The 69,156-nt window shown below is 35.4% G+C and overlaps 9 protein-coding genes, 1 long non-coding RNA gene and 2 pseudogenes across 11 annotated transcripts in view; 9 read left to right on the top strand and 3 right to left on the bottom strand.

The window, feature by feature from the left end:
- The window catches only part of LOC107467062 (acireductone dioxygenase 1), a 1,701-nt gene extending 897 nt beyond the window's left edge, over window positions 1-804 (top strand). Inside the window, exons 4-5 of the mRNA XM_016086091.3 lie at window positions 1-41; window positions 358-804. The exon at window positions 1-41 is cut by the window's left edge and continues 199 nt beyond it. Of these exons, the coding sequence (XP_015941577.1) occupies window positions 1-41; window positions 358-486 (170 nt within the window). The 3' untranslated portion in view covers window positions 487-804. The remainder of the gene's footprint in view (window positions 42-357) is intronic.
- Window positions 805-1,509: 705 nt separating this feature from the next.
- Window positions 1,510-3,558, top strand: LOC107467097 (uncharacterized; annotated as a pseudogene).
- Window positions 3,559-3,912: 354 nt separating this feature from the next.
- Window positions 3,913-4,610, top strand: LOC107466868 (uncharacterized; annotated as a pseudogene).
- A 9,306-nt stretch (window positions 4,611-13,916) lies between these two features.
- On the top strand, window positions 13,917-16,367 carry LOC107467053 (acireductone dioxygenase 2). The gene is made up of 7 exons (XM_016086072.3): window positions 13,917-14,050; window positions 14,832-14,943; window positions 15,036-15,130; window positions 15,363-15,477; window positions 15,582-15,706; window positions 15,910-15,980; window positions 16,090-16,367. Exons 1-7 carry the CDS (start codon window positions 14,033-14,035, stop codon window positions 16,154-16,156), a joined length of 603 nt encoding a protein of 200 aa, XP_015941558.1. The 5' UTR covers window positions 13,917-14,032; the 3' UTR covers window positions 16,157-16,367.
- Window positions 16,368-28,601: 12,234 nt separating this feature from the next.
- Window positions 28,602-30,336, top strand: LOC107466911 (heat stress transcription factor A-6b-like). Its single transcript, XM_016085916.3, has 2 exons — window positions 28,602-29,003; window positions 29,486-30,336. The coding sequence occupies exons 1-2, from the start codon at window positions 28,662-28,664 to the stop codon at window positions 30,305-30,307; spliced, it is 1,164 nt and encodes a 387-aa protein (XP_015941402.1). The 5' UTR covers window positions 28,602-28,661; the 3' UTR covers window positions 30,308-30,336.
- Window positions 30,337-33,546: 3,210 nt separating this feature from the next.
- LOC107467029 (uncharacterized) lies at window positions 33,547-39,235 on the top strand. The gene is made up of 17 exons (XM_016086036.3): window positions 33,547-34,049; window positions 34,361-34,597; window positions 35,131-35,194; window positions 35,288-35,417; window positions 35,512-35,656; window positions 35,808-36,029; window positions 36,107-36,191; window positions 36,633-36,735; window positions 36,996-37,121; window positions 37,201-37,314; window positions 37,883-38,001; window positions 38,120-38,207; window positions 38,292-38,384; window positions 38,514-38,603; window positions 38,775-38,894; window positions 38,979-39,070; window positions 39,157-39,235. The coding sequence occupies exons 1-17, from the start codon at window positions 33,860-33,862 to the stop codon at window positions 39,233-39,235; spliced, it is 2,097 nt and encodes a 698-aa protein (XP_015941522.2). The 5' UTR covers window positions 33,547-33,859.
- Window positions 39,236-40,546: 1,311 nt separating this feature from the next.
- Window positions 40,547-41,526, bottom strand: LOC107467070 (early light-induced protein, chloroplastic). The gene is made up of 3 exons (XM_016086102.3): window positions 41,279-41,526; window positions 41,085-41,165; window positions 40,547-40,979 (listed from the first exon to the last, which is right to left on the bottom strand). The coding sequence occupies exons 1-3, from the start codon at window positions 41,429-41,431 to the stop codon at window positions 40,635-40,637; spliced, it is 579 nt and encodes a 192-aa protein (XP_015941588.1). The 5' UTR covers window positions 41,432-41,526; the 3' UTR covers window positions 40,547-40,634.
- A 672-nt stretch (window positions 41,527-42,198) lies between these two features.
- Window positions 42,199-44,505, bottom strand: LOC107467084 (perakine reductase). The gene is made up of 7 exons (XM_016086116.3): window positions 44,349-44,505; window positions 43,863-44,033; window positions 43,454-43,657; window positions 43,148-43,320; window positions 42,880-42,976; window positions 42,651-42,804; window positions 42,199-42,555 (listed from the first exon to the last, which is right to left on the bottom strand). Exons 1-7 carry the CDS (start codon window positions 44,403-44,405, stop codon window positions 42,374-42,376), a joined length of 1,038 nt encoding a protein of 345 aa, XP_015941602.1. The 5' UTR covers window positions 44,406-44,505; the 3' UTR covers window positions 42,199-42,373.
- An 805-nt stretch (window positions 44,506-45,310) lies between these two features.
- LOC107467073 (transmembrane emp24 domain-containing protein p24beta3) lies at window positions 45,311-47,978 on the top strand. The gene is made up of 4 exons (XM_016086105.3): window positions 45,311-45,736; window positions 47,055-47,241; window positions 47,345-47,452; window positions 47,664-47,978. The coding sequence occupies exons 1-4, from the start codon at window positions 45,515-45,517 to the stop codon at window positions 47,795-47,797; spliced, it is 651 nt and encodes a 216-aa protein (XP_015941591.1). The 5' UTR covers window positions 45,311-45,514; the 3' UTR covers window positions 47,798-47,978.
- Window positions 47,979-49,331: 1,353 nt separating this feature from the next.
- Window positions 49,332-57,196, top strand: LOC107467005 (protein GFS12). Of its 2 annotated transcripts, XM_016086007.3 has the most exons (16): window positions 49,332-49,587; window positions 49,676-49,767; window positions 49,872-51,962; window positions 52,089-52,416; window positions 52,521-52,736; window positions 52,847-52,919; window positions 53,009-53,214; window positions 53,301-53,363; window positions 53,807-54,012; window positions 54,845-54,956; window positions 55,075-55,596; window positions 55,716-56,026; window positions 56,121-56,364; window positions 56,450-56,523; window positions 56,635-56,773; window positions 56,958-57,196. In XM_016086007.3, exons 1-16 carry the CDS (start codon window positions 49,456-49,458, stop codon window positions 57,108-57,110), a joined length of 4,962 nt encoding a protein of 1,653 aa, XP_015941493.1. In that variant the 5' UTR covers window positions 49,332-49,455; the 3' UTR covers window positions 57,111-57,196. The 2 variants fall into 2 exon arrangements, with proteins under 2 accessions (XP_015941493.1, XP_052109657.1); XM_052253697.1 differs by lacking the exon at window positions 56,958-57,196 and having other exon boundaries at window positions 56,457-56,523.
- A 4,108-nt stretch (window positions 57,197-61,304) lies between these two features.
- On the top strand, window positions 61,305-62,078 carry LOC110275352 (uncharacterized). Its single transcript, XR_002367783.2, has 3 exons — window positions 61,305-61,369; window positions 61,451-61,558; window positions 61,648-62,078. It is a non-coding gene; the product is annotated as an uncharacterized LOC110275352 (long non-coding RNA).
- Window positions 62,079-62,545: 467 nt separating this feature from the next.
- LOC127741612 (uncharacterized protein At4g04775-like) lies at window positions 62,546-63,102 on the bottom strand. The gene is made up of 2 exons (XM_052254387.1): window positions 62,886-63,102; window positions 62,546-62,809 (listed from the first exon to the last, which is right to left on the bottom strand). Exons 1-2 carry the CDS (start codon window positions 63,093-63,095, stop codon window positions 62,546-62,548), a joined length of 474 nt encoding a protein of 157 aa, XP_052110347.1. The 5' UTR covers window positions 63,096-63,102.
- Between the last annotated feature and the right edge of the window lie 6,054 nt (window positions 63,103-69,156).

The following is a 69,156-nucleotide window of genomic DNA, read 5'->3' as shown; positions in this document are numbered from 1 at the left end:
TCTACCATCGGTTCACTCTAGACACTAGTAACTATGTGAAGGTATGAAAGTCCGTCGCGCTAATCACAATCATCACTTTAATGCAGGCTGACTACTCCCATGAAGATGTCTTATGCGAAGATTATAGACGAAAACTATTAGATAGCTTGACATGTTTGACTAAACTGTTTAATATAAGTTGTATCAACATCTTAGTTATCATTATCATATGAAGACATCTTCATGTGAGCAATCCTTAATGTAAAGATTCATGATGCAATTTGAAGTTAGTTTGAATAGAATAAAGTTGCAACAAACATTTCTTGGTTGATTATTAGTTGCTATATTGTGCTGATTTGTATTTGTTTGTGTACACAGTTAATGAGGTTGTTTATGGGGGAGCCGGTATGGACTGCATATAATCGACCTCAAGAGGACAACCCTGCTAGAAAGGAATACATCAAGAGCCTGACCGAGAAACCCGGCGTGCCGGTTGCAGCTCATTAGGCTCCCTGCACTGATGATATAAATTAGCACGCATGTCTTCTAGGCTTCTAGCTGATGTTACAAAAAGCTAGTGTTGGAACTTGGAATGGTTGTTGGTATATTATTGTAAAGTTTTAGCCAAGAGAAAAAGACTTGTTTATGAACCAATAACACATCAAGCTTGATGTCTTAAACTAGTTAAAGAGCATATTGTAATATGTCTTCGCTTAATCACTTGCTCCTAGTTTTTGTCTGTGTAAAGCTGCTGTAATATTCGTGTTTCAGTGGGTTAATTAAATCATCATGTGTCCTTTGAATGGCAAATTCATACTTGAGAAACTTGGTGAAACTCTGCTCCCGTTTTAGAACCTCACTGTGATGTGTTGCATGAGAACAAGTGAACCAATAATTCGATAAGTTTAGAGGAAAAGTATTATGTTGTCCCACTTACACTCCAAAAGGGACAACAAATTTTAGCAGTTCAATAACATAGAAGGGACTTCAACTTCCTCATTGACTATTCCTTTTCCTTTAAATAAAAAGAAACTAAGATAAATAAACACAAATAATCCTACAGTGTTAGTAGAAACGAAATGTAAACGAGATGCCATACATTATCAGATACCATACATACTAGTGATACTACAAACTATTAACTATATCAAGGATTAACTGTTCAACCAATGGTATAAAGTTACTTTCGACATAATTAAATAATCTTTTCAACTAAAAGAATTTAAGTAAGAATTTACTTTCATTCATTATTGTGAAACATTATATCAATTCGTATCTATCTACCATTAAATGATTTATAAATCTTATTTAAAATAAGTTAATATTTAATTTAATAGTAGTAAGTAGAGAACGAATTTACATAATGTCTTAAAAATTTAAAATTGCTTGGTATATATAGGCATAGAGCCATATACAACTTCAAATTCCAAGTACCAAACTTGGCATAGAAAGGCTATGGATTATGTGAAAGATTTTCCAGTGGATCTTATTTAGTGGCATTTTTGGTTGGATGAAAATTAATTTAATGGTTTTATGAATAAGAATAAAAAAGAGAATATAGTATCTTGGTGGATATGAAGGGTCACTATAAGGCGGCTAGTAGCAGAGGCTGTGTAACCTCCGTCCAACCACCAATCACCAATGGCAGCATTCTCTGTCACAACCACCACTTCCTCCTATCCTCCTCCATCCCTTCATCAACCACGTCCTTCCCCCATCTCGTCTTCTTCTTCTTCTACCCATTTCCAGGTACTTCATTTCTCTCCCTCCCTCCTCCTCCTTATTCTTAGTGATTATGATTATGCTTAAAAGATGCATCTTTTCTCTAATTCAGGGTTCTTTACTGCTGCAAAATTGGAACTTTGGGCGTTTTCCCAGTTGGAGGACCAAAAGGTATGTGGTTTTTGTTTTTTGGGAGTCAAATTGGAAAGGTGAAAATGTTAAATGTATGTAGACTATATTGTGTCCAAAAACATAGGTGTTTTCCACCTTGCTGAAACTGTGGATAGTGAATTAGCGTGTTTCAATCTAAAACAGGACAACTTTGATATGTGCAGTCAATCAAGATGCCAAGCAAGCAGTAAAAGATACTGTCCAGCTTGATCTGCCCAAGGAAGACTCCAAACAAGTAACTGGGCTGAATCTTTCAACTTTTGTGTTCTTAATCAAACTTTGTTGCTGATTGTTATTCTGTAACTACTAATCACTAATTACTGATTACCTGACCTGATGCTGTTATAATGGATATAAACATATATCCATGGTTACTCAAATTTATGTTGTCTTTATCTTTTGGTATTCCTGCAAATTAGATAGTTTGTGTACCAATTTGGCTGTTCAACTTCTCTCAAGGTACATGACAACGGTATGGAAGTGTGGTCACAATTTGCCAAGAGAGTTTCTGGTGAATGGGATGGATTTGGTGCTGATTTTAGCAATGAAGGGAAACCGGTTGAATTGCCTGAGACTGTGGTACCGGAAGCATACAGAGAGTGGGAGGTTAAAGTATTTGACTGGCAGACTCGAAAGGAAAGTTGGAGGAGCCGATACTGGAATCACTGCCTTTGCTTACCAATCCAGTGGTTCTTATGTTGCCTTGTGGGACAAGAAAGATGGCTTGTTAGAGTTGGAGTACTGCTTGATCAGTCCACAAGATTGTGAGTCTCGGGTTAGGATCATTCAGCACATAAATGTATCAGATAATACAAAGATGGTTCTGCAAAGTATAAGAGTATTTTGTGAGCAGTGGTATGGACCATTTAGAAATGGTGACCAACTTGGAGGTTGTGCTATCCGTGATTCTGCATTTGCTGCTACTGCTCCATTGACTGCTTCAGAAGTTACTGGTGTCTGGCAGGGATCTAAAGCTATTGCAACTTTCGATGATTCGAACACTGTGAGTGCAAGGATCTGTTTGTAGTTTAGTTTGTACCCTTTTGATGCCTGATGTTTTGTTGGCTTCATTGGCAACTCCTTTCTATTTAACTTCAGGGGAGCTTTCGGCCGCTTTTAGATGATCAAGTGTTGAACTCTGTCAGAGATGGAGATAACAACATGTTACTTCCCAAGAAGCTCTGGTGTTCATTGAGAGAAAGCAATGATGGTGGAACTTTGAGTGAAGTGGGATGGATCTCCGATCATGGCCGCGCAATTACATCAAGCTGCATATTCTCAAGCACTGCTAAGCTCAAGGCAAGTTGTAAAGTGTAATATATATATTTTAGTGATTTTTCAACAACAATATTTAAAGAGCTTAGGAAATTTGGCAGCCCTGAAAATGAATTTTTTGTTTCTTGTTATCAAACTTGTATGTATTCTGACATCCACTCTTCTCTTCACTTTATCTTGGACAGGAAATCTCATTGGCATTAGAAACTAAAGCAGAAGAGATATAACCATGGTGGTGATCCATTTTGGTTGATATGTTACAAAGTGGCATTCATTTTTATAGACGACCAATTTGTAGAAAGAATTTGACTTTACTATATAAAAAGTATACCATGGGATGGATATAAATGATAAACAACGATACTTTGAATTTTTGAAGGAACAAACTACCGACCTACCATAAAAGGACAAACTAGTCAAACTTTAACTTAAGGTTAACTCTGTTAAATTACTAATTGTTAACATTAATTTCAAATGAACCTAAATCATTACTAGATTATCAACGGAGGAGAGCGTGATCCTCCAATAGCCGTTCTACCACAACAAAATGTGCACATTCTAATATTAAAAAAAAACATCTCCTCTTCCTCTTCATATTCTTATCCTTCGACTCAACGACGTCGTTTCCCCCTAACCCGCCCTCTATGCTTGATGCTTCTTACCCCCTCACCAGGTGCATCCCATTTTTTGCATTCCATAATAATCTCAGCCACCTCTCATTTCATTTCAATATTCCTTTTCCATGTCAAGTTATATCACATAAACATTTTTTGGTGCTTTTGCTGCATTTAGTTCTTGTATCCTTAGATAACGGATGAATTCTACTATTACCTATTTGTTGTTTAGCATTGATATAAAATTATACATTATAAAGCATGGAAGTGTGGTCACAGTTTGCGGAAAGAGTCTCTGGTGAATGGAATGGATTTGGAGCAGAATTTAGTAACCAAGGCAAGCCAATTGAACTGCCAAGTTTCTTGTGCCTCAAGCATACCAAGATTGGCAGGTTCAACTATTCGATTGGCAGACTAAATGCCCCACCCTTGCTCACCGAATACAAATCAATTCACTTGAATCCCACCACCGGATGCGACGCTGCTACGCGTTACAGCACGGTTGAGATCAGAGTGGGAGGGACTAATACTGGACTTGCTGCCTTTGCTTATGAATCTTCCGGATGTTATGTTGCTGTGTGGCAAAAGAAGGATAAATTGTTAGAGTTGGAGTATTGCTAGGTCAGTCCACAAGATTTTCAGTCTCGGATTAGGATTATTATTCAGCTTCTCAATATTGTTGATAATTCAATTGCAAAGATGACGATGCGGAGTATTAGAATATTCTTTGAGCATTGGTATGGACCCTTCAGAGATGGTGACCAAATTGAAGCTTGTACTACACGCAATTCTGCATTTGCTTCTACTGCTCCTGTGATCCAATCCTTCACAGAGCTTAGCAATATCTGAATTAGTGTACCTGGCTGATATACTCTCTATCATTATAGAAACTCTTAATGCTTTATTAGTGACACTATCACACCACATCCAACTCAAAACCTTAAGATATTAAGTTTTTTATCTTATAAACTCCTTACTCTTCCTTATTTTTTTTAATGTGGGATTAATTTCATACACTTCACACTTGCAATTTTAACGGTTTCAACTTCCAATCAATATATTAGATCATTTAAAATTTGGGTTTCTCCTAACACCTACCTTTTTCTTCATATTTGGCAGGAAATATCAATGGCATTAGAGACTCAAATGAAAGGTGATACGTCACCACATACCTCACATACCTCGGCTGCCCAAAAAGTTCGGAACATAAACAAATAAGATCGGGCCCACTTATTTGAAAATAAGAAACGTGCTCAACAAATTTGATCACTAAAACAGAATACGATAACTAACCTACAAACTCGGACTTATCCACAACAAACAGGTGAAACAACGTCTATAAAGCCGAACTCATATTCTCGGCTAAGGATCAGGTTCTTCTCTCAGTTTCATGTTTATTTGATATACTCACTGAAACTTATTATTGACTTGAGCGTCAGAGTATCTTTTGTAGGTATTCCCGCCGCGGTGTTCAGTCCTGGCTGACATATAGCTTTCCCACTATGACGGCACCCAGCCCAGAATTACTATAACTCGGCTGCCCTAGTGCACGGACGTATCACTTGGCGCCCCCGTGGGGCCCTGATCTAACCCACTATTTTCTTCGCCTAGTTTTCTACTTTATTTTGCATGGTTCCCAATCACCAAACATGGCCGATAACGGGGTCCCACAACTAACGCAGACAGAGCTCCTAGCACAGATTGCCGAGCTACAGGCAGAAGTACGGAGGATAGCTGAACTGTCCGCCCATAACAATGGAAAACTCGAGGAAGGAAGCTCCAAAAGCTCGGTTCAGGGCAACACAGATCCCCTGAACATCAGCCCGCCGAAAGAAAAGTTGACTTTGGACAACCCTTTTTCCGAGGAGATCACCAACTTCTAGATGCCGAAAAATTTCGTATTACCCACCGCCCTTGAGCCATACAAGGGGTTCGGTGACCCCCGGGCTCATGTTAAGAAATTTCAATCTATGATATTTTTTAACGGTGCTAACAATGAACCTGTGCTCTGCCGAGCTTTTCCTACTTATCTTGACGGTGCTGCATTACTCTGGTTTTCTAAGCTATCTGCAGGTTCAATTTCCTCCTTTGAGGGGCTGGCGAGGTCTTTCATCGATCACTTTGCTGCATCACCAAAATATGTGCACGGGTCAGACTATCTAGGCACCATCAAGTAAGGGCAACACGAAAGCCTGAAGGACTAATGACTCGGTTCGCTAAAGCAACCATGGAGATCCAAGACTTGGATCCGGGAAAATTCCGAGAGACGATTGCAGTAACTAAACCAAAGACCCTAGAAGAATTCCGAGAAAGGGCTGCAGGTCAGATGGAGATTGAAGAGCTCCGTGAAGCCCAAAAAACAGACAAACAACCACACAGAAGAGATGATAAAAAAAATTTTCAGACCACCAATCAATAAGGGGTCGAAGAAGCCCTTCAAACTCACATCCAAATTCAACACTTACACTAGGTTCAACACCAAAAGGGAGAACATCATCAAGGAGATTCTCAACGCCAAAATAGTAAAACCACCAGCCCGGACAGGAAGTTACCAGGATCAAAGGTTCGTGGATAGAAGCAAACATTGCGCCTTTCATTGAAAGTTCAGACATACTACCGACGACTGCATCGTCGCCAAAGACCTGCTCGAATGACTGGCACGCCAAGGACTCCTAGACAAATACGTCGAATGACGTAAAACCAAAGCAACCAGCTCGGATATGGATGAACACCAACAAGCGCCAACAGATAAGGACAAAGGGAAACAGACAATACCTAACCCGCTAAGAGGGATCATCAACCACATATCAGGAGGCTACGCAGGTGGAGGTGAAACAACGTTGGCCAGAAAACGAAGCTACAGAGCAATGTTGGCAATCGAAGGAACACTGCACCCAAAGAAAGAAGAGGACCTAGACGTCACGATATCATTCAATCAATCAGACTTTAAGTTGGCATTCGGCAAGCCTTAACCTTGATGACCCGGTAATAATCTCCATTCAAGTCGGGGAACTGTTGGTAAGAAAGACACTACGAGACCCAGGTAGTAGCGCTGATGTTTTATATTATTCTACTTTCAAAAAGATGAAGTTATTAGAAAAAACAATGCAACCTTTCTCTGGAGAGCTGATTGGGTTCTCTGGAAAAAGGGTCCCCATCATAGGATACATATGGTTAAAGACAACAATGGGAGAAGACCCTATGTCAAAATCCATTGATATCCAATATTTAATAGTAGACTGTTATACCCCTTATAATATTATCATCGGAAGACCTGCCTTGAATATATTCAGGGCAGTAGTGTCTACTTTACACCTGCGTGTTAAGTTTCCTGTGCAGGAAAACATGATAGCAAAAATGTATACCGATCACCAAGAAGCTCGGCAATGCTACAATGCCAGTCTAAAGCAAAGCCAGACAAAACAAACAGCTCGGCCGTAAGTCCAAGCAATCCACAATACTGCCGAGATCTTAACATTATCCGAGCTTGATCCAAGGGAGGATTTCAGCAAAAGACCACAGCCAATGGACAATCTCCACCGAGTAACACTAACAGCCAATGAAAAGCAGTACACACACATCGGAGAAGCACTGGAGGGGGAAGAACGAACAAAACTCATAGAAATACTGCAGCAGAACACCGATCTATTTACATGGACGCCAGATGACATGCCTGAAATAAGTCCAGAAGTTATCTGCCACAAGTTAGCAATTGACAAGGCAATCCGACCAGTGGCACAAAAGAAAAGAAACCTCGAAGAAGAGAAAAAACAAGCAGCACTAGAAGAAACCAAAAAACTCTTCAACGTAGGTTTCATCAGAGAGATCCGCTTCACCACATGGCTTTCAAATGTGGTAATGGTAAGGAAAAACTCAGGTAAATAGCGCATGTGCGTCGACTTTACAAATTTAAATAAAGCTTGCCCTAAAGATGCTTACCCATTACCTTGCATGATAAATTAGTAGATAATGCTTCTGGTTTCAAAAGCTTAAGTTTTATGGATGCATACTCTGGTTACAACCAGATCCTAATGCACCCAGAGAACCAAAGAAAAACAGCTTTTATAACAGAACATGAAAATTTTTGTTACAAGGTGATGTCTTTTGGTTTAAAGAATGCAGGGGCGACATATCAAAGACTAATGGATAAGGTCTTTCGACAACAAATAGGTCGGAATATGAAAATTTATGTAGATGATATAGTAGCAAAAATGCCTGAACAAGGTTCACATTGCGACGACTTGTTAGAAGTCTTCAATCAAGTCTGAGCATACAATATGAGGCTCAACTCAGATAAATGCGCCTTTGGAGTTCAAAGAGAAAAATTCCTTGGCTTCATGCTCACTTCACGAGGGATCGAAGCAAACCCAGAAAAATACAATCCAATACTGAACATGGCAAGCTCGAAGACAATAAAAGAGGTCCAACAGTTGGCAGGAAGAGTAGCCGCCCTGTCACGCTTCCTACATGCAGTGACAAACCGATCTTATCATTTCTTCCAAACATTCTCTAAGAATAAGAAATTCACATGGATAGAGGAATGTGAAAATTCTTTTATGGAGCTCAAACAGCTCTTAACATCACCCTCAATACTCCAGAGACCAGAAATAGGTAAACCATTGCATTTATACTTATTAGAATCTAACCATGCTATAAGCTCGGTTCTAGTGATTGAAACAGGAAAAACGCAAAGCCCAGTATACTTCATTAGTAGGGTATTACAACCAACAAAAACAAGGTACCCGAAAATAGAACAGCTGGCGCTGGCATTAATCACCTCGGCAAGGAGATTACAACACTACATCCAGAGTCACAATAATAGTACGTACAAACCAACCCCTAAGGCAGATATTAACCAGACCCAAGCTTGCTAGACGATTAATCAAGTGCTCCGTCGAACTCTCCGAGTTCGACATTCAGTATGAATCAAGGAAAACTCTGAAATCACAAGTACTTGCCGACTTTGTATCAGAGATGACTAATGAAACACAACATACAGGAGCCAGTTGGAGTATACATGTAGATGGAGCATCAAACAGAGAAGGCAGTGGAGCAGGGATATTGCTAAAGGAGGGAGACAAAGTAATAGCCGAGCAATCACTACAATTATGCTTCAACGCAAGTAATAACCAAGCGGAATATGAGGCTATACTAGCAAAGACTGAAACTTGCGCAACAGCTAAAGATACCTCGGATAACAGTTTATTGTGACTCTTCACTAGTAGTGCATCGAATCAAGGGCGAGTACCAGATAAAAGATCATTTTTTAGAGAAATATTAGCTCATAACGAAGGATCTTATCTCAAAATTCGGTAAATTTGATATTATCCATGTAAACCAAAAACAAAACACCAGAGCCGATGTGTTATCCAAATTAGCCACAACAAGGCAAACGGAAAACACACCAGTGCTGTCCCAACTAACACTTGATAAGCCGAGTTTTGAGCAGGATATAATTTTAAGCATCATGCAGGTACATGATTGGTGAACACCTTTACTCGATTACATTAATACAGGCGCCGTACCAAACGAGGAGCCAGAAACCCATGAAGGGGTTTGTGGAAACCACGTCGGGGGCCGAGAACTGGCCGCCAAAATATTACAAACAGGGTACTACTGGCCAACGATCAAAAGAGATTGTATTTCAAAAGTCAAGGCATAGGACAATTGTCAAAAGCACGCCACCGTTTCAGGAATCTCAGCCGAAAAGCTTGACACTATAGAGGTATGCTAGCCTTTCGATAGGTGGGGACTGGACATCCTCGGATCTTTTCTGAAAGCGTCAGGCCAGGTAAAGTTCCTTCTAATATCAATAGACTATTTCTCTAAGTGGATAGAAGCACAACCAGTAGCACACATAACGGCAGAAAAGGTGAGATCTTTCATATGGAAAAATATCATATGTAGGTATGGCATCCCGAGAGAGATAATCTTGAATAACGGGAGACAATTTACAGACCATAAACTCGCTTCTTTCCTAACAAATTTCAACATTACACATTATTTCAGCTCAGTCGAGCACCCGTAAACCAACAGGCAAGTTGAATAAGCTAATAGAATTATCTTGCAGGGTTTAAAGAAAAAGCTCGGTGAGGCCAAGGGCGAGTGGGCCAACCTCATTCCATAAATCTTATGGAGTTACAATACTACAATCCAATCTGCTACAGGAGAAACTCCTTTCAAGCTGGTATATGGTGCAGAAGCACTAATCCCAGTGGAGGTCAGCATCCCAACGATAAGGACCGAGTTTTACAATCAACAAAACAACTTGCAAGCTCGAACAACCGAGCTAGACCTCGTGGAAGAAGAAAGAGACATATCAGGCATAAGGCAACGAGCTATGAAAAAGTTCATAGAACAAAGACACAACAAAAGAGTGACTCACAGATCCTTCAATGAGGGATATCTCGTACTCAGACGAACAGAAGAAGCACAGAAACCTCCAGCACATGGAAAATTAGCAGCAAATTAGGAGGGATTGCTCCGAGTATTTAAGAATCTCGGTAAGGGGGCTTATAAGCTAGAAACCCTAAGAGGAGATCAAGTTCTAGGAACATGGAATGTTTCCTCACTAAGGAAATATCAATTATAATACATACTATAAATCCGCGGATGAAGGTGCTCTTTTTCCCCTTCGAAGGTTTTTTCCAAACTACATGGGTTTTACTCGAAGAGGGTTTTAACGAGACCGGACGCCACAAATCATTGTACAAAAGTCATTACTATTGCAAACAAACCATTTGGATTATCATAATCCTGATAGCTAACATATCTTATAATAAAAAAGCTAACAGTCAAAACAAACCGAGCTTCATACTCGGAAACCAACAAACATAAGCCGAGCATAATACTCAGGAATATCCAAAATGCAAAATAAACAGAGCTAAACACATGTCCAAGGCCAAAGAGCCATACATAAGTTTACAAAATGAAACATAAATGAAAAAGCCTAGTCTGCCTTATCACCAATGCTGGACTCCTCGCTATCATCTCCAGCAGCAGCCTCATCATCTATAAGTTCGTCATTGACAACCACCTTAGTCGCATCTAGCTTTGTAACATCAGACTCAGGAAATAACACCTTCACCTAAGACACGGCTCGATCAAAGCCTTGCGCAAAGGCGTCGTAAACCTCATTCTCTAACTCCTTAATCCTTGACTCCAAACGATCATTCTCATCCTTAATAGTCTTAACTTGTTCAGCAGAAGTAAGTTAAAGACGTCTCTCCTCAACAAGCTCCGTCTCCTTCAAACTCAGAGAGGAAGATAACTCAGAAATGGTTTTCTCTTTCTCTTGTACAGCCGAGGATAACCCGGCAACATCCAAGGCGACCTTGCGCTCCTTCTTGAAAGCAAGTTCTTGGGCCCTTCCGACAGCCACAATTCGCGCACCAATCACCTACAACAAAGACAGAGAGTCAAACAGCATAAATTACAAACAATAAAGCAAATTTAATTCCTCACCTACAAGAAACGACTCATCCCAACATGTCCGACTTCATTAATCATCTTCATGTCACCAGGAAAGCAGCAAAGCTCATCAGTCATAACAGAAAAGGGATACAGTTTACCCCACAGAGACCGAGTATACATGTCCCCTAGATAACAAGTGCAACTTTTTTTTGAGACTCATACGCCGATTCCACCATCTGAAGCTCCATAGACGAATCCCCTTTCTCCAAAAAAGTCTCAACAATTTTCCCTTTCACATGACCCCTTTTTCGCTTCGGCTTGTAGGTCGGATCAGGTTGAAACGCAGGACCCTTCTCGACATTCGTAGTTGATCCTTCTTTCTCCCCTTTTTTCCGCTGATTAAAAAATGACTTCAGCCCGGCAGTAGTGATAGTAGGAGCCTTGTCACCTACACAAAAACCGGCAACATCAAAACAAACCAAACGAAACACAACAACAAAGCAACAAAAAATAAATTACCTAGGTAATTCAGAACAACTTGCCTATCGGTATCCCATTTCAACATCTCAGATACGAACAACAGCCCTTTCGGATCCAACATCTCAAACAAAAACTCCATTATAATCTAGTCATTAACCAACCTATCATCCACTTCCAAAACTTGCATCGGCTCAGGACACCACGACAAAGGGAATTTCTCCATAAGGTACTCGTTTAGGTAGAAGGGAAACTCCTCGGGCATGCTCCTAACCTTAACAAACATGGTCTTAAAATCTTTAAAAGAAGATTTATAAAGACCAAAGATAGCAAGACGAGGATAACTGCTCAGATTAAACCCATACCCCACGACCAACCCCTTTAGCCTGGAATAACGAGAAAAAGAGCCTAAGAAACGGAGGATGATTAAGGAAATCCATCAAAATCTCGAAAGCTCTCACAAACCCCCCACGAGTTAGGATGAAGCTGACTAGGAGCACAGTTCAACCAGTAAAGAACGCCACATTCAAAATCAGTAAAGGGAAGCCTAATTCCTAACTCAATAAACAAGCAGCTATACATGTAGAAAAAGGCCCAATCATCGCGACGGTGGAAGACACGATCACCACTATCATAGGGAAGTATTTCTATCCTAATACCACTACCACTCCTAACCCATGCATTAGAACCTAGCACATCAACTGACTCCCTATCACTAAATTGCGAAACATAACCCCTAACCTTAGCATCAATCCAGCCATAGAGGTCACTCTCACCAACACCAGCCTTTTCCTCTTCCATGAAACAAAGTAAAGGAAACCAAAATAAGAAAGAAAGAAGGAGCAGAGACGTGAATCAACACTCACCTTTTTTGCTCATTTTTTTTTAAAACGTAGAATCCCCAAATACAAAAAACCAAAGGTTGCAAACACGTTTATTACATAGTGACTAGAGCAGTTACGTATGAAGCGTTATGTTCCAATTCGAGCCATCAAAAAAGCCCACGATCAAAACTCAACCAATCACATGGTCAGGGGCATCTTGAAATTCGCAGCACAAATCAAATCAATCACTCATTAAAGCACAAAGAGCAAAGCAAGCATTAAATGCAGCAAACGTTTCAAATCCACGCACAGAACTAAGCTGAGCTTGGGGGCTGAAGGACACAGACGCAAAAACGAATCCTTGGCCGAGGTATATGACATGATCGAAGAAAAAGCTCGCCTTTGTTCTGTCCAAACCAAGGCAAGCTTGGGGGCTATGATACGTCACCACATACCTGGCTGCCCAAAAAGCTTGGAACATAAACAAATAAGATCGGACCCACTTATTTGAAAATAAGAAATGTGCTCAATAAATCTGATCACCAAAACAGAATACGATAACCAACCTACAAACTCGGACTTATCTACAGCAAACGGATAAAACAACGTCTATAAAGCCGAACTCATATTCTCGGCTAAGGATTGGGTTCTTCTCTCAGTTTCATGTTTATTTGATATACTCACTGAAACTTATTATTGACTTGAACGTCGGGGTATCTTTTGTAGGTATTTCTGACGCAGTGTTCAGTCCTGGCCGACGTATAGCTCTCCCACTCTGATGGCACCTAGCCCGAAATCGCTATAACTCGGCTGCTCTAGTGCACGGATGTATCAAAAGGTATATAGCCATGGTTTCTGGTGCCAATCCGCTAGAGACTATCACTTTTTTTTTTGAAATTTTATATGTACGAAATCATGAAATAAAATTTATAATCTCTCTAATGTTACCGATTAATCTTATACCCATTGAACAATTAAAATAGAAAATCTAAAGCGAATGAGTTATATATATCACATCTATGGTTGAAAAGAAATGAGAGGAATATTTGACATCTTTTTTTATATAAAATATAAATGAAAGTTAGTCACCAAATAATTTATGGGTAATGCAAAGTAACCAATAATTTTTTTGAACAACATGAACAATCACCAATCAAATCAAAACATATTATATCTCCAAATTATCCACCTAAATTTTAATATTAGAATAACCATCCGTACACCTAGTAAAATGAACATTCGATACATTCATTATTCACATTGTTTAGTATTTTTATTATCTACTTATACTTTTCTATAATTTATTTACAACTATGTTTGATATATAGCAAAATTAATTATTAATATAAACGATATATTAAAATATAAATTATAAATTATAAATAAATTAAATAACATATATTATTTTTATTCCTATTAAAATATATCCATCTGTATTTAACAAACAAATATAAAGACCGAGGGGTTAAAAAAGAGTGTGCCACAAATAACAGAACAGAACTGAAACCCCAATCAAGAAATTAGAAATCAAAGCAGCAACTCAACACAGCTATCGTCATGGTTTCCTCCGGCAAGGTACTTTCTTCTTCCTTTTCTCTTATTAGCTTCTCCTCTTTGATTTCTCCCTCATAACTTCGTCAATTTCTTTCTTAGTTTTTTTTTTTATTTTTTCTATATATATTTTTAACCCGGGATACTGAGTTGTTTCAATTTAAACCTGACTACATTCCAATTGATTCTTTATCATATTTTAAGCTTATGTTGGAATCATTTCTCTTTTTTCCCCATGGTTGTTACCAGAAAATTTATGGATTGAACAAGGTTACACGGCTATAGAGAGCGACTACTATTTTTGTTTTTATTTTTTAGTTGCTGCCTAGAATTTGATCACTTATATCCATGTGGTTTTGTTGCTATGGAATTTACCATGAACATTCATACTGGAATTTTGACGCACTTGTTCTGTCATCGACATGCCTATGACCAATTGTTGATCTTAAATTATTCTGTGAACTTTAACCTCAGAGTTTATTGATTAAATGGAACACAAAAGATATTGCTTGAAGTAATAAACCCTAGATGTTACTTATCACTTTCACTACATAAGCGGTGAGGCAGGTTTGATACAGGTGTCGGTAGATAATGGGTTGGGATGATGGATGCAAGAATTGGGAGCTTGTTTCCTTTGTTATTATGGCTGTGATTGGGTGTTGTTTATGTTTACATATATTAAGCCAATTATCTATTTGAAACATGCATTCTGATGTCTACTATTTCCACGGTTTCAAGTTTTCTTACTCATTCAGAGTCATTGAGAGATCAAGAGGAATCATTTTTGAAATGTTATTTTTTGCAGGATCCCCGAGAGGAAGTCATTCAGGCATGGTACATGGATGATAGTAATGAAGATCAAAGACTTCCCCATCACAAAGAACCCAAGGAGTTTGTCTCGATGGACAAACTTGGTGGTAGGCTACCAGTTATAGTTGTGTCATTGAGGACTTTTTATGGTATCACGGTTTACACTCACATATTTGGCTTTATTATGTTAACATTGCAGAACTTGGAGTGCTTAGCTGGAGGTTAGATGCTGATAACTATGAAACAGATCCAGAGCTGAAAAAGATTCGTGAAGAACGCGGTTACTCCTACATGGTTTGTTACGCCGATGTTCATTTCCCCTATTTCATGTGCCACACTCTCATTTAGAACTAACTCCTAAACTCAAAACAAATAACTATATGCAAATAAGAATGAACAAAATGCAAAAACATGACTTTATGGTCATCTAAATAATGCACGGGTCATGTCAAACATGTGCATCTTGAAATTCTTGCTGTATTTTAATGCCTATTTCACATATTGACTTGAGGCACATTTTCTGCAGGATGTCTGTGAGGTCTGCCCAGAGAAATTGCCAAATTATGAAGAGAAGATCAAAAGCTTCTTTGAAGAGCATCTTCACACCGACGAGGAGATCCGCTATTGTGTTGCTGGAAGTGGTAGGAGCAATTTTCTTTTGTTTTTCGTTGTTCCCTGTCAATACCTAGTGACTTTCTTCACCATGTTGCATTGCTAAAGCCTAAATGTTTACTTTTTCACCTAGGGTACTTTGATGTGAGGGATCGTAATGATGCTTGGATTCGTGTATGGGTGAAGAAAGGAGGACTGATCATCTTACCTGCTGGAATTTATCATCGCTTTACACTAGATGAGAGCAACTACATTAAGGTACTGATTGTCCTGTGCTCTTTCTGGAAGGCACTTTTTTCTTATGTTCTTGTGATGTGTATTTAGACTTATTCGGAGAAAGAAGTATCTGATTGCTAAACTCTTTGATAGTTGTATTCTTGTACATCTCTTAAGAATTAATATGATGATTTGCTGCTTTCCTTAACCTGTTATTGTTCCTTACCTGATTGTAAAATATACAGGCTTTGCGATTTTTTGTTGGTGAACCAGTTTGGACTCCATACAATCGTCCACACGATCATCTCCCAGCAAGGTATTAAACTGTTACTTATGAAGTACACTGACCCGTGGGAAAATCAAAGGATTTATACGTCAAACCTCATTATTTTTCTTAATATATGATATGTAATTTCAATGTGCAGAGGGCAATATATCAAGACTTTTGTGGAAAAGGATGTTGCTAATAATGCTGTTGATGCTGCTGCCTGAGATCTTGTTCTGCCTAATAGGATACGGTTTTATGCTACTAAAAGTACAGGGGTTTGGAAAAATAAATAAATAAATAATACTAATAATGGGTTTCTTAAAATGATGGTCTGCCGTTGTATGTTATGGTTTGTTTGAGTATCCCTGAAAACTTGTATACATGCCATTGTATTTACAATATCTATCCTACTTAATATTCGTATCATTATTGCTACTATATGTGTTTAGGTTTTATGTTTTTAGGGTAAAAGATCTTTTCACAGTGAATCCATTTTAGAAATGATAAATTAATTTGAGAAACTTACATAGTTATGTCTATGTCGTTCATGCAATCATACTGTGATATATTTTGAAGACCAAAAAAAGTGATATTTTTATCCACACAAAGTAAGAGAAGTGTGATTATGATATTTGTAGGTATGGGTGTTTGCGGTGCGGTTTGGATCATTTTGTGTTAAAAATTTATTCATTCTAAATACTAATTTTAGATGTGATATGGTTTGAATTGAATAAATTTTTTAGATGATTCGATTCAATTTCAAGTAGTTCAAATGGGATTGGATTTGTGCTTTTATAAATTATATATATATACACACATAAACAAGTTTAAATATTAAATCTTAAATAACTAATAATGACATAACAAGTTTTAATAATATTTTAAAAAATCAATAATAACATAGTAATAGAAATAAAATTATCAATCGGTTAAAATAAATAAATTTTATTTTTGAATTCATAAAATATTCACAAATATACAAAAATGTATAACAAATTAAATATATTATAGATAAAATTTTAAATATAATAATAAAATAATATTATATTACATTATATGGTTAGGATTAAATTAAATCGTTTTTAAAAAGTAAATTTAAAATTCGATCCAATTCATATAATTTATCAAAAATATAATTTAATCAAATTTAAATTAAGGCAGTTTCAATCAATTTTTAATTTGGATTAAATTAAATAAATAGTTTAATTTGAATCGATTTAGATTTAAACACTCCGGTTCCTAAGTTCGATATAAGTTAACAAAATTTAAGTCAATTATTCTTTTGTGGATCTCAGATTTTGGTCTTACATTTGTCCTATGTTTTTTAGAACTTTTTTTTTCTCAAATACAGGTTTATTTTAAACATTGCGTGATTAGAACGAGGTTAAGATCGGAAGGTGATGGTTATGTGAGTTTTGAAGTCTTACTAGTATATGATCATAATTTAAATTAAAGTAAAATGCCACACCTAATCAAGCTTTGGCCACAGCAATAGGCAAATTATTGGAATCTAAAAGTTGAATTTGGCAAACCAAATTACTTGAAGAAGCAAGATATGTGACCCTTGTCACTAAGCTCTCATTTCATTTATTTTATTTCCCAATTTCCATGCCTTGATTTGATTTTTGAATTTTGATGCTGTCGGTTATTTCCGACGCGGTTCTACACTTGGCTCTTAGTGTATACTTAACAGTTAACACTTAACACTATTAATTAATGTGTGAATTAATTTTCTTTTCTTTAAGCTCGAGCATTCTTATTATTTTGAATTGGTCATGTGATTACACGTGTTAGTCTCTTAGTGATGCCAACAAGCAAAGCCAGATGCCGTAAGCCCCACCCACCATCACTAGTCACTACTTTGATTATCAATGTAAATGCTTTCATTTTATGTAGAAATTGTGAAATTAAGCACTATTTAGGTATATGAACTATACAATATTTTAATGTACTATATATCATACATCATATATGCAGAGCTATTTCTCATATGATGCATGAAAGGCACACACGTTGGGTTCCTGTACATAAGAGCAAAAAGAAAGGTTGCAAATGATTATTCTATATTATCTTGGTAATCTCTTTGTATGAACTATCTCATGCCACATTGATACATCTTGCTGAATTGAATATTTTAACATTTTTCTTCCCCCTTTTTGGGACATGAGATGCTTGGATCCAAAGAAAAGATTAAACAAATCAATACAACAGCTTAATCACCTAAAGAAACTACGTTTTGGCAGAGTATTAATTAACTTGCTACTTTATTCGCTGATGGAATTCATCTAATGTAGAAAAGGTAAAAACAAAAAAAAAAACAAAAATATATATCACTGGAATTGAAGGCGTCACACCCCTTTATTTTATTAGGCAAATTTTTTGTGCTTATAATTTTGGTGTCGAAATTGTTGAATTTTTTTGATGGTAAATTTAAAATTTAAAAAATATTTATTTTTATATTTTTTAATTTAAATATTAAATTTTATTTTTTTAAATAGATTAGATAACTATATATAGACACATGCACCATCTTATTATTATCATTATTATTAAATGGGATTTGAAAGTGATACAGTTGAGAGTTGGTGTTGAAGCAAGAAAAGCATTGGAGTGGAGTGATGACAGCAACTCCTTGTGACATGATATGGCTTAATAAATAATGCAAATTAAATTGTTAATTATTAATATAATAATAGATGCAAAGGTGCTTTGATGAATGCATTGAAGGAATAAAATAAAGTTATATATGCAACCCTAGATATTTATGTTGACAACCTTGAACATCTTAGCTTGCTTGCCATTTCTGAACATCTTCAAATCTCCGTGACTCTATACTCAACCCATGTCTCGTTTCTTGCGGTAAAACGAAACAGTTAGGCAGTGTGTTTTTTTGTTGTTTTCTTTTTATGAAAATAAGAAAAATGGTTCTAAGTGTTGTAGAATAAATAAATAAAGAAGAGAAAATAGATTTAAAACAAGTAAGGTAAAAGAGAAGAAAAAATATTAGTAATGTATAGAAAGAGTATTATTGCTGTGTATAAAGAAAGAGAATAGTATTTATTATTGATTGTAGTGTGTTTTTATTTAGAGGCTTAAGCCTCATTTAATAGAGTCATCCTTGGTAAAGAGAGTTTCATTGGAAATGGACATCCACATAAGAACTTATCACAACACTTCCTTTTGGATGACCATTTAGGATTATTACCTCGTTAAAATTTTACTAAAAAAAAATCTAATGGGAAAAAACTTTAGTGAAGGAAAAAGAGTACAATATACTTTAATGATGAGGACTGCTTCATTAAAAACATTGTCAAGAAAAATCCAATGGGAAAAAAACTGACCAAGAAAAAAAGAGTACAGTCTCCCCCTCTTGTCGACATCATTTAATGTCTCTAAATCGGCGCATTCCAATCTCATGTACCAATCTTTCAAAGGAAGATTTTGGAAGTGACTTTGTGAATAAATCTGCTAGATTGTCACTTAAGTGGATTTGTTGGACAGCAATTGTCCCTTGATTTTGAAGATCATGAGTGAAGAAGAATTTGGGAGAAATATACTTTGTTCTATCACCTTTGATGTATCCACCTTTAAATTGAGCAATGTATGCTGCATTATCTTCAAACAGGACAGTTGGAGCTATCTTATGATCAATCAGTTCACATGATGACAGAATATATTGGATCAAACTCCTGAGCCAAAAACACTCACGACTTCCTTCACGAATCGCTAGTATTTCGGCATGATTAGAGGAAGTTGAAACAATCGTCTGTTTCGTGGACCTCCATGATATAGCTGTTCCACCATATGTAAACAGATATCCTGTTTAAGATCTCTCTTTATATGGATCAGACAAATATCCAGCATCTGCATAGCCAACTAGTTGTGACTTGGATCCATAGGGATAAAACAATCCCATATCAACGGTCCCATGAAGATATCGAAAGATTTGTTTGATTCCGTTCCAATGTCTTCTGGTTGGAGATGAACTATACCTTGCTAATAAATTCACAACAAATGATATATCAGGTCGTGTATTATTAGCAAGATACATTAGCGCTCCAATGGCACTAAGATATGGTACTTCAGGACCAAGGATATCTTCATTCTCTTCTTTAGGATGGAATTGATCATTTTCCACATCCAAATATCTTACGATCATTGGGGCACTCAAGGGATGTGACTTATCCATATAGAATCTTTTCAAGATCTTCTCTGTGTATATTGTTTGATGAATAAAGATCCCATTTTTTATATGCTTCGTCTGCAGGCCGAGACAAAATTTAGTCCTTCCAAAATCTTTCATCTCAAACTCTTCTTTCAGAGTTTTTATAATTGTTGGAATCTCTTCAAGAGTTCCAATGATATTTAAATCATCAACGTACACAGCAATTATAATGAATCCAGATGCATATTTCTTTATGAAAACACACGAACAGATATCATCATTCTTGAATTCATTTTTAGCCAGATACTCAATAAGACAATTATACCACATTCGTCCAGATTGCTTTAGACCATATAAAGATTTTTGCAATTTGACTGAGTATAACCCTTGCGAATATTCATTGGATGCTTTAGATATCTTTAGTCCTTCAGGGACTTTCATATAGATATCCCAATCTAATGAGCCATATAAATAGGCTGTTACCACATCCATTAAATGCATATGCAGTTTATGATATGCAGATAAACTGACCAAATAACGCAATGTTATTGCATCCACTACAGGGGAATATGTTTCTTCATAATCTATATCGGGCCTTTGTGAAAAACCTTGTGCTACAAGTCGGGCTTTGTAGCGCACAACTTCATTTTTCTCATTTCGTTTTCTCACAAATACCCATCGGTATCTAATATATTTTACATCTTCTGGTGTACGGACTACAGGTCTAAAGACTTCACATTTTGCAAGTGAGTCTAATTCAACCTTCATGCCTTCTTTCCATTTTGGCCAATCATTTTTTTGTCGACATTCTTTGACTGATCTTGGCTCAAGATCCTTACTTTCATGCATGATATTTAATGCCACATTATATGCAAATATTTCATTGACAATTGTCTTATTTTGGTCCCATTTCTCTCCTGTAAAGACATAATTTATCGAGATCTCGTCATTTTCACAATTATCAGGTACTTGAACGTCTTCTGGCGTTAAAACTATATCAGAATTTTGGTCAACTGTAGGTATCTCTACTATGTCTTTTCCAACAGGAATAGTATTTACCTCTTTTCTCTTTCGAGGATTTTTGTCTTTGGAACCGACAGGCCTGCCACGCTTTTGGCGTGTATTTACTTCGGTGGCAATTTGTCCAACTGGGACATCAATTTGAATTGGGGTATTTTCCGCTAGTATATAAGATTTGGCTATCCTATTTGTATCGAAAAATGCATCAGGCAATTCATTTGTTATTCTTTGCAAATGTATAATCTTTTGAACTTCTAGTTCACATTGCCCTGATCGAGGATCTAAATGCATCAAGGATGATGCATTCCAATGAAGTTCCTTTTCAGAAAGCTTATTCTCTCTCTCTAATGTTGGAAATTTTGATTCATCAAAATGACAATCCACAAACCGGGATTTAAATACATCTCCAGTTTGTATCTCAAGATACCTCACTATAGAGGAAGAATTATATCCAACATATATCCCCAATTTTCTTTGGAGTCCCACTTTGGTGCGATTAGGTGGTGCAATGGGAACATATATCGAACACCCAAATATTTTTAAATGGAAAACATTTGGCTGTTGGCCAAAAGCTAATTGCATAGCAGAGAACTAATGGTAACTCGTTGGCCTCAAACAAATAAGTGCTACGGCATGTAAAATAGCATGCCCCCAAACCGAGGTTGGGAGATTCGTTCTCATAAGTAAGGGTCTAGCAATTAATTGGAGGCGCTTAATAAGTGATTTTGCTAACCCATTTTGTGTGTGAACATAAGCTACTGGATGTTCAACACTTATTCCATTATCCATACAATAAGCATCAAAAGTTTGGGAAGTAAATTCACCAGCATTATCAAGATGAATTGCTTTGATTAGATTCTTTGGAAATTGTACTTTTAATCGAATAATTTGAGCCAGTAATCTCGCAAACGCCAGGTTGCGAAAAGATAATAAGCACACGTGTGACCATCTCGAAGATGCGTCTACTAGAATTATAAAATATCTAAAAGATCCACATGGTGGATGAATAGGTCCACATATATCACCTTGAATCCTTTCTAGGAATTCAGGGGACTCAAATCCAATCTTTACTGGTGATGGCCTTAAAATTAACTTCTCTTGAGAACATGCAGCACAACAAAATTCACTAGATTTAAGAATCTTCTGGTTCTTTAGTGAATGTCCATGGGAGTTTTCAATAATTCTCCTCATCATGGTTGTTTCCGGAAGACCCAATCGGTCGTGCCATGTTATGAATTCATTTGGGCTAGTAAACTTCTGGTTTACAGTGGCATGTGATTCAATTGCACTAATCTTGGTATAATATAATCTAGATGAAGGTGAGGGCAACTTTTTTAATATAACCTTTTTATTTGAATCATGAGTTGTGATACATAAATACTCATGACCTCCCTCATTCATAGTCTCAATATGATATCCATTTCGGTGAATATCTTTAAAGCTCAACAAGTTTCTTAGAGACTTGGTAGACAATAGTGCATTATTTATTATGAATTTTGTTCCACCGGAAAACAAAATTATAGCTCTTTTGGAGCCTTCAATCACATTGCCTGAGCCAATAATAGTATTAACATATTCTTCTTTTGGCACAAGATGGGTAAAATATATATCACTTTTGAGAATAGTGTGCGAACTTGCACTATCCGCAAGGCATACATCTTCATTATATATCCTTGCCATTTTCTTCAAAGACAAATAATAAAATGAGTAGTATGCACAGTTAAATTGAATACTTGATCGAAATTATTTTTCTAAAAAACACTACACATAATGTTATATACTAAAATTTTATTTTTAAATTTGACACATCCAATCATTTTGAAATTCATAAATATTTTATTAAACATTATTTATATACATTATTCATGTGCATAGAAAATAAAACTTAACAAGAAGTTCTTTACATTATTTATTTACATGAATACTTAACAATCTCACATATTAAACTATTCCATCATTGATCAAATGACCAATGTTTCCTTCAGGATCCCCAAAAAAATCAGATACATCATAATGAGTAGTGGAATTTTCAGCATCATTTGAAACAAAATTTGTTTCATTTCCTTTGTCATCCTTTTTCAAAAATGCTTGACAAAGATCGACTAGGTACCTTGGTGTACGACAGGTACGCGACCAATGATCCTCTCCACAACAACGGAAACACTTATCATCTGTTGATTTAATTTGCCCATTATTTCTTTCTTTATCCCACTTTTGGTGAGATCCTTTCTTTTGAACATAATTCATTTTCCTTTCATAATTTTTCTTGTTGCCAAAATCTTGCCATTTATCTCTTCTGGGGTGATGATTTACCACATTTACTTCAGGATGTGGGGCGGCGCCAGCTAGGCGCACTTCATGATTTCTTAAAAGCAATTCATTGTTGCGTTCAGCAACAAGAAGGCAAGAAATTAGCTCAGAATATTTTCTAAAGCCTTTTCTCGATACTGTTGCTGCAGGAGCACATTCGAGGCATGGAAGGTCGAGAAAGTTTTCTCTAACATATCATTATTAGATATCTTTTTCCCGTATAATTTCATTCGTGAGGTGATTCGAAACATTGCAGAATTATATTCATTTATGCATTTAAAATCCTGTAGACGTAAGTGCGTCCATTCATATCGAGTTTGAGGAAGTATCACCATCTGTTGATGATTGTACCTTTCTTCAAGGTCTTTCCACAGATCTGCAGGATCTTTTAATATGAGGTATTCATTTTTCAATCCTTCGTCAAGATGACGATGAAGAAAAATCATGGCTTTGGCTTTATCCTTCTGGAATGCATTATTTTCAGCTTTAATGGTATCTCCAAAATCCATTGAATCAAGATGGATTTCAACATCTAATATCCATGATAAATAATTGTTTCCAGATATATCAAGAGCATTGAATTCAAGATGAGAGAGTTTCAACATAATAAAAATTTGTTATCTGAGTCTTTCTACAAATTTGATTGATAACATGTTGTAGAATAAATAAATAAATAAGGAAGAGGAAATAGATTTAAAACAAGAAACGTAAATAGATAACTTTAGTATTAATATTATATCTATCAATATAATTACTCAATATATAAAGATAATTCATATATGTAAATATATGTAGCAACGTAAAAGAGAGGAAGAAATATTAGTAATGTATAAAAAGAGTATTATTGCTATGTATAAAGAGAGAATATTATTTGTTATTAATTGTAATGTATTTTCATTTAGAGGTTTAAGCCTCTATTTATAATAAAACATTTTCAAATTACATTTAATAGAATCATCCTTAATAAAGAGAGTTTCATTAAAAATGGATATCCACATAAGAATTTATCACAACACTAAGGAACAATTTCTACTATAATAATGCTTTGTTTCTGTCATCTAATTATGATTAGCTATATTTAGTTATATATCATTCTGTTTTTATCTTTTTATTTTATATAGAATAGACTCGCATATGATTATTTTTATATAAAATTACTAATTAAAAATTGTTATATAATTTAATATGTCATTTGAATAAATTATTATCTAATAATTCTTAATTAGTAATTTTTACAAATACAATTGCACGTAAATTTTTATCTTTTTATATATAGTAAACTACCATTTGTACCCACGAAAGTTGAAAACGCTGACATATCTACCCATAAAAAAAATTACCATTTGTTCCCATAAAATATAGATTTCGCATAACAAAATTACCCAAACACTAAAAAATTACCTAAAATTCCTAAAATACTCTTATCTTCACCACCACACCACCTCCTTCACCTAATCACCTTCTTAACCCTAATTCTCTTCACCCACCCACCACTCCTCTTTCACTTCCTAATCTCAAATCCCACCACCACCCTCTTCACCCAACCACCACCCCCGACTAAACTCAACTTCAGGGCTCAGAGCTTGAGCTCCAATGGCGCCGAAGAAGCAGGACGATGGAAGCACCAAGAAGAGGAAGCAGATTCCAGCTTTGGACTCTAATACTGAAGCATCACATGAATCCCCTTCTAAGGTTCCTAAACTCTCTGCCTCTAAGAAACCCTTCAAATCCCTCAAAACACGCAAACCAGACGCCGTTCCTAAAGACAAGACCAAGAAGGCTCCCTTTATAGGTCGAAAACGTCGTCTTCATGCTAAGGTCTTAAAACGTTACCAATTTGCTTTCAAATGCATTTGAATCTGTCTTTTGTTATTGGTATGAATCGGTGGAACATTTTGTTGTTTGATTTCAGGAACTTGCGGAGGCTAGAAAAAAGAAGAGGAAGCGCCATTTCACTTTTGAGCAAGTTTTACTTTAAAATTTTGTATAACTCAAGGCTGGTGATAGAAGCTCTGCAAAAGATGAAGGGAAAAATTCCTGAAATTGCAGGCCCACCTCGCCATCTGCAAAGTCTGTTAGAACGGCGGTTGCTTCGACTCTGACATTCTCGCAGCTTTTGATGCCGCCGTTGCCGACGGCATCTACGTTGTCTCCCTAATGTTGGGGCGTGATGGTGCCTTACTACCTGAACGTTATTGACATTGAGAGAGATTGAGAGAGAGGAGGGGGAAGGAAATGATAGTGGTAGTGATGGAGAGAAGGGTAGTTTAGGAATTTTATTTAATTTTTTAGAGTTTAGATAATTTTGTTTGTAAAAATTATATTTTATGGGTACAAATGGTATTTTTTTTCTATGAATAGATATATTAGTGTTTTCAACTTTTATAAGTACAAATGGTAATTTACTCTTTTATATATTACTTTTCTATAAAAATAACACTATATATACGGATGGAAGTGTAAACATAATATATAAATAACCAAAGGATATGTAAAAGTATATGCAATTACAAAAGATTTTAGTATACTATACGGTCTATACCTTACATAATTATGTATGTAAAACTTCATGTGTATTAAATATTGGCCGGTTTTGTTCTTGTTACCTAAACATTTTGGATTTGTCGCTTGCCCTAAACAAATTAAGGAAAAGGCAGCAAAGCCTTAACAACTTTTGACAACAAAGATGCTATTGTAATTAAGAGATATTGGTCAAACAAAAATCAAAGCAATCATCATATACAATATGGGGGGAAAAAAAGAAAGAAAAAGAAACAAAAGGGCACCACGAAAACCACCATATAAATTAAAGAAGAAGCTCTATGAGCCCGGCTCCTCCTAATAACATGATCCGAAAAATAAGAGGCACTAAACTAACACACATCAAGTTTGAGTGAGTAAAATTTTTTTTCTTTCTAAAATTAGGAATGGGGCTGAAATCTAAAATTTTTAGTTGAGAATGGGGAGATTATATCATTTAAATTATAATTTGTTGAGTAATTAAAGTTACACAAAAAAAAGCACTACATAACATTTATTTCGGTTTTGTTGAGAATCAATTTTTTTTTAATCAACAAAAACCATTAACAAAATAGTGATAAGCAAATATAAAAAAATTTAGAAGAATATTGACTAGTTATTAATAAAGAATTAAATTCCTGATTAGTTTATTATTTCTTTTATATAAATTTATGTCTACTCACAGTCTCATTCGCTCTCACACTTAATTCAATAGTGACTAGCTACAAAGAAAGTCGGACACTATAATTTTAAGGATCCTTAAATTTTTTAATATCATATATATATTTAGACATATATAATTATTCAGGTAATCTTTATCGGCTTAATTTTTTTAAAAAATGATTTTATAGCATAATATTAAAAATGTATATAATAAAAAATTTAGAATTTAATTCTTATTAAACTGTAAAAGAAAAATTTAAGTGTAGCATAAATAAAAAGAGAAAAAAAATTAAGTAGAAGATCAAATAATTTTTTAAAAAAAAATTATTTAAAAAAACGTATTAAATATGTAATTATTTATGTATTTTTTTACCAACTTAAATTAAAAAAAATAAAACATATATATTGATTATGATTATATTTTATATGGTAAATAATGTTAAAAGCATGTTTATTATTTCTAACATTGAATCTAGACCTATAACAGTGTAACTATAAAATTAACGTTCGTCATCAAAATTATGCAAAACACGGAATATACGCGTATTCAAATTTTTATTCGTCCATCTGTATAATATTTTTGTTAATAAGTAATTAATAAATAAATAACAGTGCTTGGGTTTCTAAACGTTGATTGGTTATGGATTTCGGTTGCAATGTCACTGCTTTCTTCAGGAGTGGGTTTGGGGCTCCATATATATACATGCCACTCTCATTCATCAAATGACACGTACTCACAACACTTTCCATTTAATTAATACAGGAAACAAATCTAAAACAAACAATACATACCTTCTTTTTATTTTGACGATTCATACATTAATTTTTTATTTGTATTGTTATATGTAAGCAGCATAGTGGGACTTGTTTAATTTCATCAGAAAGATATACCTTGGTTCTACATATATATATATAATTAATGTCTTTAACAAAGAATAATTATTGTTGTTGCATATTGAAGCTAAGGTGGCACATAATTATTGATAAAGAGCATTTAGAATTTTGTTAAGCACATGGTCATAGTTTTGCCGTTGACAAGAAAACAAAAGAAAGGAGCAGAGAGACATTAACATAAATATTTTAATATAAATATCTTGTTTGGTTTTTTAAGAAGCAAATAAAGGCATTTCCCAAAGGAGGAGTGAGAAAAATATCTGGTTTGACATGTTGGATTTGCATTGCACTTTACCTTCCCCATTAGTCATAAAATAATATCTTTGCCACCAAAAAAGAAAAAGTGAAAAAGAGAAAAACAAAATTAATTTAAATAAAGGAACATAACAACAACATCTAATAATAATAAAGTAGAAATTCAGATGTAATAATTAAAAATTATTAGATAAAAATTTAATTAAATTATTTAAATTATAAAAAATACTTTTATAAAGACGCGTAAACGTATTTTTGTAAAAACACTTATGTATCGTATTATTATTGGACGTATTAATGAATTAATTATTTTTAAATTTTTTAATAAATTATAATAAAATTGATTTTTTTATAACAATAATAATAAACTTAATTGTTATCAGATCTGGTCGAACCGACCAATTTAAATAACTCATTGGATCATATTCTTTTAAAATAAAAATCAAGAATATATTTGTCTTTTTATCAAAAAATTTAAATATAATTTAGCTGTATAAATCGATCGGATCAAATCAAATTTAATAATTATAATATGGACAATTAAATTTATGATTGTTGCTATAATAAATCAATTTTATTTTGATTTATTAAAAAATAAATTATTAACTAATTTAATAAAAATTTTCAATAATATTATGACATATATCGGATTAACTACCGTTAAATTTTCACCTAATAATAATGATGAAGAACAAATAGAACTCATGAGTGGTCTCCTGGTTCATCCACATCACTAGCTCCAATCCAAACACTTTAATTTCCTCCTTCTCCATATATCACATACCATAACATCTCTCTCTTTCTCTTTCAATGAATATATAGCTAGCTTCACTTCACTGCATTCTTCAAAGTCAAATCTTCACTCATCGGATCATCAAAGTTTTGATTTATTGTTCCAAAAAATGAATCCTGATGATCATGGTGTTGGTAGAGTAATGAAGGAGGAGTATCTAGGAGAAGGGTCTTGTTCCTTTTCATATCCAATGGTGGTGGATGTTCCTCCTCCTCCGCCGCCTGCGCCGCCGCCGCATCCAATGGAGGGGCTTAATGAGAGTGGTCCTCCGCCGTTCCTGACAAAGACATATGACATCGTTGAAGACCCTTCAACAAATCACATAGTTTCTTGGAGCAAAGGAAACAACAGCTTCGTTGTGTGGGATCCTCAAGCTTTCTCCATTACCCTTCTCCCAAGATTCTTCAAGCACAACAATTTCTCCAGCTTTGTCCGCCAACTCAACACCTATGTGAGTCATTTCTTATATAAACTCATGTCTTCATTCTTCTTATTTCTTCATGAGAAAGGTCTTGTTTATGATAAGCTTATTATCTTCATTGAACGTTATGTTAGTTCATGAAGCTGCTGGAATATGTTACTGTTGTTCTATTTTACTTTATTTTATACATTTTCTTTTTGTTATGATATAATTGGTACTTGTTAGGTTGATTTTAATTTTCCTATCATTTGGGTTTAATTTCCCTATTGTAGGACATAGTAGATTGTTGATGAATAGTTACAAATTAAAAATACCAAAACTTTGTTAGGCAAATTAAATATCTTCAACACCATCCATATGCATAAAGTAGGAAATTACAAAAGTATATATATATCATCATCTGCAATGTTACTACATGAATATGATGATTATTGGTATTATTTTGATGATTAGGGTGTAAATATGGCTTTCTAGCTGAAACCAATAAAGAAGAAATTGATATTATATTGTAGGGTTTTAAAAAGGTAGATCCAGATAGGTGGGAATTTGCTAATGAGATGTTTCTTAGAGGGCAAAGGGTGCTTTTGAAGAACATCAAAAGGAGGAAGACAAATCAAACTCATCATCATCACCAGCAAGGTTTAGACCCTTGTGTTGAAGTTGGAAGGTTTGGTGGATTAGATGGAGAACTCAACCGGTTGCGGCGTGACCGGCAGGTACTAATGGCGGAGCTGGTGAAGCTCAGACAACAGCAGCAGACTACAAAGTCCCAAATTCAAGCCATGGAAGTTAAGCTTCGAAAGACGGAGCAGAAACAGCAGCAGATGATGACCTTCATGGCAAGGGCAATGCAGAATCCAAACTTTGTGCAGCAATTGGTTCAACAAAAGGATTGGAGAAAGGAATTGGAGGAAGCTTTCTCTAATAAGAGGATGAGACCTATTCATCAAGGACCTAGTAACAATAATGTTGAAGTAGCAGTAGGTTATCATGATGGATTATTAGGTTTTGTTGATGAAGATTGCTCAACTTTTATTAAACTAGAATCACACATTGATGATGATGATGATAATGATAACAAGTTTGATTTTGAGGTATCAGAGATGGACCTTCTTGGTTTGAATGTTAAGGGACAAAGTAGCAGTGAATATCATCATAATCATGCTCAAGTTGGAGTAAGTAGAAATAATAATAATAATAATAATATTGATGAAGTGTTTTGGGAAGATTTGTTGAATGAAGGTTTTGAAGATGAACATGTTCTTGCAGCTGCTGAAGATGTAGATGTCTTGGCTGAACAACTTGGTTATTTAGCTTCTAGTCCTCATAAATAATAGGATCCTTCATATATATATATATATATATATATAGCAATATTTTGTGAACAAGAGATGTTATTTGTGCTACATTTTTTGGGAACGTTTTAAAGAAATAATTTAATTTGAGGGGTCTCTCTATTGATATATTTAAAAAGCTTAATTATGCAGCACCTCAAATTAATATTTCTCTCAAAAATTAGTTCAGATAATATCACTAATCTCTTTTTTGTATGTTGTTGCGTATTTAAAGCACATGGTATGAAAAAAATGGACACCTTTTGACACCATATAAACATATATTTACTAGCTAGAATAATGCAAGTTTGGTGGTTGTTCCTTGACATTTAATTTTATTTTGATTACTTTGATTAACTTTTATATGTCTGGTCCCAATTTGTAATATCTCATATAATCACCTCTCTTGAATATTCTAGCGTGTGATGCAATAATAAGGGTCTGAATGAATCCCTTAATTCATATATCTTATATACCATTTAATTAACTAATATGCGTTTTTCAGTTTCTATATTACATACCAATTAATTAAAATTCTTGCATTCCTTTGATTAATGAATATATATACTGGTTCAGTTAGTAGCAATAGACACGTTAATTAATTATGCTATATTTTTCCCACTAAATAAATTCTAGCTAAAATTTTATTTGATAATTAAGAGGATGCTAATCCAAACCTTGTGCACCATGAGCGGGAGCAGGAGTGATGAAATGTTTATGTTTGCATTATATGTATTTGACTTAATTATTCCTCTCCGGTTTTAACTAATATAATTTTTCATATTGCATTTGTATCGCAGATGTAATTATAGGAAAGCTAAAACCAATAATTTACACTCCAAATATTCATATGTTATATAGAAAATACTAATAGAAATCAACAATAACAAAAAAGTAGTGCGTTTATTTTTCTTGTAGTTTGTGTTAAATAATGATTTTCGTGCTTAATTTTCTACCTTCTCCTTTTAAATTGTAGCTCTAATCCCTTTTGTCTTTATCTTTGATTAGTATTGATCTAGGAGTTTCCAGAGAAATAAGAAAGAAGAGACATGTTCTAGTGTGATCTATATATATTCAAAGTTTTATCAATCACTAAAATAAAGTTAAATAGTTATTCCACTTTAAGAAATAAAGAAGTATTTTTATATTGCTAAATATACTTAAAAGGTGAAGTTTTTGGATAGCTTATGCAAGGTTTTAAGCATCTATCCATGCATGCTGTATTTAAAGTAAACAAATCTAGTTATTAGTAGCATAAAGTGAAACTTCTTTCAAGCATCAAATTACACATGGTCTTAATATATATAGTTTAATTTTTGTTAGGATAATAATTAAGACATTAAATTTGGGTGAAGTAATAAGCTGCCATATAAGATGGGAGCAGAAGCAGAATTGAAAGGAGGCATAGCAATACCAATCAATTCATATATGCATGTGAAATTCCTTGAACATGGCTAAGATAAAGTTTGGCAAATGTTAAGTTTATTTCCTTGAATGGAAAGGGAGAGAAAAGGCAGGGACATTAGCTTCCTTGAATAGGAGAAATTTTGAAATGATGGTGGCAATGACTGACACATAAATTTAGTTGGATATCATCACAATATATCACACATAGTTTGCTGCAAAGTGATAAGGTTGCACATGCTATGCATGAGCACTTTGCCTGCCCCTGCCACCACATTTATATATAAATTCACCATCCTGCAAAATCCATATTTTTATTTAATTTCTATATTTCATAGGCATACTTTTTGAATAGTATGTAGTTTAAGTAAATATATACATAAAAATGTTTTCATGTTTTAGATATCCATGTTTATATATACTTGTCTAAGTTGTGTATGCAGTATATATGCATGAGAGTTATTTGGAAAAGAATTGTAAGAGTAAGACAAAATAATTAATACAAACGTTGGGGTCCCCTAGCCCTAAGGTCATTGATTGTGAATTGTGTTGGTGCACTTATTGTTTGGGCCGGCATGTCCCATTTTTCTATATCCATTTCATAATCATGGATTTAATTTCAAAGAGCATATTGAAATGGAAGGCCTTCTAACTTTGTTTGAAATTCGATTGGATTGAAGAGCACAAAAACATGTGAGGGTGAGATCGAGAGTTGTGAAAAGCATGTGCAGCTCTTTGGAGTATTACAGTTGAAGGTAATGTGTGCGTATAAATAAATGTGCATCAACTTGGTACTGTCATATCTAATCTAATTTTATATAGCTCGCTACAACATGATGATGTTTGTGTAATTAGGCAACATACAAGTAATAATTTGGAACACAAGTTTCAGTGATTGAGTATTAAATGTCAATTGATTGATGAAGGAAAATAGATCTAGCTAGGCTGAATCGGGGAAAACAGATCAGGCCCAGTTTAACACCTTGTGTCACAAGCAATAATAATAAATATCATAATTGTATTAAAATGAACCAAAAATCAATTAGTTGTGTACTTATGTAGGTACGAAAATTTCTCTTTCATTATATCATATATACACAAAAGAAAAATTGAAATAAAAAAAGGTACCAACTACTTGTATGTTTGACGACTCAAAGGGAGAAAAAGGAAACCAATTATATTTGTGTTTGGCGGATACTATACCGATAATAATGTTAGGTGATGAGTCAAATATTAGGCTAAATGCACGTTGCAACCTTCAAATATCCACACACACATATATGTTAATAATTATGTTACGAGTACACTAAAATCAGCTATCATTATAAAATATATATTAAAATATAAATACACATTAAAAATAAATTAAATTATATATATTTATATAAAATATATTAATAATTAATTTTAATATACAAATAATATTTTCAATATATTAGTCAAGGAAAATTTTTTATTTTTATAAAATGATGCAACTTAACACTCCATTTTGTATTTTTGTTAGTAAGAGAATTCATTATTTCATATAAGTAATTTATTTATTTATTTTTTACTAAAAATAAAGAGACTCGAATTTATAATCTTTTAGATGAATATAAAAAAAATTATGCCATTTGAACTATATCTCATTAAAATATAAGTAATTTATTTACTAAAATAGTAATAATATAGTTTTATTTTGACTCTGGTAGGATAATTAGTATTTAACCCACTTAAAGATAATCTTGTAATTATTGAAGTAATACTTCAGGGTGAGTTTTAATGAATTCAATTAGGGACTCATAATTTAGAAATAGGGAAATTTGATTAAGGACAAAACCCAAATTTTGTTTTGTTGAACAACGCGTGAAACATATCCGAATTCCAAATACGTCCTTATTAACTCAACTCATTTCTCTGCCAAACACCTTCGTATCGAAGCTCCTTCGTCTTCGTCTTCGTCTTCCTGCACACACTCTGTTCCCTTTCTACGAACTCGCCTGATTTTCAAAACCCATCTCCGTTTTCGCCTTCGGATCAAACCCTTTTGATCTTTCGGCGAGTTTCCGCACAATGCCGTTGCTTTGAACGGGATTTCAACGAGTGTCGGTGCCGAAAGAACCAAACGCATCGCGACGAAAAATCCTCTTATTATTTCTATTTTCTGTAATGGGGTCGGCGCCGTCAACGCCTCGCAGGGGCGAAGCGTTCTCGCCGGAGACGGCGGAGTATCTGATCGGAACCTTCATCGGTGACAAGTCCTTCCCACTTTCATCAGAGTTCTGGCAGAAGCTTCTAGAGCTTCCCATCCATGTTCAATGGCCCAGTGACCGTGTTCAAGAAGCTTGTGAGCTATTGGGTTAGTCTTATTCCGATTGCTACTACTTCCCTGATCACAGTTTTTCTTAGGCTTAGAGTGATAATGGCTTGCATGGTGAGCTTCAATTGTTCTATTAGTGAGTAATAGAGTTTGCTAGGAACTTAATTTTGTTGAGATTTATGGTCTAGAATGTTGAATGATGACACTATGACGGAGTTCAGATATTTAGTTACGCTATGTCACAAAAATTGGGTTTCTAATAGAACTAGGTCATAGTACGCTAATTATGCTGTTAAGTTGATTGAGTTTGTTTCTAATGGGAAATCTTATTTTGCTGATTGTCTTTGCAGCAAAAAACAATGGTCAAACTAGGCATCTTGCAAAGATTTTGTTCCATATGGCGTGCTGCTTGCAGGAGTCCATGTCTATTTCCGGGGTGCCGCCCTTTGTTTATGAAAAGGCTGTAAATGCAGCGTACATCAGTTCGGTGTTTCTGAAGCACTTGATTGAGAGTTTCCGAGGCGAATATGTCGAGCTACATCTATCTCTCGATGATAATGAGACTATACCAATGGATGTTTTGGGAGGTATGAGTGGCAATTGTCATTTCATATTTAGATTTATGATCTGTTGAGATATTAATTTCATTTAACTTTGTTCATATATGCTATGGATTTGGGTGTTGTTTTAGTATAAGATTCAAGTAGAGGCTGGCGCGGCTTTTTTCATCACTTTCATCTGCGTGTACTTTTTTTCTTTTAAAGGAAAATTATTTATCCCTTTCAAGTTTCTTTTTTTCTTTTTTCTTTTTTGGCTGCATAGTTTTTTTTTGCGGATGGCGGCTCATGGCGGTGAGCCAAAAATCCACCATAAAATAATGGCGGATGGCATTGCGGAAAATGGCGGAAATGGCGAATTGCCTTGAAAATGCATATATATGTACAAAAAAAATGCAGAAAAATTGCAAATATAATAAACCATAAAATCTAATCTATATAATCATTTTTCTAGTCATAAGACATCCAATTAATGCAGCAAATAATTGGCTGTATATGTGCATATTACATTATTACCAGTATTATTCAGATTTCATAATTTTTGCTTTGGATATTTTATACAGATCAAACAATTGAAAATTTTGTTATGCGGAATGTCCTGAACTTTATTGCTTCAGTAGATGTGAGGTATGTATATAAGGCTAACTGGAGCTGCTAGTTGTTTCTGCATGGTATTTTGAACATTTGGTCCTTACAAGGTTTTTCTCCTTTAAATTATAGTGCCAACACATATGTCCTGCATCTAGAGCTGCTTAATTTTATGATTATTGCAATGTCAACTCAGCTTCTCTGTGGGCCGTCTCCTGGACCACATGATGTGAACCCATTTCTTGATGCTGCAATGGCTCAGGTTCGAAGTCCAGACATGAACTGAACCTTCATTGCCGTGTTACTCTGTATTTGCAGATAGTGAATTTGAGGTTATGGTATTGTTAATTTTGCAGGACAGCTCTCTGGTTTGTTCAGTTGTTCGCAGACTACTCTTAAATTTCATTACTCGCAGTGGCGCTCCATTTAACAGGGCATCTTATTCCGTCTTTTATGAAGGAAGCCAGAGTAGTGTGTTGCAGAGAGTTGGTTCTGCAGCTGGTATGGTCACTTGATATACTTTTCTGTTTATGCATTCCTTGTAGTCAATTATGCTTTTTCTGATATCATAATTTTCTTGTTGCTGTAAGATTCTTGTCTTGAGGTTGGCAACTTACTGATGGGCTACTTTTGGTGTGTACTTGATTTGCAGCAAATATTGTTTTACTGCCATTCAGTTATTTGGTTAGTTCAAGGGGTGATGGATCAAGAAATCCTCTAGCAGATAGCAGTCTTCACGTGCTTCTTGTTCTCATTCATCATCATAAATGTGTTGTGAGTGAGGATTACTCTGCCACTGAGAATAACAAAGAAAATCAATATTTTTCCGACAACCCTTATTGCAAGGCCTTAGAGCATGCAGTTGATTGTGAATGTAATATATCTTTCATATCTCTACTTCATTCAGTTGATTGAGTAAGTGAGCAATTTTCATTAGTCGTTTGAATGCAGTGGATCGAGTAGATGTTGAGGGCAATGCACACTCTGGTCAGCTTGTAAAATTGCCATTTGCTTCATTGTTTGATACACTTGGCATGTGAGTAGCTTGCTCCCTTATACTACATCTATATCATGCATACTTGTGGATTCATTTGATTCATGCTCCAGGAAATACAATTGGCATGTCAGTAGATGTATGTAATCATGATCACTCAAAAATTTATGATTTCCTAGTGTGAGATGATTGGACCATGAACTAGTTGTATGCAAGTTTTATTATAAATAAAGAAAAGAGAGCTTGTTTCTCATAACTTTCTGTTCACCCAATTAATATTAATTGGAAAGAGGGAAATGAAAAAAAAAGAAAAGAAAAGAAAAGAAAAAGATGTTTGTGTCCTTGGTGCATCAGTTTCTTGGTTAGAGGTCCTAGTGTCTCCTGGTTATCGACTTCCAGTTTTGCATTAAGTGTCCTGAATTATATACTGGTGCTTCTAAACACATCAGTTTCTAAAACGTTATCACTTTTATTCCTCCACAGATGCTTGGCTGATGAGGCTGCTGTTCTTCTACTTTACTCACTGTTGCAAGGAAATTCTGCCTTTCTGGAGTATGTCTTGGTGCGGACTGACATGGATACCTTGGTATGTGGTAGCAAACTTAAAGTTTCTCCTATGGAGGAAGTGGGAATGAATTAATATGTCTAGAAGTCAAAAGAAGACTTTGAAATAGAATCCTGTGGAGGCTTATTACTTTATGATTCATGTGTTTACTTGATTATCAATATGATATATGTGACTGCCACTTTCTCAAGTCATTCTAAATCATGAGTCCTGCTGCTGCTTCTACAATGACTGACAATTGAGCCTTATTGTGACCTTTATCTATCTAATGAAATTAACAGTTAATGCCCATTCTGGAAGCTCTATACAATGCTCCAAGGAGAACAGCTAATCAAATTTACATGTTGCTGATTATACTCCTCATACTCAGTCAAGACTCTTCTTTTAATGCAAGCATTCATAAACTGGTAGGTGTTGTCTTTTGGCACTAAACTATGTAAAACTGCAAGTATGTCCTAAATGCTGATGTGCTATTTTCCTGGATAGATTTTGACTGGTGTTCCATGGTACAAGGAACGTCTTCTGCATCAGACTTCTCTTGGTTCCCTCTTGGTCATAATTCTTATCAGAACTGTACAGTATAATTTGTCTAAACTTCGGGTATGATCCTTAAACTTAGCTGGTCTATTAGCTCAGTCTCTGTCTCACCTATATGAAACTTCTCTGCCTGATAATTTATTTGGGAAATTGCATATATATGTTATAAAATACAGGTAAATTAATATGATTCTCTGTTCTCATGACTTTGTTATTGATGATACTGACATGACATCTTTCCCTTTTATTGGATTACTTTGTCCCTAGTTCTTATGGCTCATATTTGTACTGATGTCTTTATTTAGTGTGAACTAAAGATATTCTATACTGAAAGTAGCTTCTGTAAAGGGACACCTAATTTCTTAATTGTAGTAATATAGTTTGCGCTTGTACAAACCTGAGAGTAAGATATAAGAAGGGACTCAAATCTGTTTATCATATTTAATTATGTATATTGGAGACAGTGACTTCATAAGTAATTACCCATGGATACCAGTAGAAGGGATGTGTATTTCAATCTTAGAACCACTATTTACATAATTGGTTAATTTTTATATAACTACTGAAAGTGCTCTTTATTTTATTCACATATCCTTTCCTTTGGTCATTTAATTTGTTTTCAATATGATAGGATGTTTATCTGCATACAACATGTTTGGCAACTCTGGCAAACATGGCTCCTCATGTCCACCGATTGAGTGCATATGCGTCTCAGAGACTAGTTAGCCTTTTTGATATGCTCTCACGCAAGTATGTCTACCTTTTTTCTTGGCCTCTGTAATAATATACTATCTCTATTTCATATTTATATCTTAACTGACTGCAGTTTCTGGGATAACAATTTGACCATATTGTTGCTTCACATTAGGTATAATAAACTAGCAGATCGCAGAGATAATAAGCTCCATAATGAAAAAGGCAACTTGATTGAGGGAAACAGCCTAATAGAGGATATGGTATGTATTGTCTAAGCACTTCTATTATTCGTTTGATTATAAACTTTAGGCTATTTCTTTTTCTAATTTATATTTTTTGTACAGTCAACTGAATTGCACATTTATACTGACTTCTTGAGGCTGGTACTGGAAATAATAAATGCAATCCTGACTTATGCACTGCCTCGGAATCCCGAGGTATGATATGATCTTCAACTTTTATTGATTGCAGATTTATAACATATAGTTCTATCTGGCTCACTATTAAAAAATTTACATTATAACCTTCTACACCTATCCTGGTGCTTTCTTGTGTGATTCGAGCAGGTAGTATATGCAATAATGCATAGGCAGGAAGTCTTTCAGCCATTCAAGAATCATCCACGATTTAGTGAACTGCTTGAGAACATTTATACTGTACGTGCAGTGCATTTTATTTAAGTCACAGCTTATCCTTGAAATCTTGATTCCTTTCAGAGCGCAAATTCTGTTGTATCTTCAGTTAGATTTGTGAAATATTGTCTTTGTGATGCATCATCTCATGAGTCCTTAGTGTCAGAATATATAATTTATTTATTAATATTGCAGGTCTTGGATTTTTTCAATAGTCGTATGGATGCTCAAAGAGTGAGTGGCGATTGGTCCGTAAAAGAAGTGCTTCAGGTGATAATTGTCAATTGTCGTTCTTGGCGGGGTGATGGAATGAAGGTAAGATAGAGTAAGATTAAGTTATTCTGGTTTATTTCCAATAGGGAGTATAATTAGGTATTTAGGTTCTATCTTGTTTGGCAGATGTTCACTCAACTGCGCTTCACATATGAACAAGAGAGTCATCCGGAGGAGTTCTTTATTCCATATGTCTGGCAGCTAGTACTATCGCGTTGGTATGGTTCCTGGCAGCTAGTCGATTTTAATCTCTGATGATATTTTGTTGTCTGTGTCTCCAATGTTAAAATTGCTTCTCTTTCAGGGGACTCACTTTCAACCCAGCAGCCATAAATTTGTTTCCAATTGATCTACCTACAGACTGTATTTTTTATGGTGGATAATTAGCCATTATGATTAGTTGATCCATAATTTAAGTCATTTCAGTTTGTTACAAGTGAACCACCCCATGATCTTCAACTTGTAAAACAAGTAATTAAAGGATAGAAAATGTGTTTCAATCTTCCAACTTATGCCTAACCCACATAATGTTAGGTCAATTTTGTCCATAGAGTAATGTGATTTTAGTTTCTTTGGCATTGGATACAAGGCACTGATTTCTTAACTTGGTTTTGTTGTTGACTTTGTAATAATGAATTGCAGTGTGTTGAAAATGGGGTGGTGGGAAGCACACTCCGGAATGGTGATTTTGACAAGCCTGAGTATCAGCTTGATCCATAGTTAGGAGCATATGCACTTGGCTGCCTAGCACGTTTCTTGGTTGGTGAATATTTGTACATATACATGATATGAAATGAAATGTAGCTATTAGGACCCAAAAATTACTTCTAAGATGTGTATTGTTCTAAATCTCAATTCTTTTCCTGTTCATAAATTTTGGGTGTAGAGGTCCTTTACCGTAGATTGAAAATGAGACATCGAAATAAGTGGTGATGCTAATATTCATGTCAATAGGTTCGGTAGATGTTCGTTCCTTATAATCTATCTATTTTCTTGCTGAGCTGAGCTCGTTGTTAACACAAGGCACAACTTTGTAAATTCTACTCGTATGTTGTTAAGGAAAATTTTTATCATTTGTCAAGAATATTGAGAATCTAAATTTACTGATGATAGATTTAATTCTAAGCAGTTATGCCTTATTACTTTATCATTAAATAATGTTGAGTTTTAATTTAGACACACCAAATTATATGAAATGCACGATAATGTATTTTCAATTTAACTAACTAAAATATGGTGAATTTTGTTATAGAAGTGACCAAACTTTATTTTTATGTACCTAAAATGGCAAGGTTAAAAGATTAAAATCCATTCATGAGAAAGGTAATATTTTCTTGCCTTTTATGGATAATAATAATGATGATGATGATAATAATTTATTGTTTTCACAAAATGCCAACTTCAGCAAGCATATTAGTTGAGAAAGACGGAGAAATGAACGGATGAGAATGCATATTGGAAGAATTCAAATGGATGAATGAGACAGCTTGCACAATTTTCTAATGAATTTAAACTGTCACATATTTGTACAATTTTTCCTTTATCTTGGGTCTATTTGGATCACTATTATTGTCTGCTTCCAAGTTCTTAAACCAAGATATTTGTAATTGTGTCCTTTATTCCAAAGTGCAACAAGGATAATCGATTACTCATCGTATTGAAATTTTCCTTTTAAGGGAAATTATGATCATGAATTTATCTCAGAAAAATCCTTTATAAAATTCTATACATACATAACATAAGATAAAAGGTAATATAAGAATACAGGAGGCTTAAAAATGATTACACAAGGGTACCACCCTTAACATACTCGGTGAAAGCAAGAGCAATCAAGCCCAACATGGCAAATCTACCATTCCAAAGCTCAGCATCTGAGGACATGAATCCACCAGATTTTGACTCAACACTAACACCTTGAAACAGTGGGATCAATGAAGCAAGGGACAGCACCACACTAGTCCCCAAGAACCATGGGATCCCACCATTGGATATCTGTGACAACAAATCTTGACCGTTGGATAGTTCCACTGCTAATGCTGCTACAAATCCAATCATTGCAAGCCTTCCATTGATCCTCTCAGGTGCTGGCCCACTGAATGCCAACACATCACTGAACTTTGTGCTCATCTGCCATTTGCACATAAACACATCATTCATGTCAATAAAGGATTCTAACAACCAATTTTATGATACACTTTATATTTGTTAAATTGTTAAGGGTATGATACTCACCTTTGGTGAACGAGGCTGAGGCTTTGGTGGTGGTGGTGTAACTGGGCTTGTAGGTTCAGTTGATTGTTCTTTCTGCTCTTCCTGCAATTGCCAAAAAGAAAACCAATGATTCATATGCCATTATATCATATTAAATGATCATATTAAAGCTAGCTAGCATGAAACCACAACACATAAATGCAACCACTACTTACCTCAGCCATGGATCGAACACTAAGGCTAGCATTCCTTCTCATGTTAGGCATGTAAAGAGCAGGAACACCAAATTGGTTCACCCTTGACCTGCTAGGAGTGCGGGTCATAGGGCTTGCAAGGATAGATTGCATAGCATAAGATGAAACAGCCATTGCTAGATTGGTATGTTACTAATAACCTTGTGAGTGAAACCGCAGAAAGGTTCTTAGTGTGTATCAAATTGCACTCTTGAGATGATGGAAGAGTGTTGAATGAAGGTTGGTTATATAGAGTTAAGGGGGTAAGTGTAGTGGTGGATATTTAGGTTCCACGTCATGGCATAGAAGGGGTCATAAAGTTCATTGGTTCACGTGGGTTCCATTGTCCACACATGCTAAAAGCAATAGACGTGGCTTCCATCAGAACCAGAGAGTGATACTCACTGATTCTGATTCTGAGGTTGCAATGATTTTGGAGACTTGGAGCATTGCACTACCTCAATTAGTTGTTACTGTTTCTTGGTAAATACCAGAAGGTTCCATAGGCTTCTAGGTACTACCAAGTACATTTGCTGTGGTTTGGTAGTTGGCACGTTGCATATTATAATTAATCAGCCACTACAAGAAATTAAATGTCCTTTTTATTTTTATTTTTTTGGTTTCCAAACTCATCTTTGAAACAACAATTTGTTGCCACTTATTGTTTCAATTTCACCAGAGGTGCTTCTTGTCTAAGTACAAACCACAAGTTTTATTTGTTATAAATCTATACAAAATCTCTATACAAAATCATAATCCTTTTTGGCATATTTTTATCAACTTATAATTAGAGATTTATCGTTTATCCTCCATTAGACTAACACATGGCAATTGGAAACTAATCAAATTTGAAACAACTGCAATAGTAATAAAAAAAACTTATTTTGAATATATTGACAGCATGGGTAAAATCTTTATATTCTTATTTGCTTACTTGCTGTCACATTAATTATTATAAACCATTCTTGGGGGTATCCCACAGGCTAGTTTGTTGAGATAAACATAGTGGTCGAATTGAATACAAATACAGCACAAATCAATGCATAACACAACACTTGCAACATTTTATCAGCAGAATTACTTTGGTGGTAAGGGTGTAGTTGCAAATTTCCAAGAGTATTTTTCTAAAGTACTATACTCTTGTTCCCCAGCAATTTCATTGGCAGGAACAGTATCAGAAATTTCCCTCAAATCTTGTTCTGTAAGCTTTACACCCAAAGATCCAATGTTGTTCTCAAAGTTCCTCAGTTTAGTAGTTCCTATGACATCACATCAAATATATGACAAAGCAATTATCCCTTTTGTGTAAATAAAAATTAAGTTGACAGAATTTGTTAACAAGTGAAGTGTCTACCTGGGATTGGGATTATGTCATTTCCCTGATGAATAAGCCATGATAGAGCTAGTTGAGATGGAGTGCATGAATGTTTAGAAGCCAACTCATCAACTCTTTTATAAAATGGCTTGTTCTTTTCCAGATTCTCGTCACTGAACCTTGGATGCGTAGCCTGTTACAGAATCCATCATACTAGAGAAGATTATGGTATTATGCACTTGTTTATCACTAGTTAGTAGTTACATACCAGCAAGCTCTGATTAGGAAGGGACTCAACCACTGCTTTACCAGCGAAAAAGCCACGACCAAGAGGGCTATACGCCACTATTCCGATTCCTAGTTCTCTGCAAGTGCACAATGCTTCTTAGTTAGAGTATAGCAATATATACTATAAATACAACATTTGAAAGAGAAAGAAAACATAGCATCATATCAACTTGGAGTAGTATAGTATAATCATGATTAGTGAGAATATTAATCAACAGAAGAATGATGATGTTATTCTTGCTAACTACCTGCATAGTGGAATTATAGTTTCTTCAATGTCACGGCTCCATAAAGAATACTCCATTTGCAAAGCAGTAATAGGATGAACCGCATGTGCTCTTCTTATTGTGTCAACATTAGCCTCTGATAGCCCAATATATTTTATCTTCCCTTCATTTACCAGCCTTTTCAGCTCCCCAATCTTTTTCACAATCACAAAGCTCATATTTTAAAGCATATAACTAACCATAGATAGTCATAAAGTTCTTCCTTGAAAGGCATGTAACTTGCATAACAAACAAGAGATAATAGAAGCGAAACCATTAAGTACTTACAGTGTCTTCTATTGGCACTGAAGTGTCAACTCTATGTTGATAGTACAAATCGATATACTGGACATCAAGTCGCTTAAGGCTAGCTTCGCAGCATTTCCGCACATATTCAGGGCTACCCTTTACTTCAAAATTCATCCCACCATTGTTAATGACACCAAATTTTGTAGCCAACTGAACTTTTTCGCGAGGCAACTCTTTTAAGGCCTAAGGACAGAAGTAAAGGAATCTTCAATAATCAATATATATGAATCAAATGTTAATCTTCCAACTTTTGTTTTCCTACACCAAATTCTATTTGCAAGTTCTAAAGAGGGATCTATTTTGTGAATCAGATGTTAACCAAACTACTAGACTTTGTTTGGAACCAGAACAAACAAGCTAAGATTAATTACTTATATAGTGTGGTTACCTTGCCAACCATGATTTCATTATCATGATTATCCCCATAAAGATCTGACGTGTCAAAGAAGGTGACACCTTTATTGAATACTTGCTTAATAATTGAACATCCCTCTTCATGGGAAAGGGGGGCATTGTAAATTCCAGATAGCCCTCCACATCCAAACCCCAACCTAGAAACCTGCAATCCATAAACGAATATTACAATGAGTTCTTATTCTCTCACAAATACTAAACCAAAGATTTGCATTAAAAGGAACACAAATGTTTTTGGTAAAAGCTACTAGATATCAACTTCTGCCAAAACCATGATACGCTTACTACTTAGTGCAAAGTCCTACTATGAATGATATCTGAGATCAAAAGGATCAACTGAAAAGACACAATCTTCCTTCAATAAAGTTGATTAAACTCTTCTATAACAACGTTGGATGATGAACATGAACTTGTTTGGCTCTTATAGGCATTTGTAGATGGGATCATAGCAAAAAATTACCTCTAAGCCTTGGCTACCGAGTTTTATTCTGGGAACATGAATCTTGGTCTTCTCCATTTTTAATTGCTATTGAGCTTTGGTGCTGCTTAAGATGCAAGTTGAAGACATTAAAGAGATGTTCCTATTTAAGTATCTAATTAGAAAACAATGTGTTATTCGTAGGTTGATTTCATCAATTGTTTAATTGTCCAGTTTGGTTGTCAATCATAATCACCAACCACAAAAAATTGTATTGCTTCGAGCATTATAGGTGGAAATTGCTTCTTTTTTTTTTTTTTAATGTTGAGACTTGAGAGACATAGATTTTAAGCTTTAATCTCTAATCCATTATGAAAATTAAGATTTTAAATAGTTAGTAATTTTACATTGACGTACACGAAATTCAGAAAATTATTTTAAGATTATTATTACTACAATGAATTTGATTTCATATTAGACAACAGCATAACCTAATGCTATATTGTTAATTAGGATTTGACTTAATTTAGAATGAATCATTTTAATATAACTTTATTACGGTATCATAAATATATGATGGTTTAAAAAATATTATTAAAATTAAAGTAATATTTTTTATTATTAAACTATATTTTTTAAATATTATTTAAAAAATAACTAAAATATAAAAAAAATATAACTTTAAGTTTAATAATATTTTTTACTATATATTCAATCGCTCACTAATATATCTATCAATTGATTTTTTATAATAATATGTAAATAAAAATATTTATCAGATCATGATAGTTTAAATTGATAAAACTGAAATTCTGTTATTTAATTAAAATATTTTTAAATTTAAATCTTATTTAGAGTCCGTTTAAAAAATTTTAAAAATAATTTTTTAAATTTTTGATTTATAAAAAATAATAATATTAATATCTAATACAATTTTTAAATTTAAATGGTAGTTTTTTAAAATAGTAGTATTTATACGTAAGCTCTCATAAACGACACCTCAATCAAATCCGTGAAGCCACCCACGGCGGTGCCGTTTTGTTGCGTTGGACTAGCAGAGACCTGAAACGAAGAAAGTACTCAACACCTTGTCAAAGTTTTTGACTTTAAGATCTGGGTACCACCTCTCACTTGCCCACTGCATCGAATTTATCGCAATTTGATTTCAGAAGACAAAATTCCCAAAAATAAATAAGAGGGGGAAAGATATGGAGCAAACGCAGTGGAAGAGAAGCTCGAAGATGTGGATGGTTTTGGCGTGTTTGATGATGAGCTTCTTTAGCGGCATTGAGTCGCTATCGGTGACGGTAAACGACGTCGAGTGCGTCTACGAGTATGTGCTTTATGAGGGTGACACTATTTCGGGGAACTTTGTTGTCGTCGACCACGATATTTTCTGGGGCTCTGATCACCCTGGTATCGATTTCACGGTGAGTGTTACCTCAATTCCCTGTCATGGGTTCATGAAATATATATATATTTTTTAATATATGTATTTGTTGCAGTTTTGGGGTTTAGGGCCTCATTCTGATCCAGTTACTTGCTGTGAATTTGTTGCTAGTTGGTTGAATTGTGAAGTTATTAGGATTTTGTATCCTCTGGGGCGAGGGGAAAATTGAAAATTTGTTTGGCTTCTATTGCGTTTATTAGGGCTCTCTGAATATAGTCACAAAATTAGGACTCATAGTTTGAAATAGTTGTAAATTGCAACAGTTCAATGGCTTTTCAGATGTTTAGCATTTGATAGGGTTTTGTAAATAGATTTTGCTATAATTATAATGAAGGTCAATTAGAATACACATACCATGATACTGATACAGGTTTGAAGTCTAGGTGGTGCCCATGGAGGTGCTTTTTAGAACTGATTAACAATTTAAGGGAATGGATTTGTTTTTGTTTATTAGGGCTCTCTGAATACAGTCACAAAATTAGGACTCATAGTTTGATATAGTTGTAAATTGCAACAGTTCAATGGCTTTTCAGATGTTTAGCATTTGATAGCGTTTTGTAGATAGATTTTGCTGTAATTATAATGAAGGTCAATTAGAATACACATACCGTGATACTGATTACTGATACAGGTTTGAAGTCTAGGTGCCCATGGAGGTGCTTTTTAGAACTGATTAACAATTTTAAGGGAATGGATTTGTTTTTGTTTAGCCTGATGAAAGCAATTTATACTAACTCGTGTTATTTGGCTTGTTTTGCGTCTTCTGTTAAGTTGCATTTTTTTTATATCGGAAAAAATATGTTGAAATTTGGAAGCCTCTAATGAAATTTCCATGTGTCAAGGTTCAAAATTTGAACACCCCCTTTGATGTTAAATAATCACCAGTGAGTCTTAGGCAGTTCCCACTGGCTTTTCAAACATGCACTAAATTTGTTCTTCCCACCCTTTCAAAAGGATATAGAGAATTTATTGCAAGGTCAGGCTTTAGGATGAATAACATAGAGTAAAAGGTTAGTCATGGAATAGTACGGCGTAAGTGTAATACCTTGAAGCTTGATCTTTCCCTTTAGAAGCTGGTGGTCTGTTGGAGGCCCTTTGTAAAACTCTGCATGCAGTCTAAACGATGCGTGCTAATATAGTGGCATTTTAAGGGTTTGATTGGCAGACATCTTTGTTTATTTATTTGTATGAATCCATTGTGGTTTAGCAGCCATTAGCAGTCAGAATGGCTGCCCAAATTTGCTTATTGTTTTGTAACTTTTGACTTTCAGATATGCTAATTTTTCAGTTATCTGCAGGTGACATCTCCTGCTGGTAATACAGTCCAAAATATCAAGGGGACCTCTGGTGACAAGTTCCAATTTAAAGCCCCGACACATGGAATGTATAAATTCTGTTTTCACAACCCTCACTCAACACCTGAGACTGTTTCTTTCTACATCCATGTTGGTCATATTCCATCTGAGCATGATCTTGCCAAAGATGGTATGTTCTCTGCATAAGGAGGTTTTTGTGGTATATCCATATGTTTAGGCATAAGCGGTAACGTCATTATGATTTTCATGGAATTTTTGTTGATGATTTGCAGAGCATTTGGACCCAATTAATGTAAAAATCGCTGAGCTCAGAGAGGCACTAGAATCTGTTACAGCTGAGCAAAAGTACTTGAAAGCTCGTGATGCAAGGCATCGCCACAGTAAGTAGTTTTGATTTCTTAATCTAGCACCTTTGTTATCGGGCGAAATCTATCTTTTAGGTATCTAGTTTCTCAGACTTGTGTATACCTTGCTTTTGCCCCATTTTTTGCCAGTTAGAATCAAGAAAGTGATAATTAGTTAATTACATAGATAGAAACTGAACTTGAGCTACATGATTATACTGATTCAACTTCCTTTTGCGTTTGGTAGCGAATGAGAGCACACGAAAGCGTGTTATATTTTACACCGTAGGAGAGTACCTTCTGTTGGCTGGTGTTAGTGCACTGCAGGTCATATACATCAGGCGCCTTTTCAGCAAGTCCGTGGCCTACAACCGCGTTTAAGCCTCCCCTCCTCCTCCTTAACATTATGGCTTCCTTCTTTATTTATTTAGCAACAGTGTTGTGTTCTTTGTGACCACTGTTTTCACTTTCACAGAAAGTCTGTGACTTGTGTATTATGATAATTCACAGCAATGTTAGATTCTTTAGTTTTCGTTTCAATGGATTTATAGAATTTATACCATATGCGGCTATGCTTCTGCTTATTATTATATTATTATTATTATTATTATTATTCCATCTGTAGGTTATGGTTTGTTGAATGATTGGAGTGACATTCGGCAATTCTAATAATACAAATGATTCCTTCGAATTCAATGCTAATTTAGTACTAAATCCTCGTTTTGGTCTTTGAGATTTACACGATTACTCATTTTAGTCTTTGAAATTTAAAACTATCTATATTGGTCCTTTAGATTTAAGTTCGGACACCAATGTAGTTCCTCGATTCTTTCTAGCGATGATTAGACAAACGAAATGCTGAGATGACACCCTCTCTGTCACGCTGGATGACGAGGAAACGACGTTGTTTACCTTTGGCATTCAAACAAGTCATAAATATCGTCGCTTTATATACGAAGGGAGAAGAAACGATGGAGACCCAAAATAAAATATTCTTCTTCTTCTCTACCTCCACTATTCTTCATTTCTGATCTGTGTGGGCGCCATGGATAAATGATATTATTTACTCATCATCTAGCGTGACAGGGAGGGTGTCATCTCAGCATTTCGTTTGCCTAGTTATCGTCGAAAAAAGTCGAGGAACTATAGCAGGGAAGGTGCCATCTCAACACTTCGTTCGTCTAGTTATCGTTGGAAAAAGTCGATGGACTATATTGGTACCCAAACTTAAATTTAGAGGATTAGCATAGGTAATTTTAAATTTTGGGAACCAAATTAAATATTTCGTGAATCTCAGGACCAAAATAAGTATTTAGTCGTTAATTTACTAAGAATTTAACAGCTAATAGCGTTAATAGGAGCACTTTTGGCTTTGATTTAAGTTTAGAAAAGATTGAAGACATGATTTCAATTTTTTTTCTATTTCTATTCGAAATAATGATAGGTAATTTACTTGATCCAAATAAACGGGATTCCAACAAATTTCGTACTAAATTTTAAAATTTTGATTATCAAACAAGTTTTCTAAATAAAAACACGCTATGATTATAAGGCCATTCCTTGAGAGAATTCTAATTGAGAAAGTAAAAGGTAGACTACTGATTACGACCAAACGAATTAATCACCTCTCTTCATAATAAGACAAAAAATGATATTTTCAGGGAACAAGTGAGAATACTCTTGAGAAATTTAAACATATTACTTTATCATAAAATTAAATGTGTTATTTTTAAAAAAATAAAAGAATTTAGTTACAAATTTTAAAAAAAATTATACTGAAAGATAATATAGCCATATTTTATATAATACCGAATAATACCTTGTCATAATTTAACACAGTACATTTAGAATGACTGAAATAACCTTACATATGAAGACTATTTACTTGAAAGGGAAGGAGTTGGAGTCGCGAGGTTTCAGCTGCAACGTTGGTACTTACTTGATGGCGGTTGGAGCATGAGTATTGAGTATGCGTGAAGAAACCACTGTTAATGGAGTGAACTCGCTGAGTTGACTCAGTTGAGCTGAGCGAGTTCGTCATGGAGCAACACTGTTGTTACTGCTTCGACTGCCTCCAGCTTCGAATCAACTCCGATTTCTCCGACCAACTCTTGTTCAATTATGGCATTTCCTCTTCCCCTTTCCCTTTCGGTTCTTCCGCCGTTGTCCAAGTCTCTCTCTCTCTCTCTCTCTGAGAAATTTCAGATCATTCTTTTGTTCATTTTTCTTAATCTCTCTTTTTTGTTTTCGGATAATCAGATTTCTGGTACAGCTGGCAGTGAAGCTTCATCCGGTCAATTTATATTGCAGTACACGCGCTCTCGTCACAGCAATTGTTTCTCCAATTATGTGTACAATTCTTCTCTATTTCTGAATTTTAATTTTATTGTTTAAATGATGGCGGTTTTATTTGTGATTTGTGATTTGTGATTTGCTATTATTGTTCTGTCTGCAGAAATGAGTATATTTTGGATAGTAATGAAGGAACTAGGAGTAGTGATCCTGATACTGGCACAAGCCAATGTGGTCCTAATGTGCAAAATGGTGGAATGGCTTCATCATCAGATGCTGAAACCAAAAGAGCATCTCCCATGAGCACAAGTTGTAGTCATTCTGGAAAGTTTTCTTGCTTCAGGATAATCACTTCACTGGCCCCCATTGCCCGAGTGGGAGTTTCTTCATTTTCTACCATCCAAGAGGTTGCCACTGATTTCTTGTCTGGGTTAATGGAAGATCATGTGTTGGATTCACTTGATATCTGGATTGAAGGGAAAGCTTCAGGAAGGGACAGCACAAATTTCCTTAGCTTAATTGGCTTGCCATCGTTTCAGGAGGACACATTTCCCGGCTCCTTGAGGCATCCAAACATAGCCCCTGTCCTTGCATTTTTTAAATCATCTGATCATGTTAATATGGTGCTTCCAAAGACTCCATACAATCTCGAGAATATTCTGCATTTTAACCCCAGTGCCTTTAAGTCTGACTGGCATAGAGGATTTCTTATATATCAGCTGCTCTCAGCATTGGTATACCTTCACGGTCTAGGGGTTTCTCATGGCAACGTATGCCCATCCAATATCATGTTGACTGACTCATTATGGTCTTGGCTGAGATTATGGAATGAACCTACATTGGAATTTAATTCAACTTTACAAAAGAGTGAAGACGTTAATTCAAGCCCTGCAAAAATTAGTTGTTACAATAGTGGTTGCCATTATAATGGTCTTTATGCTGATTTAAAGCTTTCACCATCAATAGATTGGCATTCTAGCTTCCATCATTGGTGGAAAGGAGAGTTGAGTAATTTTGAATATTTACTTATCTTAAACAGATTAGCAGGCAGAAGGTGGGGAGACCATACATTTCATCCAGTAATGCCTTGGGTAATTGATTTTAGCACCAAACCTGATGATAATTGTGATGCAGGATGGCGAGACTTGAGCAAGAGCAAATGGCGCTTAGCGAAAGGTGATGAACAGTTGGATTTCACCTATTCAACATCTGAAATACCTCATCATGTGTCAGATGAATGCCTCTCTGAACTGGCTGTGTGCAGTTATAAAGCAAGAAGGCTGCCTTTGAGTGTACTCCGAATGGCTGTTCGTTCAGTTTATGAACCTAACGAATATCCTTCCACAATGCAGAGGCTCTATCAATGGACCCCAGATGAGTGCATTCCAGAGTTCTATTGTGATGCCCAAATATTTAGATCAATTCATGATGGAATGGCTGATTTGGCTGTACCTTCTTGGGCTGAGACTCCAGAGGATTTCATTAAATTGCATCGTTGGGCATTAGAAAGTAATAGAGTTTCTTTTCAACTCCATCAATGGATAGATATAACCTTTGGGTACAAAATGTCTGGGCAAGCAGCTATTGCTGCTAAGAATGTTATGCTTCCTATATCAGAACCTACGATGCCAAGGTCAACAGGACGTCGTCAGCTCTTTACACGACCTCACCCCATTCGTCTTGCCACTTCAACCGCACGTCGTTATGCCACCAATAAATATGCTAAAGTTTGGAGCCAGGAAAATGAAATACTGCGAGAGACATCTCTCCTGTCTGATGCTGCTTATCTACAAGAACTAGAGCAAGCATCTGCATTTTCTGAGCATGCTAGGCATTTGAATTCTTGTTATCAGTGTCCATTAAATCAAACACAGGGAGATCCAACAAGGCAGTCAATTAACAAAAGCATATGCAAATTATCTTTGCCTGACAGAAACTACTTGCTGCCATATAAAATGAATCTGATTTCTTTGATTCAGCATATGAAGGAAGAAGATGACAGCTCGTCAGGATATCCAGACTATTTGCTTTGGAGGGAAAAATTGTCTTGCTCAAAAGTTAGCTCTGAAGATGTTGCTAGGGACATTTTTTCTGTTGGTTGTCTCTTAGCAGAACTTCATCTTTCTATTCCCCTCTTTGATTCAACCTCATATGCGATGTACTTGGAAGATGGGACCTTACCAGGATCTCTTTGTGAACTTCCTCCTTATGTTAGGTTACTTGTTGAAGCATGCATACAAAAGGATTGGATGAGGTATCTGTGTCTGCACACATGTACTAATATGCAATTGGATGCCTGTGTTTGAGCTTGATTAGATGTTAACTTTTGTGAATCATTGTCTCTGTCTTGCTATTGATCTATTAATATTGTGCTATGCAGGAGGCCTTCAGCCAAATTTCTTCTGGAATCACCTTATTTTCCAAAGACAATAAAGTCCTCCTACACGTTTCTTGCCCCACTTCAGCTTGTTGCTAAGGATGAGACCCGCCTTCGATATGCCACAAATCTTGCAAAGAAGGGAGCTCTCAGAGAAATGGGCTCATTCGCAGCTGAAATGTGCGCTACTTATTGCTTACCACTTGTATTGAGTACTGTGAATGATGCTGAAGCTGAATGGGCATATATACTACTGAAAGAATTTATGAGATGCTTAAAAGAGAAAGCAGTGAAGAAATTAATCTTGCCAACCATACAGAAAATTTTGCAGGCTAGTTCTGAAATTCATCTTTCGAATTTAGTAGTAAGGAGAATTATATTTTTCTTTTCCTTTGTAATCTATGTGGACTTCTTATTTAGATGTCTCTTTTGCAGACAACAGGTCATTTACATTTAAAAGTTTCCCTTTTACAAGATTCATTTGTACGTGAAATATGGAACCGAGTTGGTAAACAAGTATACCTGGAAACTATTCACCCATTGGTTTTATCAAACTTGTATAATTCTCTGGATAAAAGTTCAGCTGCATCTGCATCTGTCCTTCTAGTTGGTTCTAGTGAGGAGCTTGGAGTACCTATTACCATCCACCAGGTTAATTTGTTTTGCATCAATAGTCGAGACTATGCACTCCTTTATTAGTCTATACGCACCCACCTCAGTTCAGTAATTATTGTTTCACTGACCTTTTTTTATTGAATCAGACAATCTTGCCTCTTTTTTACTGTTTTGGTAAAGGACTTTGTGCTGATGGCATTGATGTGCTGGTCAGACTTGGTATTCGTAGTTAATTTGCCTTCATAGTTTCTATCTTTTCATACTGAGATCTTCAGTTTGTAAGCCTCTCTCATTTTCGGACTTCTCAGGTGGCATTTTTGGAGAATCCTTTATTGTGAAACAGATGCTACCATTACTAAAAAATGTTGTTCGCTCGTTCGTTGATATGTCAAGCATGAACAAGCCTGATCCTGTCCAGAGTTGGAGTGCTTTAGCACTTATTGATTGCGTGATGACATTAGATGGCCTTTTACCTTACTTGACAGAAGAGATTATTGTAAAGGAGCTGTTTGAAGTATGATTTTCGTTTCTGCAAAATGCTTTTAACTGCCAGAAAGTATTGTATAAACATGAATTATTGAATTTGATGTAAATACACAGGACCAAAATTGTGTACTCATCAGGGTTCTTATGCAGAAACATATGGACATTGCCGTGCTTCAGGTTCTTCAAATTACCCATTGGTTTGTTTTAATTCCATTACTCATTCCTTGGTTAAATGGCTCTACACTTGTTATATCTTCCTTTCCAATTAGGACTTTTCACTATTTATACTGGATCACAATTCACACAAGTCACCAAGGAATATTACGGTTTTTACATTAGCATAATAGATTTTGTTAATGCATTGTTTCTGGGAACAGTACAAATAGAGTTATGGTGTGAGGGATTGGAGTTTGTACCTTGGCTCATGGATGTTGTGATGGAGCATTGCACATAAAACAGACTTCTTTGCTCTAGGGAGACACTTCTTCCAAATTGTTTGTTTGCAATTCCCCTTAGTTGCATTTCAAATTCTTTCCTGATAATGTGTTGATTTCTGCTCCATTTCATTTCCAGCATGCATCTCATCCATTTGCCAATCACTTAGTTTTTAAATTTCTCAGGTTGCTGCTACTACTCTCTTTGCAATATGTCAGCGAATTGGGGCAGATTTGACAGTATTGCATATTCTACCAAAGCTTAAAGAACTATTTGATGAGCTTGCTTTCCAGCAACTTTCTAAGGATTCAACTACTGTTACCAGAAATTTGAAGGTTGCCAAACTAAAAATTAGTGGGGACTTGCAAATTGAAAGCCGAATGGATCTAGTGTGAGTGACAAATCTGCTTTTTAGTCTAAGATTTATTTTATGCTGGGGAAATTAATCCGCTGGCTATCTAGAGAGAGGAACTAGAAATCTAGCCTCTAGTTGAGGAGAAAGTAGAATGATATTTAAGGGAAGTTGAAGAGAAGCAAATCATGCAAGAGAAAACAAAATTTTTTTTGAGTCACATTATGGTTTATGTCAAACAAAATCCGTCGAGATCCCAAATAAAAGCAAAATTCATTGTTTAAAATGCTTAACTAAAACAAGTTGATAATAGCAGTCAGTAGATTTCTTGAATTTGGTCCTAGAGCGTCCTTGTGTATATTCACACTCACTACAACCATCAAGTGAACCATACTACCTCGATTTCTTTTACTCAATTGCAGTTCCATCTTGATGTGCCCCACCTGTCAGTCTGTCACAAGAGCGAGTAATTAACTCAAAATTTGAGAAGCACGTGCAATGAGCTTTTCTTATTGATAGAACATATTTGAAATACCAATAATGTTCTTCAGTCATAACTCAACCTCAGCCTAGGAGACAGCAGGTCTTCAAATTTGGCCGAGGCAGATCTTTCATTCCAGAGTCTCAAATACTATACTCATGCACCTGAAACCATGAGAACAAATCTTTTTTTCGTTTTGGGTTTATATGGTGTGCGCATACACGCACACAAAAATTTAATTTTGTAAAGTGAAAGGATGGTGGTTACAAATGGATCAAAAAGTTAAGGTGTCATCAAAAGTGCAATTAATTCCCACTGTAAATTGTATTCTTGTTTGCTTTTTACTTCGTTAAATTTTTATAGATGTACAATCTTTTGGTTTATTTTCAGGTTGGTTCTCTATCCTTCGTTTGCCTCTCTTCTTGGGATAGAGAAACTTCGTCAATGTTGTGCTACATGGTTACAACTTGAACAATTTCTTCTACGCCAGCATAATTGGAAGGTAAGTTTTCTATCTTTTCTTTCTCCCCATATAAGTTTGATATATGTGTTTTTGTCGATGTGATGCTGTAACCACATATTCTTTCTTATTTGCTTAATCTAAACTGGTCATTGTTCAGTGGGAATGTGCAGGAGAATCATCAAAAGGTAGTTCAGAAAATTTTATTGGTAGAAGATCCACATTTGGCCAGGGTTCCACCTCTGAATACACTCCGGCAAAGCTGTTGCTTAATGGCGTTGGATGGTCAATTCCACAATCCCAAGGAAGTAGAAGTGCTAAGAACTTGATTCCTCAGAGACAATATTTTAAACGCAGTCAGAGTCAAGTAGCAACGCAAGAAGACACACCATACCAATTTAACCAAGAACCCTGGTTTTGGTTCCCCAGCCCCGCCACCGTATGGGATGGACCTGAATTTCTTGGGCGGGTGGGGGTTCAGAAAGATGACCTTCCATGGAAGATCAGAGCATCTGTTATATACTCTATACGTGCAAATCATGGAGCAGTGAGGTCTCTAGCTGTTGATCAAGATGAAAGTACTGTTTTCACTGCAGGAATTGGTCAAGGGTATAAAGGAACTATTCAAAAGTGGGAACTAAGCCGAACTAACTGTCTTTCTGGCTATTATGGACATGAGGAGGTTTGGTTCTCCATATATTTCTGAAAATGATACTGAGTGGGTGTATTAGTAACTAGTGTAATGAAATACGTCTAATTAATATATTGTTCTTCATATTTATTGTTTATCTCAAATTTTAGGTTGTGAACAATATTTGCATCTTATCATCTAGTGGAAGAGTGGCGTCTTGTGATGGAACAGTTCATATTTGGAATAGTCAAACAGGGAAGCAAATATCAGTATTTGAAGAGTCCCAAACAGATCCTGCCCATACTACAAGTGATCTATCCGCCGCATCAAAAATTAACATTGACCAGGCAAACATGCTCAATTTGAATACACTGTCAAATGGAATATTGTCTAGTACATTTGATTCAAGCCTTTATACTTGCATGCATCTATTAGACGCGGCTGAAACACTTGCGGTTGGCACTGGAAATGGTTCACTCAGGTGAAATTAACTGTTACATAACATTTCAATTGCATATACATTAGAAAATATGTTGATGCACCCCAACTTCTGATTTATTTCCTCTACCTTACAGGTTTATTGATGTTGCTCGAGGCCAAAAGCTTCATATGTGGAGAGGAGAATCTAACGAATCTAGTTTCCCTTCTCTTATTTCTTCCATTTGTTCCTCTGGATCTGACAGGATGCATGCAGGTGGAATTTCCACTTTGCCATCTTTTATTGCAGCTGGACTAAGTTCTGGTCATTGTAAATTATTTGATGCAAAGAGTGGAAATGTCATTTCCTCTTGGCGAGCTCATGATGGATATGTAACAAAAGTATGTTCATTTTGATTATGTTCAAAATATTAGAGAACTCCCTATTTGATTTTGCACAATACTTCATCAATAACTTTATTTGAAGTTGGCAGCACCCGAGGATCACATGCTCGTATCCAGCTCTCTTGACAGAACTTTAAGAGTCTGGGATTTAAGAATGTGAGTTATCACCTTCAATTCATTGCAGTCTTGTCATAAAGTTATTCCTTTCTTTCATTTATCTTGTCCGTCCACATATGGTGTTGCTCATCAATTTTATTAACTTTGCAGGAATTTGCCATCGCAGCCCATTATTTTCAGAGGTCCTTCAGATGGCATATCCAGTTTCGCCATATGGGGCCAAGATGTTATTTCGATTTCCCGGAATAGGATTGGCCTTCTCTCCTTGCCTAAATCTGCCAATGAAATAGTATGAATGCATATCTTTATTTTGCTTGTCTAGCAGCTTCTTTAGATGTCAAAACAATCCTGCTGTTTCTTGCTTTTGTTATATCATTCTTGCATTAGTTATATTATACTCTGCATTTATATGAAAGGTCTCTCCTTGCGAATTTTTATAATGATGATGCGTATGGTTTTCATGAATGACACAGGATGGACAGCATCATATCATTCCCCAGAAGCTCTATGTTTCAGATAACAATGGAATGAGGAGCTTGTCAGCATTATCAAGTATTAGTATACTTCCATTCTCTCGATTGTTTCTCATTGGGACAGAAGATGGTTATTTGAGAATCTGTTGTTAAATATGCTATTGATTTCCTTATTATTCATTGTACATCACTATGCTTTATGATTCATCCATGGCAAGCAAATCCCGTTTACAGGTTTATCGAGAAACTAAACAGTAAAAAACTTTGTCGGTTGGTAGTTATAATTTAAAACTTTTCTTTTCAGATGTCGGAAAAGTCGGAGCCGCCCACTGCCTAAAAAGAATAATATTTTATGATAGATGACACAGATTTAACAGCCCAGTGTAAACTTAGATTAATATTTTGAATAAAGTCAAAGATAACTAGATAGGTTCATTAGGTCCCGTTTAGAAAATGCTGATCTTTCATCCATCCAAGTACAAAGCAGCTAAGCAAAGACACGTCTTTGTTTTGCAAATGGTGGAACCAAATCTATTTATTCGTAATATATAAAAGAGTAAAACCCCTCCCCGGTCCCTAACCATTTACAAAATTGACCTGGCGCCCCCTAACCATTGGAAAATAACAACGCGGCCCTCATCGATTTTCTCCGTGTGACCAATAGGTCCCTCTCCGTGAAATGTAACCGAGAAATCCTACGTGTAACGGTAACTATCTGACGTGGATTCAAACGATTTGATGGGACAATTGGGTCCTTGCACAATCATCAAAAACGTTGCCGTTTTGAATCACGATGGAATCAGATTCTAACATACATTCCTCATTCTCTCCCTGAAGTATCACACGCTCTCACTCTTTGCCCTCATACACACAAAGAATTACCATAAACTCTAAAGACTGTCAAGCTTCCCATCAGATAACGACGAAGAAGGAGAGCCGGCGAGGACGACGTAATTGTGCAGTAACGTGGCGTTTGCTGACGGAGGTGGTGACGTGCTACTGACAGAGCTGCACTTCCGTTTTAAGAGGTGAGTTCGTACAACTGTTTGTAAACGACATCAATGTGGTCCTTCATTTGTTTATCTGAATGAAGTATTGTTACCATGGACCACCATAAAGTACAATATGCATACTTTGTTTACATTTGTGAAGAACAGTCACTTTCACTAGGGTTGGGTCATCACTTGGAGTAAAGTTTTTTTATCTGTTTTGAGTATATTAATGTCTGTTAACAATAATTTAGTTATGGGTTACTAAGTAAAGTTTATATATTGCAGATGGCTGTTGAGATTATACCAGTATTTCACCATGGGGGGTGGTTTAATAGAGACGATAATCTAATGCTCAGTTACTGTGGTGGTAAGGTAGAGAGATTCCCCAAGTTGGACATTGACTTTGTTAATTTTAAGGATTTTGAGGAGATGTTCAAAGGGTTAGGATATACAGAGTACAAGGCTATGTATTGGCTAGACCCCGGTGCCCCTTATCTAGGGGCTGGACTACACATTTTAAAAGGTGACAAAGAAATTAACCAAATGTGTGATAACAAGATGGCAAATTTAGAAACTGATGAGTTGCATGTGTATTTTGAGCATCATGTGAGGCAGGCAGATGTGGATGAAGCAGGGGCTGCTCCTGTAGACTTGAATTATTCCTCCACTGATGAGGGCTATGAGAGTGCTGAAGATGAGGCTTATAAGCCTCCCCCACCTGGTTATGAGACACTAAGCAGCAGTAGCAGTGAGGAGTTAAGGCCAAGGAATAAGAGTAAGAAGAACACACCGAAAAAGAAGAAAATGACACCTAAGAAGAAGAGAGCAACACCTAAGAAGAAAACTGTGACACCTGTGAAGGAAAAAGTTAATGATGATGATGGCCTATCCCCTAAAACGAAGAAGAAAAAGAATAAGAGATATGTGGGGAGGACAAGAAGGCATATATTGGATAGGGATGAGGGTCTTAATGGGCCAAGGCAAGGGCAACAGGCTGGAGATGATGAAAGCCCAAATGTAGTGCCTGGAGTAGGGGACAATGATGAGCCCATTGTGGAAGAGCTAGATTCTGACATTGACAAGCCATATCAGTATGAATCAGAAGCATTCAACTCTCCAATTTCTTCTGATGATGAGGGTAGAAAGCCTAAATTTCATGAATTTGATGATGACACTGGTTATGGTGAGGTGGATTTCGAAATTGGAGAAATGTTTGACACCATGGCACAATTCAAGCAAGCATTGAAGGACATGTTTGTTTTTGAAGGAAAAAAGTTAGAGTATGTAAAAAATGAAAAGCATAGAGTGAGAGCAAAGTGTGCGGAAGAGGGTTGTCCTTGGCTAATCCTAACTTCCTGGAACAGCCAGGAACTGTGTTTTCAAGTCAAAACATATGTTAAGGAGCACACTTGTGGTAGAAATTTGACAAGCAACATGGCAAGTAGATCATGGGTTACAAGTAAGCTAGTGAAGAGGTTGCTCACACAGCCGCAGCTATCACCTAAGGAGGCTTTAGAGCACATGAAAGAGGACTATAATGTCCATATCCACTATAAAATGATACAGAGAGCTTTGAAGGCAGCCAGAGAGGAGGTAATAGGAAATGAAAATGAGCAATTTGGGAAGGTTAGAGATTACTTGTCTGAGCTTCATAGGAGTAATCCAGGGTCAACAGCTATAGTAGATGTGATCCCCCAGCCTGAATCACTACCTGTGTTTGACAAGCTATACATATCATTGGATGCATGCAAGCGTGGGTTCAAATCAGGATGTCGTCCTTTAATCGGGCTAGATGGTTGTCACCTAAAGGGTTATTTTGGTGGGCATCTCCTTTCAGCCGTTGCTCAAGACGCTAACAACCACTTCTTCGTCATTGCTTACGCTGTGGTTGATAGTGAATGTACTGACACATGGAGGTGGTTCCTAACTCTCCTCCAGGAGGACATAGGCTCTTGCACTGAATATGGATGGAATTTTATTTCAGATTAGCAGAAGGTATGTTAGTTATTAATGTGTTAATTGATGGTGTGTTGATAATTACATTTGTGCTGGTACTTGATTTTTTGTTGATTATTGAATTGATGCCCATCTGAATTAGTAATCAAATTATTGTGTGCCTATTGTGTGAAAGGGATTGGAGGTTGCTCTTCGAGAAGTTATGCCACGGGCGCACCACAGGAATTGCGTCCTCCACATTTGGAAAAACTTTGTTAAGCAATGGAAAGACAAACAATCCAAGGGTTTGGTATGGCAATGTGCAAGGAGTACAACAACTCCAGAATTTCGTGCAAAAATGGACAAGTTGAAGTTAGTGAACCCGCCTGCTTGGGAGTATCTCTCCAAGTTTCGTGAATCTGCATGGACTAAGAGTCAATTCTCTCACTATCCAAAGGTTGATAATATCACCAACAATATGTGTGAGGTTTGGAATGCAAAGATTGTGGAGTATAGGAGCAAGCCGATATTGACAATGTGTGAGGATTTGAGGTGCTATATAATGAAAAGATGGCTGGACATAAGAAGAGGTTAAGTAACTATCATGGAAAACTGGCTCCTGTGCAGCAGCAACGGTTGGATGAATTCATTAAGCCTGAAAGCTGTAAGTGGACAGCGGAGTGGACTGGAGACGATGAACGAGTTATATTTGAGGTTCAAAGACGCCAAAGTAGGCTTGGGGTTAATCTAAGGGAAAAGACATGCACTTGTAATCAATGGCAACTTACTGGTAATTATCTAGTATATTCCACTTTGTTATTTCCATTAAGTACACATCTAACAATGTAATTTGTTGCAGGCATGCCATGTAAACATGCAGTTGCTGCAATCTCAAGGCTACGAACACTTAACTTGAAGCCTGAAAATTTTGTGCATGAGTGGCTTACTATGGATGCCATGCGTGCCACTTATGGTATTACAATTCAACCTGTGAACAGTGAGGAATTTTGGGAGCCATCCGATGCTCTTAGGCCAGTGGCACCTGCCATCAAGAGACCTCCTGGTCGTCCTAGGAAGAGAAGAACTACTGATCCTGTGTCTGAGAGCCAACTAAAAGGGAACAAGGTAAGAAAGGCCTTTGAGGTGACATGTAGCAAGTGCGGGAAAAAAGGTCACTATTACAAGACCTGTAAAGGAGCTCCAAGGGATCCCAATTGGTAGCCAAAGAAGAAGAAGGCAAGAAATACAAAGGTACAATACTTAGGCTAGTATTAGTAGTTACAGGGATTTAAATGTCTATTAATCTTAGTATCGAAGGGGTTTAAGTGACCGTAAAATGGTTTAATGAGGGGCTTATGAGTCTTATAAATGGTTAAATGAGGGGTTTATGTGTCCTAAATATCTTACAATTGATCACAGGGTGATAACCAAGCTATTGTTACACCTAAATATGGTGCTGCTCCCTATGCGGTCATAGATCCTATTGTAAGTTGATGACTAATTTGTGTTATCCTGTTCATGGTGTGGCATAAATATGATAATCCTTAACTTGTGTACGAATTGTAGGCTAAAGCAAGAAAGCATAAGAAGAAGTTACCAAGAGATGTTACTCCAGTGACTCTTCCACAGGCAGGAGTAGAAATTTCAGTGTCACAATCTGCTCCTACGAATGAGGTAATAGTAGTGATCAATATAACATTGGGACTGAAATTTTAGTGTACCAAACAGATTCTAATTTTCATTATTATTGGTCAAAAAAGCAGGATCATGACATCAATGGAGAAACTGGTAAAAATGGTGATGGATCACTTGCACCAAACCCAGCTGTACCTAGTCCAACTGCCCCAGGCCCAACCACAACTGCAACCAACCATGTCTTGCTAAATATGATGAATGGTCCACAGATTCCTGCACCCTTCCGGAAGAAACAGCCAATTCATAAGCCATTGAAATCTCAGGTTCATGGGCCGTTACTTCCACCCACTGTGCCCACAAACCAAGTCCCACTAACCCAACCAAGGATGGCTACAAGATCAACTACATCCATTGGCATTTCTCTCGAGACACAAGCAGCAACTAGTGCTGGTACGGCAGCTAGGTTGTTCCAATTCATCCCAACACCAGGACTCAAACAAGGAATCAAGGCACCAAGCTTCGGAGCACCACTAAGCTTTAAGCAATTTGGCTCCACTGCACCCCCTTTTAAAGCTCCACGGAAAAAATGAAGACTAGATAGTTATGGCTACTATTTTGGATAGTATTTTGTAACTTATATCTGCCTAACATTGGTCTAGTATTTTGGAACTTCTAGTACTTGAACACTTTAGATTATCTGTTTGTATACTTGCCAAGGCATAACATGTAATGCCATGTAGGTGTAATGTCATGTAGGTGTTCTGCAACTGTTTATTATTTATGGTATTTTGTGTTTCAGTCTAAAGATTTTGATTGCATACTAGATTTGGTTTATTCTTCATTTAATGAGATTGTATGAAAACATACTTCAAATGTTTAAACGCTCAGAAATTGTCACAACATTACTTACAATATAAATCACAACAATATTTCTATCATTGAAATTTAACAATTTAACATCACAGTCATCATCCATAATTTGCATCTATTTCATAACATCAACATCCAAAATAAGTTACAAATTTTTCACATCCTATTAGGCTGAAGTGCAGTAATAAAAATTCCACCAACAACAACAATGACAAATGCCATGATAATACATCTATTCTGTCTAGTGTATCTTCTTCCATGAATTCCATCATATAGCTTAATCTCCATCTCTTTAATTTTGTCCTCCAACTCCTTCAATCTCCCATGAACTTCCATCTTTTGGACTTCTACCACTGTATAGCCAGACTCATTTATCAAGTCATCCAGCCACTTAAAATATTTGCAATGCGTTGAAGGAGTCTACAATTATGAACAATTATTTTTTAATCAATCTAATTACAGAAAAGATTGTAAGATGGAATAAACCCTAATGTACCTTGAAATAACTGCAACCAAAGAACAACTTATTTGGATTACTTGATGTGGTTGACTCAAAGAGAATCGCATGAGCTCCACAATAACATATTGGATGTGTGAACTTCTTCCTTGTCATGCCAACATTGCCAGAGTTATTGCTTGAAGCTCCCATCGACTTCTCTTTCCATGAATGACGGATTGAATCTGATGAATGTTCTTCCGTCTTCATCACTGAAGGCAAGGTCAAATTTGATAACTAGGGTTCACATTAACATTTGGGATTAATCTTATTAAGAACTGGAATCAAAACTGCAGCGTTTTTGATTATTGTGTACATGGCTTCTATCCTATTCACAACACTCAGTCCACGTATAATAGCTACCGGTACAGGTAGGATCTTCCGGTTAATTTTTACCTGTAAACCGACGAGAGGGACCTATTGGTCACACGGAGAAAATCGATGAGGGCCGCGTTGTTATTTTCCAATGGTTAGGGGGCGCCAGGTCAATTTTGTAAATGGTTAGGGACCGGGGAGGGGTTTTACTCTATATAAAAATAAATGTTAAGTTTACTAACATTACTTTTAAGATATATTTTTTCTTCTATTAATGCGATGATAGTAACATCGTTTACTTGGCAAAATTTTAGTCAACTATTATTTTCAAATCAGCAAAAAAAAAATAAAATATAAAAAAATAAAAAATATCGGTAATTAAAAATTAATAGTGTTTAATCAAATTTGTAACCTACAAAAATATTAAATCTATATTCTTATATTTATTATATCTTACCGTTATAAATAATACAATAAATTTATAACTTCTAATAATTAATTTCTATAAATAACTCATTAAACTTAATAAACATCTATATTATAAATGTCATAATAATATTATTAATGATGAAAAATTTTACGTTATAAATATTCAAATTTTATAATATTTGATCTACTCATATAAGTCTCTTATCACTATTCTTTTAAATAACATCAAATTTAGCACAAAAAAATTTATTTTCGAACTACACAATATCTCAAACTTATTTAATGGAACATCATTCTTTAGACAATATTATCAAATAAAGACAATTTGTTTATCAAAATTTGCATGGTTCATCTATGGAAAACATTAACATCCACAAATAGAAATAATTATATTAGATGAAAATGAGACAACTACATTTGTGGCGCATGTAACCAAATACCACAATATCCAACAATAAGGTAACTCTATATACTTTTCATAATCCCATCTATCAAATTATTAGTTACTAACCCAATACTTATTTCAGATCAAAGTATTACAACAATTTTTGTACTTTTGATGGCGAAGAAAAAAAATTGTTGGGCACAACTGCTTCAAATCTAATGACTCTTCAGAAAAGTAATGACATTGAAGCACCACCCCAATTGAAAAATTTGTGCAACCTTACACTTGTATTTGAAGTCAAAGTAAATGATTTTAATCTCAAAAAAAGTTGTCAATAATACACTGTTACTAAGACATTTGTTCCAACAAAAAATACTGAACCTCAACATCCATTAAAACAAATAAAACAGGTAGTACTAAAAAAATCACTTATTCAAGTCATGATTTTTATTTATAATTTAAATTATTTATTGATTATAGGAACCAATTTCGCCAATACTAATATCATTAGACGAAGATCACATACCCATTAAGAGATTAAGGAGAAAGAAAATCATACAAATTCACGACCTATCTTCGGAAAAGGAACATACATGCAAAGATGGAACAAACAACATAATAAAAAGTGCATACAACTCAACAATTCATAAAGAACGTGTCTTCACAAGAACCTACGACAAAAAGAAAAAAGCAACAACTCTAACAACAACCAATTAAAAAAAAGAGGACGACGAGCGTCACATAAAAAGACTAAATCTATCAACTAAAACAAATGCAAAAATCAAACTACCAAATAAAAATATCACTTTGTACAACTCCAACATCTAAATCTTTTGTACTACAAATTATTTAAATAAAACACATTTCAAATTTAATTTTAATTTACACATATTTAATTTAATTTTATAAAATATAATAATTTTTAATATTTATTATATACTATTATTAATTTACCATCTGTACATTACACGGGAAAAAATTTAATTAAATATATCAAATTATTATAATTTTACAAGAAAATTTTTTTATTTTAATCGCGACCTTCATATAAATATGCCAGTCTAATGAGTGAAATATACTTTAAAATAATAAAAAAATTAATGATTAAGATTGAAGATAAAAGTTTGAGAATAAACAAGTCAGTTATGATCAAATTTTTTATTAAATTGGATGTTAATTAGGAGTAAGTTTTAGTAGTAACACTGACATGAGAGTTTGAAACACTAATGAGCAAATAAATAAAGAGGATTAAATGATCTCGTTTGCTATTATACTATTTGATTTTTTTATGACTATACTATTTGATTGATAATGAGAGTAATCCTTCACATTTAAATAATTTTATATTTTTTGTAAAATAACTAAAAAAATAAATAAAAAAATGTAACAAATATAAAATAAAGAAATATAAAGAAAGAGAAGAATGTGAAGTCGTATAAGAGAGAGAGAAAATTTTATTGCTGTATGGAATACCTCAGTTGCTTCACTATTTATAAGTAAGGAAGTTTTATATTTTTCAACTTCGTTAATTTGGTTTGCCTTGAGAAGTTAAACTATTTAGTATTGAAATCAAATCCCCATATTAATGATGATCATCCACCTCATCTTTCATCCTTATCACAACACTCCCCATTGGATGACCATTTAGGATTATTGCCTCGATAAAACCTTACTAAAGAAAAACCCAGTAGAAAAAAACCTTAGTGAAGGAAAAAGAGTACAATATCCTTTAGTGATGGAGACTGCCTCATTAAAAACCTTGTCAAGAAAAATCCAATGGGAAAAAACCTTGACCAAGAAAAAAATAGTACAGTCTCCCCTCTTGCCAACATTATTTTATATCTCGAAATCGGTGCATCCCAATCTGATGTACCAATCTTTCAAAAGAAGATTTTGGGAGTGACTTTGTGAATAAATCTGTCAGATTATCACTTGAGCGGATCTGTTAGACATCAATTGTCCCTTGATTTTAAAGATCATGAGTGAAGAAGAATTTGGGAGAAATATGTTTTGTTCTATCACCTTTGATATATCCGCCTTTAAGTTGAGCAATACATGCTGTATTATTTTCAAACAGGATAGTTGGAGCTATCTTCTGATCAACAAGTCCACATGATGACAGAAAATATTGGATCACACTCCTCAACCAAAAACACTCGCGACTAGCTTCATGTATCGCTAGTATTTCAGCATGATTAGAGGATGTTGCTGCAATCGCCTATTTTGTGGACCTCCATGATATAGCTGTATCACCATATGTGAACATGTATCATGTTTGAGGTCTCCCTTTGTGTGGATCAGACAAGTATCCAGCATCTGCATAGCCAACTAATTGTTACTTGGATCCATAGGGATAAAACAATCTCATATCAACCGTTCCATGAAGATATCGAAAGATTTTCTTGATTCCACTCCAATGTCTTCTGGTTGGAGAGGAACTATACCTTACTAGTAAATTCACCGCGAATGATATGTCAGGTGGCGTATTATTAGCAAGATACATTAGCGCTCCAATGGCACTAAGATATAGTACTTCATGACCAATAATATCTTCATTCTCTTCTTTAGGATAGAATTGATCATTCTCTACATCCAAAGATCTTACAATCATTGGGGTACTTAATGGATGTGACTTATCCATATAAAATCTTTTCAAAATATTCTCTGTGTATGTTGTTTGATGAATAAAGATCCCAATTTTTATATGCTCGATCTGCAGGTCGAGACAAAATTTAGTTCTTCCAAGATCTTTCATCTCAAACTCTTATTTTAGAGTTTTTATAATTGTTGGAATCTCTTCAGGAGTCCCAATGATATTTAAATCATCAATGTACACAGCAATTATAATGAATCCAGATGCAGATTTTTTTATGAAAATACATGGACAGATATCATCATTCTTGAATCCATTTTTGGCCAGATACTCAGTAAGACGATTATACCACATTCGTCCAGATTGCTTTAGACAATATAAAGATCTTTGTAATTTAACTGAGTATAACCCTGGCGAATATTCATTGGATGGTTTAGATATCTTTAGTCCTTCAGGGACTTTCATATAGATATCCCGATCTAATGAACCGTATAAATAGACTGTTACCACATCCATTAAATGTATATGTAGTTTATGATATGCAGATAAACTGACCAAATAACGCAATGTTATCGCATCCACTACAGGGGATTACATTTCTTCATAATCTATACTGTGCCTTTGTGAAAAACCTTGTGCCACAAGTCGGGCTTTATAGCGCACAACTTCATTTTTCTCATTTCGTTTTCTCACAAATACCCACCGGTATCCAACAGGTTTTACATCTTCTGGTGTACGGACTACAGGTTCAAAGACTTCACGTTTTGCAAGTGAGTCTAACTCAGCCTTCATGACTTCTTTCCATTTTGACCAATCATTCCTTTGTTGACATTCTTCAACTGATATTGGCTCAAGATCCTTACTTTCATGTATGATATTCAATGCTACATTATATGCAAATATTTCATTAACAATTGTCTTATTTCGGTCTCATTTCTTTCATGTAAAGACATAATTTATCGAGATCTCGTCATTTTCACAATTTTCAGGTACCTGAATGTCTTCTGGCGTTAAAACTATATCAGAATTTTGGACAACTGCAGGTGTCTTTACTATGTCTTTTTCAACACGAATCATATTTACCTCTTTTCTTTTTCGAGGATTTTTGTCTTTGGATCGACAGGCCTGCCATGCTTTTGGTGTGAATTTGATTCGGTGGCAATTTGTCCAACTGGAACGTCAATTCGAATTGGGACATTTCCGCTGGTATATACGACTTGGTTATCCTCTTTGTATCAGAAAATGTACCAGGCAATTCATTTGCTATTCTTTGCAAATGTATAATCTTTTGAACTTCAAGTTCACATTGCCCTAATCGAGGATCTAAATGCATCAACGATGATGCATTCCAATTAAGTTCCTTTTCTGGAAGTTTATTCTCTCCTCCTAATGTTGGAAATTTTGATTCATCAAAATGACAATCCGCAAATCGGACTTTAAATACATCCCCAGTTTGTATCTCAAGATACCTCACTATAGAGGGAGAATCATATCCAACATATATCCCCAATTTTCTTTGGGGTCCCATTTTGGTGCGATTAGGTGGTGCAATTAGAACATATATCGCACACCCAAATATTCTTAAATGGGAAACATTTGGCTGCTGGCCAAAAGCTAATTGCATAGGAGAGAACTGATGATAATCAGTTGGCCTCAAACGAATAAGTGCTGCGGCATGTAAAATAGCATGCCCCCAAACCGAAGTTGGGAGATTTGTTCTCATAAGTAAAGGTCTAGCAATCAATTGGAAGTGTTTAATAAGTCATTCTGCTAACCCATTTTGTGTATGAAGATAAACTACTGGATGTTCAACACTTATTCCATTAGCCATACAATAAGCTTCAAAAGTTTGGGAAGTAAATTCACCAGCATTATCAAGACGAATTGTTTTGATTGAATTTTCTGGAAATTGTGCTTTTAATCGAATAATTTGAGCCAATAATCTCGCAAACGCCAGGTTGCAAGAAGATAATAAGCACACATATGACCATCTCGAATATGCGTTTATTAGGACCATAAAATATCTAAAAGATCCACATGGTGGATGAATAGGTTCACATATATCACCTTGAATTCTTTCTAGGAATTCAGGGGACTCAAATCCAATCTTTACTGGTGATGGCCTTAAAATTAACTTCTCTTGAGAACATGCAGCACAACAAAATTCACTAGATTTAAGAATCTTCTGGTTCTTTAGTGAATATCCATAAAAGTTTTCAATAATTCTCCTCATCACGGTTGTTTCCGGATGACCCAATCGATTGTGCCAAGTTATGAATTCATTTGGGCTAGTAAACTTCTGGTTTACAATGGCATGTGATTTAATTGCACTAATTCTAGTACAATACAACCCAGATGAAAGTGAGGATAACTTTTCTAATATAACCTTTTTATTTAAATCATGAGTTGTGATATATAAGTACTCATAATTTTCCTCATTCATAGTCTCAATATGATATCCATTTCGGCGAATATCTTTAAAGCTCAACAAGTTTCTTAGAGACTTGGTAGATAATAGTGCATTATTTATTATGAATTTTGTTCCCCCG

This window comes from Arachis duranensis, chromosome 9 (genome assembly GCF_000817695.3).
Source record: "Arachis duranensis cultivar V14167 chromosome 9, aradu.V14167.gnm2.J7QH, whole genome shotgun sequence".
NCBI lineage: Eukaryota > Viridiplantae > Streptophyta > Magnoliopsida > Fabales > Fabaceae > Arachis > Arachis duranensis.
The sequence above is the reverse complement of the archived record's forward strand: the minus strand, read 5'-3'. Positions and strand labels throughout refer to the sequence as shown.

What these genes read in the sequence shown, in the direction of transcription:
- LOC107466911 (XM_016085916.3), top strand. Translation starts at nt 28,662, where the DNA reads ATGAATCCTGATGATCATGGTGTTGGTAGAGTAATGAAGGAGGAGTAT. An exon ending in TCCGCCAACTCAACACCTAT is followed by an intron (nt 29,004 to 29,485) that starts GTGAGTCATTTC and finishes ATTATATTGTAG; the next exon opens with GGTTTTAAAAAGGTAGATCC.
- LOC107467053 (XM_016086072.3), top strand. An exon ending in AACGCGGTTACTCCTACATG is followed by an intron (nt 15,131 to 15,362) that starts GTTTGTTACGCC and finishes CATTTTCTGCAG; the next exon opens with GATGTCTGTGAGGTCTGCCC. An exon ending in CTATTGTGTTGCTGGAAGTG is followed by an intron (nt 15,478 to 15,581) that starts GTAGGAGCAATT and finishes TTTTTCACCTAG; the next exon opens with GGTACTTTGATGTGAGGGAT.
- LOC107467005 (XM_016086007.3), top strand. Translation starts at nt 49,456, where the DNA reads ATGGAGCAACACTGTTGTTACTGCTTCGACTGCCTCCAGCTTCGAATC. An exon ending in AATTGTTTCTCCAATTATGT is followed by an intron (nt 49,768 to 49,871) that starts GTACAATTCTTC and finishes TTCTGTCTGCAG; the next exon opens with AAATGAGTATATTTTGGATA. An exon ending in TACCTATTACCATCCACCAG is followed by an intron (nt 52,737 to 52,846) that starts GTTAATTTGTTT and finishes TTATTGAATCAG; the next exon opens with ACAATCTTGCCTCTTTTTTA.
- LOC127741612 (XM_052254387.1), bottom strand. Translation starts at nt 63,095, where the DNA reads ATGAAGACGGAAGAACATTCATCAGATTCAATCCGTCATTCATGGAAA. An exon ending in TTGGTTGCAGTTATTTCAAG is followed by an intron (nt 62,810 to 62,885) that starts GTACATTAGGGT and finishes TCATAATTGTAG; the next exon opens with ACTCCTTCAACGCATTGCAA.
- LOC107467084 (XM_016086116.3), bottom strand. Translation starts at nt 44,405, where the DNA reads ATGGAGAAGACCAAGATTCATGTTCCCAGAATAAAACTCGGTAGCCAA. An exon ending in TCGGTAGCCAAGGCTTAGAG is followed by an intron (nt 44,034 to 44,348) that starts GTAATTTTTTGC and finishes TATGGATTGCAG; the next exon opens with GTTTCTAGGTTGGGGTTTGG. An exon ending in CAGTGCCAATAGAAGACACT is followed by an intron (nt 43,321 to 43,453) that starts GTAAGTACTTAA and finishes ATTGTGAAAAAG; the next exon opens with ATTGGGGAGCTGAAAAGGCT.
- LOC107467029 (XM_016086036.3), top strand. Translation starts at nt 33,860, where the DNA reads ATGGGGTCGGCGCCGTCAACGCCTCGCAGGGGCGAAGCGTTCTCGCCG. An exon ending in GAGAGTTGGTTCTGCAGCTG is followed by an intron (nt 35,657 to 35,807) that starts GTATGGTCACTT and finishes CTTGATTTGCAG; the next exon opens with CAAATATTGTTTTACTGCCA. An exon ending in TTGTTTGATACACTTGGCAT is followed by an intron (nt 36,192 to 36,632) that starts GTGAGTAGCTTG and finishes ATTCCTCCACAG; the next exon opens with ATGCTTGGCTGATGAGGCTG.
- LOC107467070 (XM_016086102.3), bottom strand. Translation starts at nt 41,431, where the DNA reads ATGGCTGTTTCATCTTATGCTATGCAATCTATCCTTGCAAGCCCTATG. An exon ending in GTGTTCGATCCATGGCTGAG is followed by an intron (nt 41,166 to 41,278) that starts GTAAGTAGTGGT and finishes TGGCAATTGCAG; the next exon opens with GAAGAGCAGAAAGAACAATC. An exon ending in CTCAGCCTCGTTCACCAAAG is followed by an intron (nt 40,980 to 41,084) that starts GTGAGTATCATA and finishes TGCAAATGGCAG; the next exon opens with ATGAGCACAAAGTTCAGTGA.
- LOC107467073 (XM_016086105.3), top strand. Translation starts at nt 45,515, where the DNA reads ATGGAGCAAACGCAGTGGAAGAGAAGCTCGAAGATGTGGATGGTTTTG. An exon ending in ACCCTGGTATCGATTTCACG is followed by an intron (nt 45,737 to 47,054) that starts GTGAGTGTTACC and finishes AGTTATCTGCAG; the next exon opens with GTGACATCTCCTGCTGGTAA. An exon ending in TGATGCAAGGCATCGCCACA is followed by an intron (nt 47,453 to 47,663) that starts GTAAGTAGTTTT and finishes TGCGTTTGGTAG; the next exon opens with CGAATGAGAGCACACGAAAG.